The sequence below is a fragment of the Triticum urartu genome, chromosome 3, assembly GCF_003073215.2.
Source record: "Triticum urartu cultivar G1812 chromosome 3, Tu2.1, whole genome shotgun sequence".
Classification (NCBI taxonomy): domain Eukaryota; kingdom Viridiplantae; phylum Streptophyta; class Magnoliopsida; order Poales; family Poaceae; genus Triticum; species Triticum urartu.
Genome location: NC_053024.1, coordinates 509,145,690 through 509,217,494, shown reverse-complemented (window position 1 = coordinate 509,217,494; position 71,805 = coordinate 509,145,690). Strand labels below are relative to the sequence as shown.

General features: G+C 44.4%; 4 protein-coding genes and 1 non-coding gene across 6 annotated transcripts; 3 read left to right on the top strand and 2 right to left on the bottom strand.

Moving 5' to 3' along the window:
- Positions 1-10,513: 10,513 nt before the first annotated feature.
- LOC125548572 (RING-H2 finger protein ATL67) lies at positions 10,514-12,064 on the bottom strand. Its single transcript, XM_048712142.1, has one exon. It carries the CDS (start codon positions 11,674-11,676, stop codon positions 11,092-11,094), a length of 585 nt encoding a protein of 194 aa, XP_048568099.1. The 5' UTR covers positions 11,677-12,064; the 3' UTR covers positions 10,514-11,091.
- Positions 12,065-33,876: 21,812 nt separating this feature from the next.
- TRNAD-GUC lies at positions 33,877-33,948 on the bottom strand. The gene has a single exon. It is a non-coding gene; the product is annotated as a tRNA-Asp (tRNA).
- A 6,145-nt stretch (positions 33,949-40,093) lies between these two features.
- Positions 40,094-42,027, top strand: LOC125544663 (reticulon-like protein B1). Its single transcript, XM_048708410.1, has 5 exons — positions 40,094-40,402; positions 40,847-41,027; positions 41,171-41,312; positions 41,406-41,475; positions 41,571-42,027. The coding sequence occupies exons 1-5, from the start codon at positions 40,204-40,206 to the stop codon at positions 41,723-41,725; spliced, it is 747 nt and encodes a 248-aa protein (XP_048564367.1). The 5' UTR covers positions 40,094-40,203; the 3' UTR covers positions 41,726-42,027.
- A 2,286-nt stretch (positions 42,028-44,313) lies between these two features.
- LOC125544662 (polynucleotide 3'-phosphatase ZDP-like) lies at positions 44,314-50,782 on the top strand. Of its 2 annotated transcripts, XM_048708408.1 has the most exons (13): positions 44,318-44,742; positions 44,834-44,869; positions 45,442-45,744; positions 45,835-45,870; positions 46,001-46,102; positions 46,891-46,962; positions 47,077-47,133; positions 47,275-47,351; positions 48,106-48,187; positions 48,309-48,425; positions 48,559-48,686; positions 49,296-49,365; positions 50,482-50,782. In XM_048708408.1, the coding sequence occupies exons 1-13, from the start codon at positions 44,434-44,436 to the stop codon at positions 50,527-50,529; spliced, it is 1,437 nt and encodes a 478-aa protein (XP_048564365.1). In that variant the 5' UTR covers positions 44,318-44,433; the 3' UTR covers positions 50,530-50,782. The 2 variants fall into 2 exon arrangements, with proteins under 2 accessions (XP_048564366.1, XP_048564365.1); XM_048708409.1 differs by lacking the exons at positions 44,834-44,869; positions 45,442-45,744 and having other exon boundaries at positions 44,314-44,742.
- A 5,406-nt stretch (positions 50,783-56,188) lies between these two features.
- On the top strand, positions 56,189-56,974 carry LOC125548571 (Werner Syndrome-like exonuclease). The gene has a single exon (XM_048712141.1). The coding sequence runs from the start codon at positions 56,250-56,252 to the stop codon at positions 56,874-56,876; it is 627 nt and encodes a 208-aa protein (XP_048568098.1). The 5' UTR covers positions 56,189-56,249; the 3' UTR covers positions 56,877-56,974.
- Positions 56,975-71,805: the final 14,831 nt, after the last annotated feature.

The window sequence follows — 71,805 nt, the reverse complement described above, 5'->3', positions numbered from 1 at the left end:
CCTCTCCTCCGCATAGAGGAAAGAGGGTTATAAGCGGGTGCAGGCTTTTGGCAGGCAACCTCCATGAAGGTGGTTAGTTTGATTTTGATCATCATATTTTGGAGTTCCCAAAAAACCTAAAAAAATCTACACAATATGAATGTATTCTACATGTGTATAAAGTCTAACTATGAAATACATTATAGTGAGAGCTACACAAAAAGACAAAATCATGCATTTCTAATAGTGAACAGTGTTTGTACTGTTCACCAATTTCAGATCATAATTTTGTCTTTTTGTGTAGCTCTCACCATAATGTATATCATCATCAAAAACTGTACACATGTAGAATATATCCATAAGAACATGTATGATTTTTTAAGATTTTTTTGAAACGTAAAATATTTTTTACTTTATTTTTAAAAATGGCCTTCATGGAGGTCGCGAGCCATTGGCATTTTCCAGATTATAAGCCTTCTATTGTACTTGCTCTTAGCCGCAATTTTTGTTTCTTTTGTAAATCAAGTGGGCTCATTTGGAGCACTTTCAAGTGCACAAGTAGTAACTCCAAGTGATGGCATGCCAACAGACATACACGATGAGACAAGGGAGCAAGTACGAATTCAATGTGTACCAAAAATATCAATATTTCGTCATTATGGCATGGGAGAAAACATAAAAAAGGTAGTTTAACATTTACAGCAAAATGACTTATATTTCAACATGTTTACTTGAACGTACATTGCTACTTCATAATAAGGTCATGGTTAGAGCATCTATAATCGGACCTCTCAAACCGGACTCATAAGGCCGGGCGGACCGCCCGGTCATTGTCCGGTCACGGTTTTTTGACCTAAACGAGCCTCTCAAACGGCCCTCGAACTCCCGAGCTGACCGACACCTTCTATATTTAGTTTAAATATGGGACAGATATGGGGCACCCGGTCACGCCCACCATGTCGGCCTGACGGCGTGGCCCCACACGGACTTCCAAATGACCAACTACCCCATGCCGAAAGATCCATGGACATAAAAATGAAGGAAATATGCCCTAGAGGCAATAATAAAGTTATTATTTATTTCCTTATATCATGATAAAAGTTTATTATTCATGCTAGAATTGTATTAACCGGAGACATAATACATGTGTGAATACATAGACAAACAGAGTGTCACTAGTATGCCTCTACTTGACTAGCTCGTTAATCAAAGATGGTTATGTTTCCTAACCATGGACAAAGAGTTGTTATTTGATTAACGGGATCACATCATTAGTTGAATGATCTGATTGACATGACCCATTCCATTAGCTTAGCACCCGATCGTTTAGTATGTTGCTATTGCTTTCTTCATGACTTATACATGTTCCTATGACTATGAGATTATGCAACTCCCGTTTGCCAGAGGAACACTTTGTGTGCTACCAAACGTCACAACGTAACTGGGTGATTATAAAGGAGCTCTACAGGTGTCTCCAAAGGTACATGTTGGGTTGGCGTATTTCGAGATTAGGATTTGTCACTCCGATTGTCGGAGAGGTATCTCTGGGCCCTCTCGATAATGCACATCACTTAAGCCTTGCAAGCATTGCAACTAATGAGTTAGTTGCGGGATGATGTATTATAGAACGAGTAAAGAGACTTGCCGGTAACGAGATTGAACTAGGTATGGGATACCGATGATCGAATCTCGGGCAAGTAACATACCGATGACAAAGGGAACAACGTATGTTGTTGTGCGGTCTGACCGATAAAAGATCTTCGTAGAATATGTAGGAGCCAATATGAGCATCCAGGTTCCGCTATTGGTTATTGACCGGAGACGTGTCTCGGTCATGTCTACATTGTTCTCGAACCCGTAGGGTCCGCACGCTTAAGGTTACGATGACAGTTATATTATGAGTTTATGCATTTTGATGTACCGAAGGTTGTTCGGACTCCCGGATGTGATCACGGACATGACAAGGAGTCTCGAAATGGTCGAGACATAAAGATTGATATATTGGAAGCCTATGTTTGGATATCGGAAGTGTTCCGGGTGAAATCGGGATTTTACCGGAGTACCGGGAGGTTACCGGAACCCCCCGGGAGGTATATGGGCCTTAGTGGGCCTTAGTGGAAGAGAGGAGAGGTGGACAGAGATGGGCCGCGCGCCCCTCCCCGCCTTGGTCCGAATTGGACAAGGAGAGGGGGCCGGGCCCCCTTCCTCCTCTCTCTCCTCTTTCCCCCCCTCCACGAATCCTATTCCAACTAGGAAAGGGGGGGAGGGAGTAGGACTCCTCCTGGCGCGCCTCTCCTGGCCGGCCGGCCCCCCTCCCTTGAACCTTTATATACGGAGGCAGGGGCACCCCCTAGAGACACAAGTTGATCCACGTGATCATATTCTTAGCCGTGTGCGGTGCCCCCTTCCACCATAGTCCTCGATAATATTGTAGCGGTGCTTAGGCGAAGCCCTGCGACAGTAGTACATCAAGATCGTCACCACGCCATCGTGCTGACGGAACTCTTCCCCGACACTTTGCTGGATCGGAGTCCGGGGATCATCATCGAGCTGAACGTGTGCTAGAACTCGGAGGTGCCGTAGTTTCGGTACTTGATCGGTTAGGTCGTGAAGACGTACGACTACATCAACCAAGTTAACGCTTCCGTTGTCGATCTACAAGGGTACGTAGATCACACTCTCCCTCTCTCGTTGCTATGCATCACCATGATCTTGCGTGTGCGTAGGAAATTTTTTGAAATTACTACGAAACCCATCAGTGGCATCCGAGCCTTGGTTTTATATGTTGATGTTATATGCACGAGTAGAACACAAGTGAGTTGTGGGCGATATAAGTCATACTGCTTACCAGCATGTCATACTTTGGTTCGGCGGTATTGTTGGACGAAGCGGCCCGGACCGAAATTACGTGTACGCTTACGCGAGACCGGTTCTCCCGACGTGCTTTGCACATAGGTGGCTTGCGGGTGACAGTTTCTCCAACTTTAGTTGAACCAAGTGTGGCTACGCCCGGTCCTTGTGAAGGTTAAAACAGCACCAACTTGAAAAACTATCGTTGTGGTTTTGATGCGTAGGTAAGATTGGTTCTTGCTTAAGCCCGTAGCAGCCACGTAAAACATGCAACAACAAAGTAGAGGACGTCTAACTTGTTTTTGCAGGGCATGTTGTGATGTGATATGGTCAAGACATGATGCTAAATTTTATTGTATGAGATGATCATGTTTTGTAACCGAGTTATTGGCAACTGGCAGGAGCCATATGGTTGTTGCTTTATTGTATGCAATGCAATCGCGCTGTAATGCTTTACTTTATCACTAAGCGGTAGCGATAGTCGTGGAAGCATAAGATTGGCGAGACGACAACGATGCTACGATGGAGATCAAGGTGTCGCGCCGGTGACGATGGTGATCATGACGGTGCTTCGGAGATGGAGATCACAAGCACAAGATGATGATGGCCATATCATATCACTTATATTGATTGCATGTGATGTTTATCTTTTATGCATCTTATCTTGCTTTGATTGACGGTAGCATTATAAGATGATCTCTCACTAAATTATCAAGAAGTGTTCTCCCTGAGTATGCACCGTTGCGAAATTTCTTCGTGCTGAGACACCACGTGATGATCGGGTGTGATAGGCTCTACGTTCAAATACAACGGGTGCAAAACAGTTGCACACGCGGAATACTCAGGTTATACTTGACGAGCCAAGCATATACAGATATGGCCTCGGAACACGGAGACCGAAAGGTCGAGCGCGAATCATATAGTAGATATGATCAAGATAGTGATGTTCACCAATGAAACTACTCCATCTCACGTGATGATCGGACATGGTTTAGTTGATTTGGATCACGTAATCACTTAGAGGATTAGAGGGATGTCTATCTAAGTGGGAGTTCTTTAAGTAATTTGATTAATTGAACCTAAATTTATCATGAACTTAGTACCTGATAGTATCTTGCTTGTTTATGTATGATTGTAGATAAATGGCCCGTGTTGTTGTTCCGTTGAATTTTAATGCGTTCCTTGAGAAAGCAAAATTGAAAGATGATGGTAGCAATTACACGGACTGGGTCCGTAACTTGAGGATTATCCTCATTGCTGCACAGAAGAATTACGTCCTGGAAGCACCGCTGGGTGCCAGGCCTGCTGCTGGAGCAACACCAGATGTTGTGAACGTCTGGCAGAGCAAAGCTGATGACTACTCGATAGTTCAGTGTGCCATGCTTTACGGCTTAGAACCGGGACTTCAACGACGTTTTGAACGTCATGGAGCATATGAGATGTTCCAGGAGTTAAAGTTAATATTTCAAGAAAATGCCTGTATTGAAAGATATGGAGTCTCCAATAAGTTCTATAGCTGCAAGATGGAGGAGAACAGTTCTGTCAGTGAGCATATACTCAAAATGTCTGGGTATAATAATCACTTGATTCAAATGGGAGTTAATCTTCCAGATGATTGCGTCATTGACAGAATTCTCCAATCACTGCCACGAAGCAACAAGAGCTTCGTGATGAACTATAATATGCAAGGGAAGAATAAGACTATTCCTGAGCTCTTCGCAATGCTGAAAGCTGCGGAGGTAGAAATCAAAAAGGAGCATCAAGTGTTGATGGTCAACAAGACCACTAGTTTCAAGAAAAAGGGCAAAGGGAAGAAGAAAGGGAACTTCAAGAAGAACAGCAAGCAAGTTGCTGCTCAAAAGAAGAAACCCAAGTCTGGACCTAAGCCTGAAACTGAGTGCTTCTACTGCAAGCAGACTGGTCACTGGAAGCGGAACTGCTCCAAGTATTTGGCGGATAAGAAGGATGGCAAGGTGAACAAAGGTATATGTGATATACATGTTACTGATGTGTACCTTACTAATGCTCGCAGTAGCACCTGGGTATTTGATACTAGTTCTGTTGCTAATATTTGCAACTCGAAACAGGGACTACGAATTAAGCAAAGATTGGCTAAGGACGAGGTGACGATGCGCGTGGGAAACGGTTCCAAAGTCGATGTGATCGCAGTCGGCATGCTACCTCTACATCTACCTTCGGGATTAATATTAGACCTAAATAATTGTTATTTGGTGCCAGCGTTAAGCATGAACATTATATCTGGATCTTGTTTGATGCGAGACGGTTATTCATTTAAATCAGAGAATAATGGTTGTTCTATTTATATGAGTAATATCTTTTATGGTCATGCACCCTTGAAGAGTGGTCTATTCTTATTGAATCTCGATAGTAGTAACACGCATATTCATAATGTTGAAGCCAAAAGATGCAGAGTTGATAATGATAGTGCAACCTATTTGTGGCACTACCGTTTAGGTCATATCGGTGTAAAGCGCATGAAGAAACTCCATACTGATGGACTTTTGGAACCACTTGATTATGAATCACTTGGTACTTGCGAACCGTGCCTCATGGGCAAGATGACTAAAACGCCGTTCTCCGGTACTATGGAGAGAGCAACAGATTTGTTGGAAATCATACATACAGATGTATGTGGTCCGATGAATATTGAGGCTCGTGGCGGATATCATTATTTTCTCACCTTCACAGATGACTTAAGCAGATATGGGTATATCTACTTAATGAAACATAAGTCTGAAACGTTTGAAAAGTTCAAAGAATTTCAGAGTGAAGTTGAAAATCATCGTAACAAGAAAATAAAGTTTCTACGATCTGATCGTGGAGGAGAATATTTGAGTTACGAGTTTGGTGTACATTTGAAAAATTGTGGAATAGTTTCGCAACTCACGCCACCCAGAACACCACAGCGTAATGGTGTGTCCGAATGTCGTAATCATACTTTACTAGATATGATGCGATCTATGATGTCTCTTACTGATTTACCGCTATCGTTTTGGGGTTATGCTTTGGAGACGGCCGCATTCACGTTAAATAGGGCACCATCAAAATCCGTTGAGACGACGCCTTATGAACTATGGTTTGGCAAGAAACCAAAGTTGTCGTTTCTGAAAGTTTGGGGCTGCGATGCTTATGTGAAAAAGCTTCAACCTGATAAGCTCGAACCCAAATCGGAGAAATGTGTCTTCATAGGATATCCAAAGGAGACTATTGGATACACCTTCTATCATAGATCCGAAGGCAAGACTTTTGTTGCTAAGTTCGGAAACTTTCTGGAGAAGGAGTTTCTCTCGAAAGAAGTGAGTGGGAGGAAAGTAGAACTTGACAAGGTAACTGTACCTGCTCCCTTATTGGAAAGTAGTGCATCATAGAAAACTGTTTCTATGACACCTACACCAATTAGTGAGGAAGCTAATGATAATGATCATGAAACTTCAGAACAAGATACTACTGAACCTCATAGATCAACCAGAGTGAGATCCGCACCAGAGTGGTACTGTAATCCTGTTCTGGAAGTCATGCTACTAGATCATGATGAACCTACGAACTATGAAGAAGCGATGGTGAGCCCAGATTCCGCAAAATGGCTTGAAGCCATGAAATCTGAGATGGGATCCATGTATGAGAACAAAGTATGGACTTTGGTTGACTTGCCCAATGATCGGCAAGCAATTGAGAATAAATGGATCTTCAAGAAGAAGACTGACGCCGACGGTAATATTACTGTCTACAAAGCTCGACTTGTCGCAAAAGGGTTTCGGCAAGTTCAAGGGATTGACTATGATGAGACCTTCTCACCCGTAGCGATGCTTAAGTCTGTCCGAATCATGTTAGCAATTGCCGCATTTTATGATTATGAAATTTGGCAGATGGATGTCAAAACTGCATTCCTGAATGGATTTCTGGAAGAAGAGTTGTATATGATGCAACCGGAAGGTTTTGTCGATCCAAAGGGAGCTAACAAAGTGTGCAAGCTCCAGCGATCCATTTATGGACTGGTGCAAGCCTCTCGGAGTTGGAATAAACGCTTTGATAGTGTGATCAAAGCATTTGGTTTTATACAGACTTTTGAAGAAGCCTGTATTTACTAGAAAGTGAGTGGGAGCTCTATAGCATTTCTGATATTATATGTGGATGACATATTACTGATTGGAAATGATATAGAATTTCTGGATAGCATAAAGGGATACTTGAATAAGAGTTTTTCAATGAAAAACCTCGGTGAAGCTGCTTACATATTAGGCATAAAGATCTATAGAGTTAGATCAAGACGTTTAATTGGACTTTCACAAAGCACATACCTTGACAAGATTTTGAAGAAGTTCAAAATGGATCAAGCAAAGAAAGGGTTCTTGCCTGTGTTACAAGGTGTGAAGTTGAGTCAGACTCAATGCCCGACCACTTCAGAAGATAGAGAGAAAATGAAAGATGTTCCCTATGCTTCAGCCATAGGCTCTATCATGTATGCAATGCTGTGTACCAGACCTAATGTGTGCCTTGCTATAAGTCTAGCAGGGAGGTACCAAAGTAATCCAGGAGTGGATCACTGGACAGCGGTCAAGAACATCCTGAAGTACCTGAAAAGGACTAAGGATATGTTTCTCGTATATGGAGGTGACAAAGAGCTAATCGTAAACGGTTACGTTGATGCAAGCTTTGAAACTGATCCGGACGATTCTAAATCGCAAACCGGATAGGTGTTTACATTAAACGGTGGAGCTGTCAGTTGGTGCGGTTCTAAACAGAGCGTCGTGGCGGGATCTACGTGTGAAGCGGAATACATAGCTGCTTCGGAAGCAGCGAATGAAGGAGTCTGGATGAAGGAGTTCATATCCGATCTAGGTGTCATACCTAGTGCATCGGGTCCAATGAAAATCTTTTGTGACAATACTGGTGCAATTGCCTTGGCGAAGGAATCCAGATTTCACAAGAGAACCAAGCACATCAAGAGACGCTTCAATTCCATCCGGGATCTAGTCCAGGTGGGAGACATAGAGATTTGCAAGATACATACGGATCTGAATGTTGCAGACCCGTTGACTAAGCCTCTTCCACGAGCAAAACATGATCAGCACCAAGGCTCCATGGGTGTTAGAATCATTACTGTGTAATCTAGATTATTGACTCTAGTGCAAGTGGGAGACTGAAGGAAATATGCCCTAGAGGCAATAATAAAGTTATTATTTATTTCCTTATATCATGACAAAATTTTATTATTCATGCTAGAATTGTATTACCCGGAGACATAATACATGTGTGAATACATAGACAAACAGAGTGTCACTAGTATGCCTCTACTTGACTAGCTCGTTAATCAAAGATGGTTATGTTTCCTAACCATGGACAAAGAGTTGTTATTTGATTAACGGGATCACATCATTAGTTGAATGATCTGATTGACATGACCCATTCCATTAGCTTAGCACCCGATCGTTTAGTATGTTGCTATTGCTTTCTTCATGACTTATACATGTTCCTATGACTATGAGATTATGCAACTCCCGTTTGCCAGAGGAACACTTTGTGTGCTACCAAACGTCACAACGTAACTGGGTGATTATAAAGGAGCTCTACAGGTGTCTCCAAAGGTACATGTTGGGTTGGCGTATTTAGGATTTGTCACTCCAATTGTCGGAGAGGTATCTCTGGGCCCTCTCGGTAATGCACATCACTTAAGCCTTTCAAGCATTGCAACTAATGAGTTAGTTGCGGGATGATGTATTACAGAACGAGTAAAGAGACTTGCCGGTAACGAGATTGAACTAGGTATGGGATACCGACGATCGAATCTCGGGCAAGTAACATACCGATGACAAAGGGAACAACGTATGTTGTTGTGCGGTCTGACCGATAAAAGATCTTCGTAGAATATGTAGGAGCCAATATGAGCATCCAGGTTCCGCTATTGGTTATTGTCCGGAGACGTGTCTCGGTCATGTCTACATTGTTCTCGAACCCGTAGGGTCCGCACGCTTAAGGTTACGATGACAGTTATATTATGAGTTTATGCATTTTGATGTACCGAAGGTTGTCCGGAGTCCCGGATGTGATCACGGACATGACGAGGAGTCTCGAAATGGTCGAGACATAAAGATTGATATATTGGAAGCCTATGTTTGGATATCTGAAGTGTTCCGGGTGAAATCGGGATTTTACCGGAGTACCGGGAGGTTACCGGAACCCCCGGGAGGTATATGGGCCTTAGTGGGCCTTAGTGGAAGAGAGGAGAGGTGGCCAGAGATGGGCCGCGCACCCCTCCCCCCTTGGTCCGAATTGGACAAGGAGAGGGGGCCGGCCCCCCTTCCTCCTCTCTCTCCTCTTTCCCCCCTCCACGAATCCTATTCCAACTAGGAAAGGGAGGAGGGAGTAGGACTCCTCCTGGCGCGCCTCTCCTGGCCGGCCGGCCCCCCTCCCTTGAACCTTTATATACGGAGGCAGGGGCACCCCCTAGAGACACAAGTTGATCCACGTGATCATATTCTTAGCCGTGTGTGGTGCCCCCTTCCACCATAGTCCTCGATAATATTGTAGCGGTGCTTAGGCAAAGCCCTGCGACAGTAGTACATCAAGATCGTCACCACGCCGTCGTGCTGACGGAACTCTTCCCCGACACTTTGCTGGATCGGAGTCCGGGGATCGTCATCGAGCTGAACGTGTGCTAGAACTCGGAGGTGTCGTAGTTTCGGTGCTTGATCGGTTGGGCCGTGAAGACGTACGACTACATCAACCAAGTTAACGCTTCCGTTGTCGATCTACAAGGGTACGTAGATCACACTCTCCCCCTCTCGTTGCTATGCATCACCATGATCTTGTGTGTGCGTAGAAATTTTTTTGAAATTACTACAAAACCCATCAAAAAATTACTCTCAGTGTATAAAAAAGGCTTTAATGAAGAATGCTGTCGCCCTATTGCAGCAACTGATTGCATGCACACGGATTGCTTCTTGACACACAACAAACTTCACTTAAATGCAAGGTCTTATGGGGGAAATGCAAGGTTTCTTCTTTTTCCGGAAAACTTCCGTGCAAAGAACCCAAGAAGTAAAAAATTACGTTTAAGTTCATAGATAATCTAGAGTACAAACACTGGAGCATGCCAGAAGTGCGTCGTTGTCATCGCCCCTCCCCATTGGAGCCGGGCAAACCTTATTGTAATAGACAATCAAAAGTCGTTATGCTAAGACCCGAGAGTATCAGCACACGAGAACAGCAACCGCCGCCGATAAAGAGAAGTGTAGATCAGAAGAATCCAACCTGAAAACACACAGGCACAAACGAGCGAACACCAGATCCAAGTAGAACCACCAAAAATAAACGCCGACCGAATCCCACAAGATCCGTCAGAGACACACGTCCACACACCTTCCGATGTCACTAGAAACATCATAATAATGGAGGCTAGACGGGAAGAACCTTATTTCAACTTCAGGGAGCCACCGCCGCCTTCTTGTCTTTATGTGTTTTTGAGCAGGACACAAACCCTAAACGAACAAAAAAACACCTAAAAAACAAAACAGGGACCCTTCCACCAGTAAGGACCGGGATCCACGGGGATCCACAGCGCCTGTAAAGGCCATGCAAGACGAAGCCATGCAAGGGTTTCTTCATGCTAGAAGTAGTTATTAGAAAAAAAAATATAAGAAAATAAAAACATTGCAACAAGACAGAAAACACTAGACAAATCTTCAAGATATAGAGTTCATACAATTAAAGCGACCACATCATGATCACGATAGAAAAATGAAATGCAAAGTAAACCTTATGTAGCAGTAGACAATACTAATCATAACATTTCTCAATAAGGCAAACCAGCAACACTGTATTCACAACTCGAAACTGCTCTACACATGATAAAAGCGTACACGATGTGAAGACGACTAAGTATCCAGCGGCCGTTGCTCCCCTGTACACCTGCATGTGTGGCTGGATTTCACTGTCGTGCGTGAATCGTCTGTGTTTTATCATCCGTATAGCACTGCTCTTCACAACTATGCCTTGCTCCAACATCTACTTGTTTTTTCGAGAAACCCATCTACTTCTACATTACAAAATTTTCTCGAAGTAATAGTAATGGAACCAAGCAACTCTTTACAAATCCTAAGCACTCCATCAGTCGTACTAGCACCTAAAACCCCTCATGTATCCTTACCAATCAAACAATCCACAAATTTACAGAACCCTTCAACGCAAAAAAAAAAGGAGTAACAATGAAGATCAGCGAGGTGCACCCATGTAGAGTATCCGTCACCTGCTGCGCCGCCGGTCAGCGGCGTATTGCGAGAGCGGGACGAGCTCCGAGAGTGGCGTCGCGAGCGGCGTGGTGACTGGCGTGGGGATGGGGGACGATCTGCAAACAGGGCACGACGCGCTCCTGCGCAGCCAGGCGTCGAGGCACATGACGTGGAACCTGTGCCTGCACTCGGGCATCAGCCGTAGCATCTCGCCGTCCATGTACTCGGACAGGCAGATCGAACACATGGCGTCGCCGCCCGCGGCCCTGGAGAAGAGGGCCTTGGGATACGACGCGATGGCAGCGAGGTCGAGCCCGACTGGCGACGAGGCGGCCGCGGCTGCCGAGGAGTAGGCCTCGGGGGACTCGGACCCCTCGGCGACGAACAGCACGCGCGGGACGGTGATGGAGAGGTGGCTGGAGCTGGACGTGGGCGTGATGGCGCCGGCGAAGTGGCCGCCCGCGCCCTCGCCGTGTCGGAAGCAGAAGTAGGACGCGAGCAGGACGGAGGCGAGGAGGACGAGGAAGCCAAGCGCGATGGCAATGGAGTAGCCGAGGCCGAGCGTGGCGAGCGAGGAGAGGAGGGACGGTGTCGTCATGGCGAGGGTAGCGGTACCGGCGGCGGCGGCGGCCGAGATGATTTTGCAGTGGGAAAGTGGAGGAATGGCATCGGTGGCGTGCGCGTGTGGGTGGGTCGATCGAACGACTAGCTCTAGCTAGAGTCGAGTCCTGGTGGGGTGGGGTGGAAGGGAGTAAATGTGGATGGTGGCGTGGTGATTTTTCTTCGTTTCCTTCTCGTCCCGTCGCGGCGAGGGGGCGCTAGATCTGATGGTGGTGGGTGGACGGCGCCAGCGGCTGCATTTATTGCCGGAGAAGTGGCACGGGCCGAGGAGTAATGGCGGCGGATGGAGATGCTCTGCTCGGCTCAGCTGTCATGACTTCGGGAGGGAGAGGACGGGAGCGTCGTGGCATGGCAGCGTGGGAGGGGGGCTATCTGCCTGTGCTCACTGCTGGAGTGCTGCGGCATGGGATGTTGGATGTTGGAGTTGGAGGTCACTCCGTTTGACCTTTGGAGCGCCATGCTGGTGAGCAATGCCACTCAGAGCGGGGTCAATTCCTTGGAAGATATCCTGTCGTTGAGGCACCATGGATCAGTGATGGTGATATGCAACATTGATACTAAGTAAAATGCTTTATTTTTTCCATGATCCATTGTTTGTTTGTTTGTTTTTTCTAAAACATGATCAGATTTACATAAAGAATCATCAAACAAATAAAGCACCTCAGATGTAATAAAATTTACATTGAAGTCCATGGACTATCGAACGACTAGGCAGCCGCCAGAACGAGCCACCGACGCACCGCTGTCGCGGCTCTCACACCAGGGCCGGCCTAATCTTGCCGATGACAACTGAAAAATCTTCAAGCACGTGCCCCTAAGAACTAGGGCCCCGGAGCCGCAGTCGTCACTGTTTGAATCCTTGAATCAATCTAAAGAACCTGGCACCTAATCACGCCGTGGCATGACAAGGAACCTTAACCACCCTGCTCCGAGGAGCTGGAAGGAATTTGCGCTGAAGCTCCATCTAATCTGTCTCAGCGAACGAACTTGAGGACGATCGGAGCCCAAAAGAGTAACTCGAAGAAGAAGCGTTGTTATCCGTTCGAGTGTCCCCCATGTGAGCAGTAAAGCCCCACCCATCTACTGGGAGACGAGGCACCAGGATTCCCCTCCCTACCACTGTCCGCCAAATCAACAAGCGAAGGGGAGGCGAATCCATGGACTCGCCGGCGAAGATCGAGAGAATGAAGGCTTTATCCTAGTCGCCTTGCGAGAGGTCGTTGGCACTTAAACTATAGTTTATCCTTAGTTCTCGTTGTTGTTTTCTTATGGCTAACTTGTATTTTACTTTTCCACTGGACATGTCTCATCCAATTCTTCGTAATTCACTAAAGACTAGAAGAGTTGGGCGCCCTGCAGAGCCGTTGTTGTTGTTTGGTTTTCATAAAATTGACTCTGTTTTAAAATATAAAGTGTATAAGATTTTGAAAAGTCAAGCCTTTATAAGCTAGGCCAAATTTGTAGAGAAGTATATTGATACGTCTCCAATGTATCTATAATTTTTTATTGCTCTATGCTATATTATCTACTGTTTTGGACATTATTAAGCTTTATTATCCACTTTTGTATTATTTTTGGGACTAACCTATTAACCGAAGGCCCAGCCCAGAATTGTTGTTTTTTGCCTGTTTTAGGGTTTTGAAGAAAAGGAATATCAAACGGAGTCCAAACGGAATGAAACCTTCCGGAACATGATTTTCAGGAAAATTACGATCCGGGAGACTTGGACCATACGTCAAGAAACAAAACAGCAGGGCACGAGGTAGGGGGCGTGCCTACCCCCACCAGGCGCGCCCTCCACCCTCGTGGGCCCCCTGTTGCTCCACCGACGTACTCCTTCCTCCTATATATACCTATGTACCCCGAAATGATCAGATACGAAGCCAAAACCCTAATTCCACCGCCGTAACTTTCTGTATCCACGAGATCCCATTTTGGGGCCTGTTCCGGAGCTCCGCCGGAGGGGGCATCGATCACGGAGGGCTTCTACATCAACACCATAGCCTCTCCGATGAAGTGTGAGTAGTTTACCTCAGACCTACGGGTCCATAGTTAGTAGCTAGATGGCTTCTTCTCTCTTTTTAGATCTCAATACAATGTTCTCCCCCTCTCTTGTGGAGATCTATTCGATGTAATCTTCTTTTTGCGGTGTGTTTGTTGAGACCGATGAATTGTGGGTTTATAATCAAGTCTATCTATGAATAATATTTGAATCTTCTCTGAATTCTTTTATGTATAATTGGTTATCTTTGCAAGTCTCTTCAAATTATCAGTTTGGTTTGGCCTACTAGATTGATCTTTCTTGCAATGGGAGAAGTGCTTAGCTTTGGTTTCAATCTTGCGGTGTCATTTCCCGATGACAGTAAGGGCAGCAAGGCACATATTGTATTGTTGCCATCGAGGATAACAAGATGGGGTTTTCTTCATATTGCATGAGTCTATCCCTCTACATCATGTCATCTTGCTTAAGGTGTTACTCTATTTTTAACTTAATACTCTAGATGCATGCTGGATAGCGGTCGATGAGTGGAGTAATAGTAGTAGATGCAGGCAGGAGTCGGTCTACTTGTCTCGGACGTGATGCCTATATACATGATCATACCTAGATATTCTCATAACTATGCTCAATTCTGCCAATTGCTCAATAGTAATTTGTTCACCCACCGTAAAATACTTATGCTCTCGAGAGAAGCCACTAGTGAAACCTATGGCCCCCGGGTCTATCTTTATCATATTGATCTCCTACTACTTAGTTATTTCCTTTGCTATTTACTTTGTCTTTATTTTACTTTGCATCTTTATCATAAAAATACCAAAAATATTATCTTATCATATCTATCAGATCTCACTCTCGTAAGTGGCCCTATAGGGATTGACAACCCCTATTTGCGTTGGTTGCGAGGATTTATTTGTTTTGTGCAGGTGCGAGGGACTCGCGCGTAGCCTCCTACTGGATTGATACCTTGGTTCTCAAAAACTGAGGGAAATACTTATGCTACTTTGCTGCTGTTGGAAATATGCCCTAGAGGCAATAATAAAAGCATTATTATTATATTTCCTTGTTCATGATAATTGTCTTTATTCATGCTATAATTGTGTTATCCGGGAATCGTAATACATGTGTGAATAATAGACACCAACATGTCCCTAGTAAGCCTCTAGTTGACTAGCTCGTTGATCAACAGATAGTCATGGTTTCCTGACTATGGACATTGGATGTCATTGATAACGAGATCACATCATTAGGAGAATGATGTGATGGACAAGACCCAATCCTAAACATAGCACAAGATCGTATAGTTCGTTTGCTAGAGTTCTCCAATGTCAAGTATCCTTTCCTTAGACCATGAGATCGTGTAACTCCCGGATACCGTAGGAGTGCTTTGGGTGTACCAAACGTCACAACGTAACTGGGTGACTATAAAGGTATACTACGGGTATCTCCGAAAGTGTCTGTTGGGTTGACATGGATCAAGACTGGGATTTGTCACTCCGTATGACGGAGAGGTATCACTGGGCCCACTCGGTAATGCATCATCATAATGAGCTCAAAGTGACCAAGTGTCTGGTCACGGGATCATGCATTACGGTACGAGTAAAGTGACTTGCCGGTAACGAGATTGAACGAGGTATTGGGATACCGACGATCGAATCTCGGGCAAGTAACATACCGATTAACAAAGGGAATTATATACGGGGTTGCTTGAATCCTCGACATCGTGGTTCATCCGATAAGATCATCGAGGAGCATGTGGGAGCCAACATGGGTATCCAGATCCCGCTGTTGGTTATTGACCGGAGAGTCGTCTCGGTCATGTCTACATGTCTCCCGAACCCGTAGGGTCTACACACTTAAGGTTCGGTGACGCTAGGGTTGTAGGGATATGTATATGCAGTAACCCGAATGTTGTTCGGAGTCCCGGATGAGATCCCGGACGTCACGAGGAGTTCCGGAATGGTCCGGAGGTAAAGAATTATATATAGGAAGTGCTATTTCGGGCATCGGGACAAGTTTCGGGGTCACCGGTATTGTACCGGGACCACCGAAAGGGTCCCGGGGGTCCACCGGGTGGGGCCACCTGCCCCGGGGGGGAACATGGGCTATAGGGGGTGCGCCTTGGCCTATATGGGCCAAGGGCACCAGTCCCAAGAGGCCCATGCGCCTAGGGTTCAAGGAAGGGAAGAGTCCCAAAAGGGGAAGGCACCTCCTAGGTGCCTTGGGGAGGAGGGATTCCTCCCTTGGCCGCACCCCCCTAGGAGATTGGATCTCCTAGGGCCGGCGCCCCCCCCCCCTTGGACTCCCTATATATAGTGGGGGAAGGAGGGCCTCTCAACCCACGCCTTTGGTGCCTCCCTCTCCCTCGCCAACACATCCTCCTCCTCCATAGTGCTTGGCGAAGCCCTGCCGGAGTACTGCAGCTCCACCACCACCACGCCGTCGTGCTTCTGTTGGAGCCATCTTCCTCAACCTCTCCTTCCCCTTGCTGGATCAAGAAGAAGGATACGTTACGCTGACCGTATGTGTGTTGAACGCGGAGGTGCCGTCCGTTCGGCGCTAGGATCTCCGGTGATTTGGATCACGTCGAGTACGCCTTCCTCATCCCCGTTCTTTGAACGCTTCCGCGCGTGATCTACAAAGGTATGTAGATGCAATCCAATCACTCGTTGCTAGATGAACTCCTAGATGGATCTTGGTGAAACCGTAGGAAATTTTTTGTTTTCTGCAACGTTCCCCATCAGTGGCATCATGAGCTAGGTCTATGCGTAGTTCTTTTGCACGAGTAGAACACAATTTGTTGTGGGCGTAGATGTTGTCAACTTTCTTGCCGCTACTAGTCTTATCTTGCTTCAGCGGTATTGTAGGATGTTGCGGCCCGGACCAACCTTACACGTACGCTTACGTGAGACCGGTTCCACCGACTAACATGCACAAGTTTCATAAGGTGGCTGGCGGGTGTCTGTCTCTCCCACTTTAGTTGGAGCGGATTCGATGAAAAGGGTCCTTATGAAGGGTAAATAGAAGTTGACAAATCACGTTGTGGCTTTCACGTAGGTAAGAAAACGTTCTTGCTAGAACCCTATTGCAGCCACGTAAAACTTGCAACAACAATTAGAGGACGTCTAACTTGTTTTTGCAACAAGTGTTCTGTGATCTGATATGGCCAAAGTTGTGATGAATGATGAATGATATATATGTGATGTATGAGATGTTCATGCTATTGTAATAGGAATCGCGACTTGCATGTCGATGAGTATGACAACCGGCAGGAGCCATAGGAGTTGTCTTTATTTTTTGTATGACCTGCGTGTCATTGAGAAACGCCATGTAAATTACTTTACTTTATTGCTAAACGCGTTAGCCGTAGTAGTAGAAGTAATAATTGGCGAGCAACTTCATGGAGACACGATGATGGAGATCATGATGATGGAGATCATGGTGTCATGCCGGTGACAAGATGATCATGGAGCCCCAAGATGGAGATCAAAGGAGCTATGTGATATTGGCCATATCATGTCACTATTATTATTTGATTGCATGTGATGTTTATCATGTTTTTGCATCTTGTTTACTTAGAACGACGGTAGTAAATAAGATGATCCCTCATAATAATTTCAAGAAAGTGTTCCCCCTAACTGTGCACCGTTGCGACAGTTCGTTGTTTTGAAGCACCACGTGATGATCGGGTGTTAGATTCCAACGTTCACATACAACGGGTGTAAGACAGATTTACACATGCAAACACTTAGGTTGACTTGACGAGCCTAGCATGTACAGACATGGCCTCGGAACACAGAAGACCGAAAGGTCGAGCATGAGTCGTATAAAAGATACGATCAACATGAAGATGTTCACCGATGTTGACTAGTCCGTCTCACGTGATGATCGGGCACGGCCTAGTTAACTCGGATCATGTTATACTTAGATTACTGGAGGGATGTCTATCTAAGTGGGAGTACATTGAATAATTTGATTAGATGAACTTAATTATCATGAACTTAGTCTAATTTTTTTACAATATGTCTTGTAGATCAAATGGCCAACGTAGTCCTCAACTTCAACGCGTTCCTAGAGAAAACCAAGCTGAAAGACGATGGCAGCAACTACACGGACTGGGTACGGAACCTGAGGATCATCCTCATAGCTGCCAAGAAAGATTATGTCCTACAAGCACCGCTAGGTGACGCACCTGTTCTCCCTGCAGAACAAGACGTTATGAACGCTTGGCAGGCACGTACCGATGACTACTCCCTCGTTCAGTGTGGCATGCTTTACAGCTTAGAGCCGGGGCTCCAAAAGCGTTTTGAGAGACACGGAGCATATGAGATGTTCGAAGAGCTGAAAATGGTTTTCCAAGCTCATGCCCGGGTCGAGAGATATCAAGTCTCCGACAAGTTCTTCAACTGTAAGATGGAGGAAAAACAGTTCTGTCAGTGAGCACATACTCACTATGTCTGGGTTGCATAACCGCTTGACTCAGCTGGGAGTTAATCTCCCGGATGATGCGGTCATTGAAAGAATCCTTCAGTCGCTTCCACCGAGCTACAAGAGCTTTGTGATGAACTTCAATATGCAGGGGATGGAAAAGACCATTCCTGAAGTATTTGCAATGCTGAAATCAGCAGAGGTAGAAGTCAAAAAGGAACATCAAGTGTTGATGGTGAATAAAACCACTAAGTTCAAGAAGGGCAAGGGTAAGAAAGCCTTCAAGAAGGACGGCAAGGGAGTTGCCGCGCCCGGCAAGCAAGCTGCTGGGAAGAAGCCAAAGAATGGACCCAAGCCCGAGACTGTGTGCTTTTATTGCAAGGGAAGTGGTCACTGGAAGCGGAACTGCCCCAAATACTTAGCGGACAAGAAGGCCGGCATCGCGAAAGGTATATGTGATATACATGTAATTGATGTGTACCTTACCAGTACTCGTAGTAGCTCCTGGGTATTTGATACCGGTGCGGTTGCTCACATTTGTAACTCAAAACAGGAGTTGTGGAATAAGCGGAGACTGGCAAAGGACGAGGTGACGATGCGCGTCGGGAATGGTTCCAAGGTCAATGTGATCGCCGTCGGCACGCTGCCTCTACATTTACCTTCGGGATTAGTTTTAAACCTTAATAATTGTTATTTAGTGCCAGCTTTGAGCATGAACATTGTATCAGGATCTCGTTTAATTCGAGATGGCTACTCATTTAAATCCGAGAATAATGGTTGTTCTATTTATATGAGAGATATGTTTTATGGTCATGCTTCGATGGTGAATGGTTTATTCTTAATGAATCTCGAGCGTAATGCTACACATGTTCATAGTGTGAGTACCAAAAGATGTAAGATTGATAATGATAGTCCCACATACTTGTGGCACTGCCGCCTTGGTCACATAGGTGTCAAACGCATGAAGAAGCTCCATGCTGATGGACTTTTAGACTCTCTTGATTATGAATCATTTGACACGTGCGAACCATGCCTCATGGGTAAAATGACCAAGACTCCGTTCTCAGGAACAATGGAGCGAGCAACCAACTTATTGGAAATCATACATACTGATGTGTGTGGTCCAATGAGTGTTGAGGCTCGCGGTGGCTATCGTTATGTTCTCACCCTCACTGATGACTTGAGTAGATATGGGTATGTCTACTTAATGAAACACAAGTCTGAGACCTTTGAAAAGTTCAAGGAATTTCAGAGTGAGGTTGAGAATCAACGTGACAGGAAAATCAAGTTCCTACGATCAGATCGTGGAGGAGAGTACTTGAGTCACGAGTTTGGCACACACTTAAGAAAATGTGGAATAGTTTCACAACTCACGCCGCCTGGAACACCTCAGCGTAATGGTGTGTCCGAACGTCGTAATCGCACTCTATTAGATATGGTGCGATCTATGATGTCTCTTACCGATTTACCGCTATCTTTTGGGGGCTATGCTTTAGATACTGCCGCATTCACTTTAAATAGGGCTCCGTCGAAATCCGTTGAGACGACACCGTATGAATTATGGTTTGGGAAGAAACCTAAGCTGTCGTTTCTAAAAGTTTGGGGATGCGATGCTTATGTCAAGAAACTTCAACCTGAAAAGCTCAAACCCAAGTCGGAAAAATGCGTCTTCATAGGATACCCTAAAGAAACTATTGGGTATACCTTCTACCTCAGATCCGAAGGCAAGATCTTTGTTGCCAAGAATGGATCATTTCTAGAGAAAGAGTTTCTCTCGAAAGAAGTAAGTGGGAGGAAAGTAGAACTTGATGAAGTATTACCTCTTGAACCGGAAAAGGGCGCAACTCAAGAAAATGTTCCTGAGGTGTCTGCACCGACTAGAGAGGAAGTTAATGATGATGATCAAGATACTTCTGATCAAGCTCCTACTGAAATTCGTAGGTCCACAAGGACACGTTCCGCACCAGAGTGGTACGGCAACCCTGTCTTGGAAATCATGTTGTTAGACAACGGTGAACCTTCGAACTATGAAGAAGCGATGGCGGGCCCGGATTCCGACAAATGGCTAGAAGCCATGAAATCCGAGATAGGATCCATGTATGAAAACGAAGTATGGAATTTGACTGACTTGCCTGTTGAGTGGCGAGCCATAGAAAATAAATGGATCTTTAAGAAGAAGACAGACGCGGATGGTAATGTGACCATCTATAAAGCTCGGCTTGTCGCTAAGGGTTATCGACAAGTTCAAGGGGTTGACTACGATGAGACTTTCTCACCGGTAGCGAAGCTGAAGTCCGTCCGAATCATGTTAGCGATTGCCGCATTGTATGATTATGAAATATGGCAAATGGACGTCAAAACGGCATTCCTTAATGGTTTCCTTAAGGAAGAATTGTATATGATGCAGCCGGAAGGTTTTGTCGATCCTAAGAATGCTGACAAGGTGTGCAAGCTCCAACGCTCGATTTATGGGCTGGTGCAAGCATCTCGGAGTTGGAACATTCGCTTTGATGAGATGATCAAAGCGTTTGGGTTTACGCAGACTTATGGAGAAGCCTGTGTTTACAAGAAAGTGAGTGGGAGCTCTGTAGCATTTCTCATATTATATGTAGATGACATACTTTTGATGGGAAATGATATAGAACTCTTGGACAACATAAAGGCCTACTTGAATAAGAGTTTTTCAACGAAGGACCTTGGAGAAGATGCTTATATATTAGGCATCAAGATCTACAGAGATAGATCAAGACGCCTCATGGGTCTTTCACAAAGCACATACCTTGACAAGATATTGAAGAAGTTCAATATGGATCAGTCTAAGAAGGGGTTCTTGCCTGTGTTGCAAGGTGTGAAATTGAGCTCAGCTCAATGTCCGACCACGGCAGAAGATATAGAAGAGATGAGTGCCATCCCCTATGCCTCAGCCATAGGTTCTATTATGTATGCCATGCTGTGTACCAGACCTGATGTAAACCTTGCCGTAAGTTTGGTAGGTAGGTACCAAAGTAATCCCGACAAGGAACACTGGACAGCGGTCAAGAATATCCTGAAGTACCTGAAAAGGACTAAGGAAATGTTTCTCGTTTATGGAGGTGACGAAGAGCTCGTCGTAAAGGGTTACGTCGACGCCAGCTTTGACACAGATCTGGATGACTCTAAGTCACAAACCGGATACGTGTATATTTTGAATGGTGGGGCAGTAAGCTGGTGCAGTTGCAAGCAGAGCGTCGTGGCGGGATCTACATGTGAAGCGGAGTACATGGCAGCCTCGGAGGCAGCACATGAAGCAATTTGGGTGAAGGAGTTCATCACCGACCTAGGAGTCATACCCAATGCGTCGGGGCCAATCAAGCTCTTCTGTGACAACACTGGAGCTATTGCTCTTGCCAAGGAGCCCAGGTTTCACAAGAAGACAAGGCACATCAAGCGTCGCTTCAACTCCATTCGTGAAAATGTTCAAGATGGAGACATGGATATTTGTAAAGTACACACGGACCTGAATGTAGAAGATCCGTTGACTAAACCTCTCCCTAGAGCAAAACATGATCAACACCAGAATTCCATGGGTGTTCGATTCATCACAATGTAACTAGATTATTGACTCTGGTGCAAGTGGGAGACTGTTGGAAATATGCCCTAGAGGCAATAATAAAAGCATTATTATTATATTTCCTTGTTCATGATAATTGTCTTTATTCATGCTATAATTGTGTTATCCGGAAATCGTAATACATGTGTGAATAATAGACACCAACATGTCCCTAGTAAGCCTCTAGTTGACTAGCTCGTTGATCAACAGATAGTCGTGGTTTCCTGACTATGGACATTGGATGTCATTGATAACGAGATCACATCATTAGGAGAATGATGTGATGGACAAGACCCAATCCTAAACATAGCACAAGATCGTATAGTTCGTTTGCTAGAGTTCTCCAATGTCAAGTATCCTTTCCTTAGACCATGAGATCGTGTAACTCCCGGATACCGTAGGTGTGCTTTGGGTGTACCAAACGTCACAACGTAACTGGGTGACTATAAAGGTATACTACGGGTATCTCCGAAAGTGTCTGTTGGGTTGACACGGATCAAGACTGGGATTTTTCACTCCGTATGACGGAGAGGTATCACTGGGCCCACTCGGTAATGCATCATCACAATGAGCTCAAAGTGACCAAGTGTCTGGTCACGGGATCATGCATTACGGTACGAGTAAAGTGACTTGCCGGTAACGAGATTGAACGAGGTATTGGGATACCGACGATCGAATCTCGGGCAAGTAACATACCGATTGACAAAGGGAATTGTATACGGGGTTGCTTGAATCCTCGAAATCGTGGTTCATCCGATGAGATCATCGAGGAGCATGTGGGAGCCAACATGGGTATCCAGATCCCGATGTTGGTTATTGACCGGAGAGTCGTCTCGGTCATGTCTACATGTCTCCCGAACCCGTACGGTCTACACACTTAAGGTTCGGTGACGCTAAGGTTGTAGGGATATGTATATGCAGTAACCCGAATGTTGTTCGGAGTCCCGAATGATATCCCGGACGTCACGAGGAGTTCCGGAATGGTCCGGAGGTAAAGAATTATATATAGGAAGTGCTATTTCGGGCATCGGGACAAGTTTCGGGGTCACCGGTATTGTACCGGGACCACCGGAAGGGTCCCGGGGGTCCACCGGGTGGGGCCACCTGCCCCGGGGGGCACATGGGCTATAGGGGGTGCGCCTTGGCCTATATGGGCCAAGGGCACCAGTCCCAAGAGGCCCATGCGCCTAGGGTTCAAGGAAGGGAAGAGTCCCAAAAGGGGAAGGCACCTCCTAGGTGCCTTGGGAAGGAGGGATTCCTCCCTTGGCCGCACCCCCCTAGGAGATTGGATCTCCTAGGGCCGCCCACCCCCCTTGGACTCCCTATATATAGTGGGGGAAGGAGGGCCTCTCAACCCACGCCTTTGGTGCCTCCCTCTCCCTCTCCAACACATCCTCCTCCTCCATAGTGCTTGGCGAAGCCCTGCCGGAGTACTGCAGCTCCACCACCACCACCGCCGTCGTGCTGATGTTGGAGCCATCTTCCTCAACCTCTCCTTCCCCCTTGCTGGATCAAGAAGAAGGAGACGTTACGCTGACCGTACGTGTGTTGAACGCGGAGGTGCCGTCCGTTCGGCGCTAGGATCTCCGGTGATTTGGATCACGTCGAGTACTCCTTCCTCATCCCCGTTCTTTGAACGCTTCCGCGCGTGATCTACAAAGTTATGTAGATGCAATCCAATCACTCGTTTCTAGATGAACTCCTAGATGGATCTTGGTGAAACCATAGGAAAATTTTTGTTTTCTGCAACGTTCCCCATCAGCTGCATCATCCCTTCCTCTTTGGGGAAAATCAACGCAATGCTCAAGAGGTAGCAAGAAGGATTTCTGGCGCCGTTGCCGGGGAGGTCTACGAAAAAGTCAACATACCAAGTACCCATCACATACCCTTATATCATGCATTACATTATTTGCCATTTGCCTCTCGTTTTCCTCTCCCCCCACTTCACCCTTGCCGTTTTATTCGCCCTCTCTCTCTTTATCCTCCCTCTCTATTTGCCTCTTTTTGCCCGCTTGCTTTTTGTTTGCTTGTGTGTTAGTTTGCTTGCTTGTCACGATGGCTCAAGATAATACTAAATTGTGTGACTTCACCAATACCAACAACAATGATTTTATTAGCACTCCGATTGCTCCTCTTACCGGTGCTGAATCTTGTGAAATTAATGCTGCTTTGCTGAATCTTGTCATGAAAGATCCGTTCTCCGGCCTTCCTAGTGAAGATGTCGCTACCCATCTAAATAGCTTCATTAATTTGTGTGACATGCAAAAGAAGAAAGATGTGGATAATGATATTGTTAAATTGAAGCTATTTCCTTTTTTGCTTAGAGATCGTGCTAAAGTTTGGTTTTCGTCTTTAAAAATAGTATTGATTCATGGAACAAGTGCAAAGATGCTTTTATCTCTAAGTATTTTCCTCCTACTAAGATCATCTCTCTTAGAAACGATATTATGAATTTTAAGCAACTTGATCATGAACATGTTGCACAAGCTTGGGAGAGAATGAAATTAATGATACGTAATTGCCCTACTCATGGTTTAAATTTGTGGATGATTATACAAAACTTTTATGCCGGATTGAATTTTGCTTCTGGAAATCTTTTAGATTCGGCCGCGGGAGGCACTTTTATGGAAATCACTTTAGGAGAAGCTACTAAACTCCTAGATAATGTTATGGTTAATTATTCTTAATGGCATACTGAAAGATCTACTAATAAAAAGGTGCATGCGATAGAAGAAATTAATGTTTTGAGTGGAAAGATGGATAAACTTATGAAATTATTTGCTAATAAGAGTGTTTCTTCTGATCCTAATGATATGCCCTTGTCTACTTTGATTGAGAATAATAATGAATTTATGGATGTGAATTTTGTTGGTAGGAACAATTTTGGTAACAACGCGTATAGAGGAAATTTCAATCCTAGGCCTTACCCTAGTAATCCCTCTAATAATTATGGTAACTCCTACAACAATTCTTATGGAAATTATAATAAGATGCCCTCTGATTTTGAATCTAATATTAAAGAATTTATTACTTCGCAAAAGAATTTTAACGCTATGATTGAAGAAAAATTGCTTAAGATTGATGATTTGGCTAGGAACGTTGATAGAATTGCTCTTGATGTTAATTCTTTGAAACTTAGATCTATTCCACCTAAGCATGATATCAATGAGTCTCTAAAATCCATGAGAATTTTCATTGATGAGTGCAAAGAAAGAACCGCTAGGATGCGTGCAAAGAAAGATGCCTTTATAAGAGTGTGGTCTTCTAGTTCCTATGAAAATAAAGATGAAGATCTAAAAGTAATTGATGTGTCCCCTATTAAATCTTTGTTTTGCAATATGAATCTTGATAATGATGAGACTGAATATGATCCACCTTTACCTGGAAGGCGTTCCAAGAATTCGGAATTTCTTGATCTTGATGCTAAATTTGATAAAAGTGAGATTGAAGAAATTAAAACCATAGATGTTGCTAAACCCACTATTATGGATTTCAAGGAATTTAACTATAAAAATTGCTCTTTGATTGATTTTATTTCCTTGTTGCAATCCGTGCTAAATTCTCCTCATGCTTATAGTCAAAATAAAGCGTTTACTAAACATATCGTTGATGCCTTGATGCAATCTTATGAAGAAAAACTTGAATTGGAAGTTTCTATCCCTAGAAAACTTTATGATGAGTGGGAACCAACTATTAAAATTAAAATTAAAGATCATGAATGCTATGCTTTATGTGATTTGGGTGCTAGTGTTTCCATGATTCCAAAGACTTTGTGTGATTTGTTAGGTTTCTGTGATTTTGATGATTGCTCTCTAAACTTGCACCTTGCGGATTCCACTATTAAGAAACCTATGGGAAGAATTAATGATGTTCTTATTGTTGAAAATAGGAATTATGTGCCTGTAGATTTTATTGTTCTTGACATAGATTGTAATCCTTGATGTCCTATTATTCTTGGTAGACCTTTCCTTAGAACGATTGGTGCAATTATTGATATGAAGGAAGGAAATATTAGATTCCAATTTCCATTAAGGAAAGTCATGGAACACTTTCCTAGAAAGAAGATTAAATTACCTTATGAATCTATTATGAGAGCCACTTATGGATTGCCTACCAAAGATGGCAATACTTAGATCTATTCTTGCTTGTTATGCCTAGCTAGGGGCGTTAAACGATAGCGCTTGTTGGGAGGCAACCCAATTTTATTTTTATTCCTTGCTTTTTGCTCCTGTTTAGTAATAAATAATTTATCTAGCCTCTGTTTTGATTGTGTTTTTTGTGTTTAATTAGTGTTTGTGCCAAGTAAAACCATTGGGAAGACTTGGGGAAAATCTTGTTGAACTTGCTGTAAAAAATAGAAACTTTAGCGCTCACGAGAACTGCTGTCATTTTTATTTGGAGAGTGATATTTAGTTAATTATTTTTGCAGATGATTAATAGATAAATTCCTCAAGTCCATAAATTTATTTTATAATTTTTGGTGTTTCAGATCTTGCGCTAGCTACAGATTACTACAGACTATTCTGTTTTTGACAGATTCTGTTTTTCGTGTGTTGTTTGCTTATTTTGATGAATCTATGGCTAGTAAAATAGTTTATAAACCATAGATAAGTTGGAATACAATAGTTATAACACCAATATAAATAAATAATGAGTTCATTACAGTACCTTGAAGTGATCTTTTATTTTCTTTCGCTAACGGAGCTCACGAGGTTTTCTACTTTAAGTTTTGTGTTGTGAAGTTTTCAAGAACAAGGAGTGGCAAGAGCCTAAGCTTGGGGACGCCCATGGCACCCCGAAGATAATCTAAGGACACCTAAAAGCCAAAGCTTGGGGATGCCCCGGAAGGCATCCCCTCTTTAGTCTACTTCTATCGGTAACTTTACTTGGAGCTATATTTTTATTTACCACATGATATGTGTTTTGCTTGGAGCGTCTTGTATGATTTGAGTCTTTGCTTGTTAGTTTACCACAATCATCCTTGCTGTACACACCTTTTGAGAGAGCCATACATGATTTGGAATTTGGTAGAATACTCTATGTGCTTCGCTTATATCTTTTGAGCTATATAATTTTGCTCTAGTACTTCACTTATATCTTTTAGAGCACGGTGGTGGATTTGTTTTATAGAAACTATTGATCTCTCATGCTTCACTTAGATTATTTTGAGAGTCTTAAATATCATGGTAATTTGCTTAAAATCTTAATATGCTTGGTATACAAGATTAATAATAAAACTTTCTTATGAGTGTGTTGAATACTATGATAAGTTTGATACTTGATAATTGTTTTTAGATATAGAGATGGTGATATTAAAGTCATGCTAGTTGAGTAGTTGTGAATTTGAGAAATACTTGTGTTGAAGCTTGTGATTCCTGTAGTATGCACATATGGTGAACCGTTATGTGATGAAGTCGGAGCATGATTTATTTATTGATTGTCTTCCTTATGAGTGGCGGTCGGGGACGAGCAATGGTTTTTTCCTACCAATCTATCCCCCTAGGAGCATGCGCGTAATACTTTGCTTTGATAACTTGTAGATTTTTGCAATAAGTATATGAGTTCTTTATGACTAATGTTGAGTCCATGGATTATACGCACTCTCACCCTTCCACCTTTGCTAGCCTCTCTAATACCGCGCACCTTTCGCCGGTATCATACACCCACCATATACCTTCCTCAAAACAGCCACCATACCTACCCATTATGGTTTTTCCATAGCCATTCCGAGATATATTGCCATGCAACTTTCCACCGTTCCGTTTATTATGACACACTCCATCATTGTCATATTGCTTAGCATGATCATGTAGTTGACATCGTATTTGTGGCAAAGCCACCATTCATAATTCTTTCATACATGTCAATCATAAGTCATTGCATATCCCGATACACCGCCAGAGGCATTCACATAGAGTCATATTTTGTTCTAAGTATCGAGTTGTAATTGTTGAGTTGTAAGAAAAATAAAAGTGTGATGATCATCATTATTAGAGCATTGTCCCAGTGAGGAAAGGATGATGGAGACTATGATTCTCCCACAAGTTGGGATGAGACTCTGGATGAAAAATAAATAAAAGAGGCCAAAGAAGCCCAAATAAAAAAAAGGGAGAAAGAAAAGAGGCCATAAAAAGGAGAAAAGGCCCAAAAATGAGAGAAAAAGAGAAAGGGACAATGTTACTATCCTTTTATCACACTTGTGTTTCAAAGTAGCACCATGATCTTCATAGTACAAAGTAGCACCATGATCTTCATAGTAGAGAGTCTCTCATGTTATCACTTTCATATACTAGTGGGAATCTTTCATTATAGAACTTGGCTTGTATATTCCAATGATGGGCTTCCTCAAATTGCCCTAGGTCTTCATGAGCAAGCAAGTTGGATGCACACCCACTTAGTTTCTTTTTGAGCTTTCATATACTTATAGCTCTAGTGCATCCGTTGCATGGCAATCCCTACTCACTCACATTGATATCTATTGATGGGCATCTCCATAGCCCGTTGATACACCCAATTGATGTGAGACTATATTCCCTTTTTTGTCTTCTCCACAACCACCATTCTATTCCACCTATAGTGCTATATCCATGGCTCACGCTCATGTATTGCGTGAAAAACAAAAAAGTTTTGAGAATGTCAAAAGTATGAAACAATTACTTGGCTAGTCATCGGTTGTGCATAATTTAAATGTTTTGTGTGGTGAAGATAGAGTATAGCCAGACTATATGATTTTGTAGGGATAACTTTCTTTAGCCATGTTATTTTGAGAAGACATAATTACTTTGTTAGTATGCTTTAAGTATTATTATTTTTATGTCAATATGAACTTTTGTCTTGAATCTTTCGGATCTGAATATTCATACCACAATTAAGAAGAATTACATTAAAATTATGCCAAGTAGCACTCCGCATCAAAAAATCTGTTTTTATCATTTACCTACTCGAGGACGAGCAGGAATTAAGCTTGGGGATGCTTGATACGTCTCCAACGTATCTATAATTCTTGATTGCTTCATGATATATTATCTACTGTTTTGGACATTATTGGGCTTTATTATCCACTTTTATATTATTTTTGGAACTAACCTATTAACCGGAGGCCCAACCCAAAATTGCTGTTTTTTGCCTGTTTTAGGGTTTCGAAGAAAAGGAATATCAAACGGAGTCCAAACGGAATGAAACCTTCGGGAATGTGATTTTTAGGAAGATTATTATCCGGGAGACTTGGACCCTACGTCAAGAAAGAAAACAGGAGGGCACGAGGTAGGGGGCGCGCCTACCCCCACCAAGCGCGCCCTCCACCCTCGTGGGCCCCCTATTGCTCCACCGATGTACTCCTTCCTCCTATATATACCTACGTACCCCCAAACGGTCAGATACGGAGCCAAAACCCTAATTTCACCGCCGTAACTTTCTGTATCCACGAGATCCCATCTTGGGGCCTATTCCGAAGCTCCATCGGAGGGGGCATCGATCACGGAGGGCTTCTACATCAATACCATAGCCTCTCCGATGAAGTGTGAGTAGTTTACCTCAGACCTACGGGTCCATAGTTAGTAGCTAGATGGCTTCTTCTCTCTTTTTGGATCTCAATACAATGTTCTCCCCCTCTCTTGTGAAGATCTATTCGATGTAATATTCTTTTTGCGGTATGTTTGTTGAGACCGATGAATTATGGGTTTATGATTAAGTCTATCTATGAATAATATTTGAATCTTCTTTGAATTCTTTTATGTATGATTGGTTATCTTTGCAAGTCTCTTCGAATTATCAGTTTGGTTTGGCCTACTAGATTGACCTTTCTTGCAATGGGAGAAGTGCTTAGTTTTGGGTTCAATCTTGCGGTGTCCTTTCCCGGTGCCAGTAAGGGCAGCAAGGCACGTCTTGTATTGTTGCCATCGAGGATAACAAGATGGGGTTTTCTTCATATTGCATGAGTCTATCCCTCTACATCATGTCATCTTGCTTAAGGTGTTACTCTATTTTTAACTTAATACTCTAGATGCATGCTGGATAGCGGTCGATGAGTGGAGTAATAGTAGTAGATGTAGGCAGGAGTCGGTCTACTTGTCTCGGACGTGATGCCTATATACATGATCATACCTAGATATTCTTATAACTATGCTCAATTCTGTCAATTGCTCAACAGTAATTTGTTCACCCACCGTAGAATACTTATGCTCTCGAGAGAAGCCACTAGTGAAACCTATGGCCCCCGGGTCTATCTTTATCATATTGATCTCCTACTACTTAGTTATTTCCTTTGCTATTTACTTTGCCTTTATTTTATTTTGCATCTTTATCATAAAAATACCAAAAATATTATCTTAACATATCTATCAGATCTCACTCTCGTAAGTGACCCTATTGGGATTGACAACCCCTATTTGCGTTGGTTGCGAGGATTTATTTATTTTGTGCAGGTGCGAGGGACTCGCGCGTAGCCTCCTACTGGATTGATACCTTGGTTCTCAAAAACTGAGGGAAATACTTACGCTACTTTGCTGCATCATCCCTTCCTCTTCGGGGAAACCAACGCGGTGCTCAAGAGGTAGCATATATCAATATCGATAATATCAATTTGGTAGCATTAGATTCATCTTGAAATGAATTTTCAAATTTACTTATTTAGTATTATGGATGTTGATATTTTTAGCTCTGAACTTGGTCGAAGCTAAAGAGAATTTGAGTTTTCAAAAAACAAATACACCTTATATTTTGGAACTTAGTAAGTATTTGGTACGACGAGTGTGGGACATGATCGAGTCTGTTTTTCATTGGACCCCGATAAGTATCACACGTGAGGCACGAAGCAACTTGAGCCAAACGCCTCGTCACCATTGTGTGCCATGTCACTGCATGCATGCAAAAATAATGAAACTGATGATGTCTACGGGAATCTTTTTGATTTTCAGTTTTTAAATTATTTTATCTCTTAAATTAAAAATCCAATTAAAAAACCATTTTCACCGTTAAATCCGTCGCGACGAGATCTACGAAACTAGATCTCATATTGATATGTTCCGATGACTTTTTTTATTAAAAGTTGTCATGTCTATTGCACATAAATTGCTATGACATTTACACTGAAGTTACCTGATATGTTTCAACTACTTTTCTTTTTTACATTTAATTTTTTTTACATGTTATAAAAAAAGGGAATTAAGAAACTAAACTTGTCATGATGAATTACTAATATTTGCCATGGTTCATAATTAAAAGGAAATATGTCATCAATTACTTTAAAAACGCATGGTCACTGACTCAAATTTGGCATGAACCATAAACTAAAATTACCATGGTGAATTACTTAAATTTCCATGATACACGTACTAGACTTGCCATGGTTCATACAAAAAAATTACCATGGTGAAAATACTAAAATTGTGATGCTCTATAAACTAAATTTGCCATGATGAATTACTAAAAATTGCCATGATCCATGAAGTAAATTTGTCGTGGTTAATTACTATAAATTGCCATGGTCAACTAATAAAATTCATGGTAAAAAATAATTGAAATACAATGTTAGCTTTAAAATCTAGAAGAAAAAATATATGAAACGTATCATGACAATTTTAGTGTAAATATTATGGCAACTTCAGTGTAAACATCATGACAACTTTTGGCCTAAAAAAAGTCGTCGAAACATATTAATATGGGATCTAGTTGTGAAGATCTCGTTGAGACGGATTTAATGATGAAAACGAATGTTTAATCAGATTTTTTGCTTAGGAGATCAAACATTTTTATGTCTGAAAAACAAAAAAAAACTGCTGATGTCATATGTTGTGGGAAAATGGATGGTAATGGAGGCATTTGGGCCATGTTACTTCGTGCCATATGTGTGGCACTTATCATTTGGGTTGCCTCAAAAAAAACTTATCATTTGGGTTTTCTTTTTATTATAATGTGGTGTTTCGGTGGTCCTTTTCATGTTGTGATTATGTGTTATCTGCTTTCTGCATCCATGTCTGCATATATTATATTTAAGCTAGAATATCGTAGGTTGACATTTCCTTTTCTAGGTAGTGAGAGGATGTGTGGGATTGGTATGTTTTTATAGGCTGATTGCCGCCTATTGATTCAAAAAACCGTTGACCTGGTCAAAATCATAAACCAAATCTAAAATTGAATAGTTCAAATTAATGGGAGAGCTTGAAAATTAGGGAGCATAATGTATTATAAAATTGAATGAGAGAGCTCCTTGAGAAATGACTGACCCAGTCAAAATCTGTTGACCCAGAAGACCTTAATTGATTATGAGGCCGTAAAAATTAAGAAGCATAGTGAACTAAAAATTTTGAATGAGAGAGCTCCTTAATAAATTGTTGATCCGGTCAAAATCGGGTTGCCCAATTCCAGATTGAAGACCTTAATTGGCTGTGAGGCCTTAAAAATTAGGGAGCATATTGTATTTATAGATAGACTTATAAGGGCATGTATAGTGGCTAATAAGATGGTCTTATCTTAATCATGCCATGTAATCTAGAGAAAACAATAGATGTACAATAGTTACCTTTTAATATTATCTCTAAGAAATCATCTCTTAATTAAAAGATGACAAGTATTTTTGTCTGATTTCTCTTTCCTCCACCTCGGCGGACATCTTATGTGGCACTCTTAAGGCAGCACCGTTGTACAAACCTTAAGTCAAAAAATACGCTTATGCCCCGGAGAAATCTTCGGTATGATTGACTTAGGACGCAATACATGGCCAGCAGCAAAGAGGCAGACCACCTACAACCAATAAAAAGAGATGTCAAAATGAGAAGGAAGATAAAGGAGGAAGAGGGAAGTATCTCTGTTGCCCAAAACAGAACTAGATACTCCCTAAAAGAAAGTAGATCTATAGATACAAAACATGGTTCAAAATGTGACAACGATTACACAAAGGTCTTTCAAGTGTCGCCATGTTACAATTACATAATTCAACAAGAATAAATTATATCTTTTAATATATTAAATGTATATGACTTTATCAGATAATACTCCCTCCATGGCGAATAGCTGACATCGGTCCTTGGTATTCATGTTCCATGATAGAAAAAATTGTAGTCATATGTTAGCGGAAATTATAAATTTGATATGATACAAATCATTCATGAGAGATGATACTTTTTCACCTTACTAATTATCACCTAACATAAAAAATTGTAGGCATATGATACTTTTTCACCTTACTAACTATCACATAATATAAAAACTTATCACCTTATTTTAATTAGTAAGGTGAAAAAGTATGATTTGTTTTCCATTCGATGTGAGTAATGACCCTCCCAATAACAGAATTAATATTTTAATTAAAATATGATAAAAGTTTTGTTCGTCGCCGAAAGTAGGTGTGTGTATCTTCAGTCAGGGCCAACTAATGAGCCTCTTTTTTCATAATTTCTTCTATGTCACTGGCGACGTCCTACGAATTGGAAGACGTTGCAATGTGATTTTGTTCTTTAAATCCTTTTTCGTTTGATGAAGGATAGTTTGATGCGGCTCCGTCAAGGAACTTGTGAGGATTGTGTCCCCCTCCTCTCTATGGTCGTAGTTGGGATTATCTTCTACCCCCTTCCCCTCGGTGTTAGCTTCTCTAGGAGGGAGATATGTTCAAATCGTGGTTCTCGGTGTCTCCATGTTGTTGCTTCTTCAAGCTTTTGGGTTTCAACAAGATTGCTTCGCTGATACGGAGGCCCGGAGACGACAACATGCATTGCTCACGTTGCGCCGCCGATAAATGCAAAAGGAATACGGCTTTGGTTTCTTCAATAACTTGTTTGTAATTTCTTTGTTCTTGTAAGAAATCCTTGTAAGGGTTGGTTTATCTAATATTACATTCGACCTTTCGCAAATATTTACACATCAGTATGTTCATCAAACCATTTTTCTTTCGTTAAGCTATTATGATTAAAATTATTTACACTTCCATGCTAAGTTGTAATGATGGTGTATGTGTGGGCGCACGCGTAAGAGTGTATGAACGTTAATTTTTCATAAATAGGACCATCATATTGATAGTATGTTCATTAAACCATTTTTCCTTTTTTTAATATACAAAATCTGGATTGAGAGCACAACTTTTCACCAAATTATGTAGTACTGGCAGTCTTCCATCCATCCTGTGCTTGGAAGGGAAATGAAGTCCCGAATGGGGAAAAAATGTAAAAAAACGCCGTTGCCGGGGATCGAACCCGGGTCACCCGCGTGACAGGCGGGAATACTTACCACTATACTACAACGACTTTGATGCTGTTTTTACAAGTCTACTTTTCTAAGTTGTAATTCTTACGAAAGCATATTCAGAGCATCAAAGCTGTCTCCGAACTGTCCGCTGAGCATCCGCACATCCCAGTAGCATATTCTCACATCCCAGCTTCCACTCTTTGCTTTACTACTGGATCGTTATCAGTTTCCGACTCACTATGTTCGGTTGCTCTGGTTGTGCGACCACTCTCCACTCTTCTCCGGTGCAGATTTGCAGCCTCCGGAGGCTACTGGAAGCCTTGTAGCCTTTACCTGTGAGTAATCTGGTTTCTTTTATTCCATTCCCTTGCTTGTTCTACTTGGTAAAGTTCATGTAGTTTCAGAGCTCACCTTAGCTTCCGCTTAAGTTTGTGTGGTTTCATTGTTCTCTGTTGCTTAGTTTGGATCGGTTTCTCCTTAGAGGCTCTTTCCCTCTGATGGGGAAGCAGGATTCAAGTCCGAGAGCTAGATTGCCAAATTTTAACAGCGCTGTAAACCTTACTGTAGTGGGGCTGAGCAACCCCTCTCCTCCGCTCTCGAGTGCTCCCGGCATGCCTCCTAATGTACGAGCCGGCGGACCTCTAACTTTGTATTTCACCTACCTATCAATGCAATGATACACACCCAGGCGTATTGGAGAAAAAGAAGATTGCCAAATTTTAGTTCTTGCCTTTTTGTAAATTGATGACTTGCTCTAGTATTTTAAAGATACTTTAGAATCAATAATGTAGAGAAACATGCGTCAGAAGCTTGATCTTGTGTGGAAGTGTCTTTTTGTATGTTCTGCTCGCAGAAGGTGTTTCTGTGCAGCAACAATTTCTTCTTTGTGCGAATTGCGAAAGCAAGGAATTCCCTATTTGCCGCTTGTTTCGTAGAACTGTCGACGCTACGTCGCTAGCAATCCGATCTGGGCCGGCCCATTTTAACAGCCAATCGCTCCCGGTTTTAGAAACCTTCTTGAAGGTTCCAGCTGGGTTTATACAGGTTCGGGGAACCTTCTAGAAAGTTCTAGAACCAGTTTTTTCTATTTTACTTCTTTATTGGTCTTTCTTTTTCTTTTCTGTTTTCTTTTCTATTTTTTTGTTTCTTTGTAAAATTTTCGTTTCCCCTTTCCTTTTTTTCTTTTTCAAGTCCATTTCTTTTCAAACTTGAAAAAAAAATGTTTGGAATTTCAAAATATGTTCTCATTTTCACAATTTGTTCATAAACTTCACAAAATGTTTGCAGTTTCAAAATTTTCATGATTTAAAAAAAATGTTCATATCTACAAAATTTGTTCAAAAATGTAAAAGAAATGTTCACTTTCCAAAATTTTGTTCACAATTTTGAAAAAATGTTCTGTTTTTTCCAAAATTTGTAAAGAAATTCCAATATATTCAGAGAATTTCCAGTAATGTTCGCACTTCCAAAAATTATTGAAAATTTTAAAAATTCCACATTCTCTAATTTTTGTTTACAAGATAAAAAAAGTTGAGCGAAATTCATTTTTTGTTGTTTTAATTTTTTGTTCTTCTTTCTAAACAATGTTTAAAATACCTATTTTTGTTCATCTTTGAAAAAAAATGTTCTAAAATTGAAAATGTTGATTTTAGAAAATTTATTCGTGCTTTCTAGAAAAATGTTTCTTTTTTGACATTCTAAACAATATCTAAAATATAAGAACTTTTTTATAAAATTCCTGTAGAATTTTATTAAAATGTGAATATGTTTTGATTTATGAATAAAAGTTGAAAAAATGTCAATTTTCTGAAATTTTGAACGAATTTTTTAAAGTGCTAATATTTTTTTGAAAATGATAAATAAACTTGAAAAAATAAAATAAAGGAAAAAGGAAAAAACAAATAACAGGAATATAAAAGAAAAAGAAACATGGGAAAAAGACCAGTTCTACAGTACACTGGTCATCGTTGATCCCTCTTATAACCTTTGTAATTGGACAGTGTAGGTCGTCAGGTCGTCTTGCTAGGGACGAGCACTTACTAGCGTGGGGTGCAGGTTCGATCTCTCGCTCCATTTTTTTCTTGAACAGTTTCCGGCACGATAAGAGGCCGGCCCGGTTTTAGAAACCTTCTTGAAAGCAACACTTCTCAAGCTCCCTGAAAGTCGTGGGGTGCAGGTGCGCGCGCCAGTTGGAGGCAAAGCACGTCGTATGCTCTCCCTGAAAGCAACACTTCTCAAGCTCCAAAAACCACAATGGACGAGCTCTGGCCCATTAAGGCATGGCGCAGCCCATCTTCAAAGCTAAGGCCCACATGCAAAATATAAATCAGAACAAAAACCCAATTATATTTCTAAAAACATGTTGCGCTAAAAAATTACTAAAATGGTAGTTATAAAAAAAATAGAAAAAATCGTTTAAGAAGAAACCTGACTTGGCACCTGCGTTTTCGTAATTTTCTATATTTGTTTTAGGAATTGCGCAGATTTTGTGTATATATAAACCGATCGTTTAAATTTGCCAACGGTTTTTATCATTGTGTCGTCTAGATATATCGGAAATTGAAACTCCCGTTAATAGGTTTCGGTGATTTCGTTTGACGCACAAGTGTAGTTCTCATGTTGGTGAGTCCACTTCTTGCATTAGTATATATTTGATGTTATGGTGTGTTTGTGCTTCCATGTTAGTGTACACTTTTTGTTAACAAGGCTAAAGTGTACACTTTTTACATTGGTGTGCATTTTCCCGGTGCTAATATGTGTTTTTCTCATGCACAACACATGTTGGCGCAAGCATGCCCTGCTCGTCTCCCTTGTGCTTCTTATGTCTAAAAAATGTTTTTGGATATTGCTCATACTATTGATCAATGAAGCTGCTCGGTTCATAACAAAAATAAACTAGCGTTCTACTATGTTCCTATGGTTATACAAAGGTGTTATTCTTGGCCTCATTTGTAACTCACTGGGTCATGGCAAAGTGGCCAACGTCAGACTGAAATTTCTCTCATCTAGATGTTTATATAGAAATGAATGAAAAAATGACTGCCGTATTGTAGTGAGGTTTGATCGGCAATATTGTCATGATTATAAGGAAACGCACACTTCAATGTGGTATGAGGCGTATTTTGATTAAATTTTGACCAATAATTCAATTAGCATATTGATAATGGAGCGCAAACCACAATTACAAGTAATTTCTATCTCTACTATTTTAAAAAAAACGTAAAGTTCCCATTTCACCTTTCTTCCCACCGCCCTTTCTAAACCAATTCCACTTTAATTTACTTACTAAATTTCTAATCAAAATATAAGGGAATTCATGGTCAAAATTTTATGAACTTTTATTTATCTCTACTACTTAAAAAGAACGTAAGGTTCCCATTTCACCTTTCTTCCCACCGCTCCTTCGTCCAACCTTCCATGTATATGATAATCAATCGTCTTAATTTACTTACCTTCTGAACCAATTCCATTTTAATTTACTTATCAAATTTCTAATCAAAATATAAGGTAATTCATGGTCAAAATTTGATGAACATTTATTTACATAATCGCATTATTATTGACAGGTAAATCATAATTTAATGTATTAGAATATTTATATCCCCGTTGCAACGCACGGGCATTGCTCTAGTTACTTTAAAAGGAGAAGCATCATTTTTGAGGTACACACTGATTGAGTTGGTCGAAATAGTATTTTCAAGAACCAAAATACTCCATGTATAACCGAAGCACTTCCCTGCATAATTTAGTTAGTTATTTTCACAAACAAATATCTAAGAAAATTTGACGCTTCAACGGAGAAATGAAATAAGATTGTACTTCTAGAAAGAACAATCCACGAAACATGAAGCTTAGTCTTAGCATAGAGACATCGTAGTTTACTAAAACCACTCTTCCCCGCATCTGCATCGTTCCACGGCGGACCCTAGCCGCCGAAGCCCTCAACTCTCGTGCTCCCCTCCTCCCCTTGCCATCCTCAGATGATGCCAGCGAAATAAGCCCGCGTGGCAGGCGGCGACAAGGCGTTCTCCTCATGTTGTGTGAGCATCTCGGGTGGAGTGAGGCTCGATCATCTACATCGATTATGTGTCGGCATCCTAATGTTGGTGACTTGATCCTCTCCTTGCGTCACTCCTCCAACGGGTAGGCCCTGACACGCCTGGTGGTGTGCTGGGCTGCCCTGACTTCGATCCACCAGCCCCGTTTGACGGATTGGGGTGGGGTGGCACCTCGTGCTCGGGAGATGCATCGGGTCACTTGCGCTCGAGATGTTTGCTCCTTGACATGCCACGTTGTGGTGGATGAGCGCCCAATTTGGCTGGTTTTCCTGTCGGATCCGGCTCATTGGCTTGTTGATGATGAGGTTGGTGGCATTGCCTCTGCGTCAAGGTGTGTACGGGCTAGTGGTGGCGCTTGTGTTGCTATGAGTGAAAGCCACCGACGGCGGCGACGCTCATGGGCGTCGTTATCCTCATTGGGGTGGGCGAACTCTTGGGTGAAGATTCTGCTGCAGGATCGGGCGACGACATCGTTTCTGTGTTGTTTTTATCTCTCTGTGACATCGTCCTGGAGATCTTAATCCCTTTTGCGCTTCCTTGGTATTGGATGTGCATGACATCGTGGTTGGTAGGCGCCTTGTGTGACGATGATGGCCGTAGCAAGATGAGCAGGGGCGCGGCTTTGCCTTTGCCGCTGGTTATTTGACATGTTCCTAACTCCTAAGGGTGAAATGGGAGTTGCAAGATGTCGGGAAACACAGCAACAACGATGTCGTGTGATGAGTAACTGGGACCCCGTTGGTGCTGGGTGTGCTCCTTTTCTCCCGCGTAACTTGTCATCAAGTCAGAGCTGCCTAGCCCTCGGCATGTTGGGGTTGATTGTTTGGCATAGGCCAGTAAGATTTATGTGGTTCGCTCGATCAGAGAGTTCTTGGGTGGTTGCCCGCAGTGAAGTCGGAATCTCTTATCCTGGGGCAATGATGACAATGACGCTTTACAGACATCCTCGACGACATTCCTCCTTGTGGTAGTGTGTGTGCCGATCATGTGGATAGTCAGGTCAACCGAGTGCCTTGTCTTGAGGGCGTACTGTGATGGTGTCTGGTTCTGTATTAGTTAACCAGGCAACTCTTTTTTAGCGAATGGATACCTCAAGGCTTAAAAAATGCATTTGCTAAACATCAGTACATGGGAAAATTCGACGTGGCAGAAATTTTGCTTTGCGCGAGTCCGAGCGACAACAACAAGCGTTGACCCCGGTGAGTCCAAGACGTGGACAAGCGGAAGCAAGCTATAGCCGACGGGAGCGAGTTTAAAACTTGATGGTGCGGTGGTGCGGGTTCGTCACCAAAGTTGCTGCAAATCAAGAAGAGGGGCTTAGAGGGATGGCCACTAGAGATATCGGACAAAACAGTGGTCTAAGAGGTCAAGGGAAGGGCGGGGTAACGAGGCGGTGTGTGGCGGCGTCCGCCCACCCTGGGAAGGGGGGGGGGGAGTTGGCTGTTAGGACTAGGTCGGGGGGGAGGGGGGGGGAGGGAGGGGTCGTGCGCGTGGGAGAAAGTAGAAGAGCATGTGGCAGCGTGATCATGGCTGTTGGTTGATGATTCAGTGGCTATGAAAATTGTTTCACGCACCTGACCGTATGGGCGGTCAAAAAACAATAATCCATGAATCCGTGTTTTTTTTATGAAAAAACCTTAGCCACCAAGTTATGTGCTCCTCCAAGTCGTCCCATTCGACTTCCTTGGCCGCGTCGTTGCTCAAGAAGCTTCTGCCCGAGACGACAAGACTACCTTCGCGCCGACGGATGTCGGCCCCGCACCACGTGTCACAGCTCCGCTCAACGCACCCTCGCGATCTCCTCCGGCTGTCCTCCCTCGTGGGGCCGGCAAGGACGTGCCCGCGATGACGACGCCTCCCCGTCCGCGTCTTCAAACTTAACTCCCAAGGACAACCCATCTTCCGCCCACCCGCACACGCACCCCTCGTCCCGCTGTCACCGGGGCCCAGGCCCCCACCCGCGGTCTTAATTGGCCATCAAGCGAGGGGGTAAAACCGGACCCAAGTCGAGGGGCGCGTCACCTACGGCGTGGACGGAGCCTACCAGTTCCAAACCGCTTTTGCTCGCATCCTCGCCCTCCGTGCGGCGTCCAGACGGACGGCCCCGATCGCGTCGCGCGCCGTATAAAGGGTCGCCGCCCGGCTACGCGCACCCCGGAGATCTTTGCGTGACCGCGCAGCCAAGGGGGAAAAGAAAGAAAAGGAAAACCAACCAGAAGAAAAGCTCGGGAGGAGAGCGTGGGGGGACTAGGGAGCATGGCGGAGCACAAGGAGGAGCCGGTGGCGGAGTCCATGATGGACAAGATCTCCGACAAGTTCCACGGTGGGGACTCGTCGTCGTCGTCCTCGGACTCGGACGACGAGAAGAAGGGGTCGGCGGCGGGCGTCAAGGCCAAGATCTACCGCCTCTTCGGCCGCGAGAAGCCCGTCCACGCCGTCCTCGGCGGCGGCAAGCGTAAGCTCCCGAGCCCTGTGCTCCAGATTGGGAATTGATTATTGTTTGGTGTTAGATCCGTTGCGATCTGATCGCGTTTCGTCTCGCTTGTTTAGTGGGAACTGTTGCTGCTTTATTGCTTGGTACGGAGTCCTAACTAGCTTTAGGATAAGATGAGAGAAGCGATAGGACCCTCGGTTATGTGATTTCTCAGCTATCAGCCTGTTCTAGAGCTTGATTGGAGGGTTTAGAGTTTGTTCATAAGCAGTAAACTGAAGGTTTGGGTGTTGAATTTGGGTAATGGCGACGGTTAAACGGCGGCGCAGTTTGTCGTCACTCTAAACCCCTAATATGCTCCAGACGATCTGGGGGCAGTAGAACAGATCTGGATTGCTTAACCGCCTAGATGTTTATTCTGGTGTTTTGGCCTGATGTGAACGCTTGCAATTATTTTTTTGCTTGCAGCTGCTGATCTTGTTCTATGGAGGAACAAGAAGGTCTCCGGAGGGGTGCTTGCTGGCGCTACTGCCATCTGGCTGCTGTTCGAGGTCATGGAGTACCATCTGCTCACCTTGGTGGGCCACTGCCTCATCCTCTCCCTGGCAACCCTCTTCCTCTATTCCAATGTCTGCATTTTCATCCACAAGTGAGATTCTCCTCCTATATGAAATTGATCCAACTTATACTTGACCTGCTGCTGCTGATTGTGGTGCCTGCAGACACCATAGCCATTTGAATTTGCTAATTGCTTAGAACTTCTCATAATCTTTGGTATTTATGATATTTTAGGTCTCCCCCGAACATCCCTGAGGTGAAAATCCCGGAGGACATGACTGTAAACATTGCACTATCACTGCGGCATGAGATCAACCGGGGCTTCTTTACCTTGAGAGAGACTGGTCATGGTCGTGATCTGAAGAAATTCCTCATTGTATGTTGGTTATCTCTTCAATTTGGAAATGATTAATGGTTGGTGCTTTCTTGATCCTGCTCATGAACATGCGACTGTTCTTTGTATTCCCAGGTGATTGGAGGGCTCTGGCTTCTTTCTGTTCTTGGGAGCTACTGCAACTTTTTGACACTGTCATATATAGGTAATGATCACCTGTGCTGCAAGCCTATTTTCTTCACCACTCACTAAATATCGATGCAAGTTATTAATGGACACCTTTTTTTTTCCTGAGTGCAGTCTTTGTGGTGCTGTACACTGTGCCAGTTCTGTATGAGAAGTACGATGACAAGGTGGATGCTTTTGGTGAGAAGGCCATGATCGAATTGAAGAAGTATTATGCCATCTTTGAAGAGAAGGTCCTGTCGAAGATCCCGAAGAACAAGAAGCACTAGATCACAAGAGTTACCCTGCCGCGTATTGCCATCTGTGTTAATCTCAACTTGTTGCCTCATTTTGAAGGATGGTTCTGTGTCATTGCGTCTGTCTTTAGTTAATACTACTTGATACTAGTACATATAGATGTGGTGTGCTGATCCTTTTGTGAAGTGGAGTCATGCCAGCTGAAGATTGTTGATCTTCTTTTTTTTGTTTATTTTTCAACTTTCAGCATGGTTACTCTATCTGGGAGCCGGAAATGTTATGGCATTACCTGTTCTAGTGCCTAGTGATATACTACTGCGTAGTGATTTATCCAGTTTTCTTCGTTCCTTCTATTTAATAGGTACTACCTCTATAAAGAAATATAAGACGTTTAGATATTAGTGATTAGTGATTTATAAACGATCTTATAGCAGTATTTTCTTGGACACAGAGTATTATTTTGAGAGACCATTTATAGGTATTGATAGATTTTCATTCGGTTATAAGAAATATGATAATTTGATATATTTTCACCAAGTATTTATGTAAGGGTTGCAAACAGAGGGTTCGTCTAAATGATGCGACCTCCCTAGCATCTTAACATTGTAAGAGCATAATAACCGCCGGTTTACGGGATGGGAACCTTTTTTGTCCCGAATAGATCCCGCAAAATTGTCTAGAGCATGTGTATTTCGGGCCGTTTCTTCTATAATATCTAGGGGGATTTGGAGCAATTTTTGCAGGGCCTGAAAAGTAAGAAACGGTGGTTGGTGCGAGGGGGATTTGGAGCAATTTTAGCTCCCGTCATGGTCTTCCCCAAGCACGACCTCGCCGGAATGCCTCGACACCGGTCACCACAGGACCCAAGCTGCCGCTGCTCGAGGCGTGAGCTACGCGAGCTAGTTAGCTACTGCCGCTGCCTGCTCCTCGCATCCGCCCGGACGCTCCTCGTCCTGCTCCACTGCGCTCGCTACTTCTCGCGCTGCGACACCTCCGTCCCAGCTGGAAGGATCTAATTGCAATCTTGCTTGTAGGGGCTTTATACTATTTTGTAGGGACATGAAACAATTTTATGCGGGATCTGTTCTGCCGACACACATGTCATTCCGTAGAAACACACATACCATCTCGTAAAAACGTTTTACATTGTTCTCTAAGATTGTTTTAGAGGACGAAGATGTATGGGATCTGCTAGAGATGCTTTAAGGGCGTTTTTGAGGCCATCCCTCAAATCACCATTAAATGTCCAGATGTCATGGATGTTTTCTACAATCCAAGCGTCTGCGGCCGCGTCTATGTGTTCGTCCCACAAATTGGGAGGAGATTCGCATTAGTTTGGACCTCTGTCACGTGGGATTTATGATAACCTTGGCCCACTAAAGTCCCCTTTCTCGGACCATTTCTCCCATTGCATTGCTTTTCGTTCTTCCCCTAGAAATAAAGGGTGACCTGCCGCCAGGTCCTTCAATAGCCGTCCTCTGGTGGCAACCCTCTGCCGACGACCGAGGTTGGTCGTCGGTTGTTAAGGGTGGGGGGGGGGGGGGGGGGGGTCACCGGATCCATACATGTGGATCGTGTAGCTTTAGGTTTTAGGCCCTTTGGGTTGTTTATCATCTTGGCTTCACGATGGCGATGGTGACGCTCAAATAAAGAAGCTTTAGATCTTTCCCCAACGAGACGATCAATACTATGATTCGGGATGAATTTGAAATTGTTCAAGCAAGAATGACGTGGCAGCGGCGACATCCTCATGGTGGATTTGTGTTCTCGGGCTCCGCCGTTTGCTCCAGTGTCGACACGGAGCCTGGGAGGTAGTCCACTAGCGGATGTAGATTGTGATCTGCTTCAACAACATTGGAAGATGGTGGATCGTGTGTTGGGTTCGTGGTTTGTGACTGGCAAGTATGGTTTCATCCTTCGACGTCTTAGTGTGCAGGGGTGCTAGATCTGGAGTTCGATGGCGTGTTCGAGGTGTTGCCCCGGTTTGATTCGTTCAACAACAATGGCTTCGCCTTTGGTGAGCCACCTTGAAGGTCTACAAAACTACATACCAACGATGGAGCCGCGTCGAGCTCGGATAAGGAGGTGATCCGTCATTTTTTTCTTTGATAGCTGCTATGGTGGTGCCGGAGGCTGATGACGAGCGTAGGTGGGAAGTTCAGAGAATTCTTCGGTCTTGATTGTACTCCCTCTGTTCATTTTTATAAGACCTCGAAGACATTTCAGACAATGTATAAAATAGTTCATTTTAAATTGTCTGAAATGACTTATAAAAATGAACGGAGGGAGTATTTTTTTTATGTTTGATGTTTCTTCGTGCAAATGCTAATGTTTTGACGGTATTTTAGTTTTGTCATGTTGATGTGTACTACAACTTTTATATGGATATAAATGAGACACCAATTGCCATGAAAAAGAGTTTGTATTACGCGTCCGCAAGTTTCGAGGACCAAAGTTTGTAATTTTCTCTGTCGCCTCGGTGGTGCTGCTGTATCAAATGAGCCCAAAGTTAGACCAGCCCACGATGCAGCCGACCCCCCAAACCTGACACTTGTCACGACTCAGGAACACGACGGCAGCACCGGCCAACACCACCACCGCGGCTCGGCTCGCTGCCCCACCTTCCTCTTTCTTCCCGCCCCCCCGCCTCCCTCCCACCGCGGCGTGATTCCAGCGCCGACCACCTACACTACACAAAACCCTAGCCAGTCCCCTCCCCTCCAGCCCGTCCCCACCTCGCATGCTCGCACCTGTCTTCTCCCGAAACCCCAGCCTCCTCTTCCTCCCCGCCGTCGTCCGCATCGCCCGCGGAGCAATGTCGGCCTCGCCGGCCGCCAAGGCGACCGTCTCAGTCGAGTACGCCAAGTCCGGCCGCTCCTCCTGCAAGGGCTGCAGCGCCGCCATCGCCAAGGGCGCGCTCCGCCTCGGCGCCTCCGCCCGCGACCCTCGGGGCTACGACAGCACCAAGTGGTACCACGTCGCCTGCTTCCCCGCCTCCTCGCTCCCGCTTGGCCCCGTCGAGGAGGTCCAGGGGTTCGACTCCATTAAGGTTTGGGTGTTTTTTTTCTGTTCCATTCGTATTTCGATCTGTTCTGTTTTTTTCTTGGAGGCTAAACTCCCGGTATTTGGGGGTTGTGCAGGATGACGATCGCGAGGAGCTGCGAGAGCTTGAGAAGGTAGCACATTCCTCACCTGTTGAAAATGCCTGTTCTGTTAGCGGTCTTCCCGCCACTCCTGCGCTGAATATTTCTGCCTATTGGATGGCAATTTTGAGTAATGTAAAATTATGTTGCCAAGGCCTCCTTCGGTTCATAGGAATATTGTAGGAATTGCAAAGGATAGGAACTTTGTAGAAAAAATTCCTGTGGAGCCCTTTGGTTTATAGGAATGGATTCCTATACCTATGTAGGATAGGTATCAATCCTTCACATTTCAAAGGAAAAAAAAACATTGGACTAGACTCAATGGAAAAATTCCTATCCTATGCATCAAATGACATCTCTTTCTCTGTAGGATTTGAGATGCATGTCATCTCACTTCCTATGATTTTCCTATTCCTATACTATTCCTATCCTATGAACCAAAGGAGGCCTAAATCATAAGGTGGAACGTTGGGGGTACCTTTCTATATAATCGATTTTTTTATGAGCAAAGGAATAAGAGATTTGACTTGTGCCTCCACAGAATGTAGTTTTGCTTCATAAAAATATGAACTGTTCCATGAACTTGAGAAATCTACTCTTTTCAGAATAATAAGAGAGACCAGACTGCAGTCAGTCCATTGGAAGTACCAAGTCCGAAGAAAGCAAAGGTTTCGCCTAAAGCAGAGGTGGCAGAAAAAGGAAGTGTCTCTGTTGAATATGCCAAGTCCGCCCGTTCCACCTGCAAGGTCTGCAATGCAAGCATCGCCAAGGGCGCTCTTCGCATTGGCGTCTCAGTCCATGACCCCCGTGGCTTCGACAGCACCAAGTGGTACCATGTCGCCTGCTTCCCCACCTCGTCGCATCCACTAGGCCCTGTTGAGAAGCTCAAGGGGTTCGACTCCATTAAGGTTTGTGCTCTGGGAGGCTTCATTTAATTGTTATTTAGTTCTGTTTCTGTATTTTTCTTTGGTGGCTAAACTGTTACTTTTGGCCTCCAGGATGATGATCGTGAGGAGTTACGGGAGCTAGAGAAGGTAACACATTCCCCACTTGCTGAAATGTCTACGCTGCTGTATGATGAATATTTCTGAGTACTAAATACTACCATATTTGCAATAGTTTTGTAGAAGTATGTGTTTGTCCATAAAATTTACCCATTTTCAGAATAAAAAGGGAGACCAGGCTGCAGTCGGTCCAGTGGAACTATCAAGTCCGAACAAAGGAAATTCCCATATATCTTTACCTGAAGTAGAGGTGGCTGAAAAGGCAAGTGTATTTTATGACACCCAATATTTACTGTGGATTGTTTTGTGGGCTTTTATTCTAATGAAGTTTGGATGTCAATTGTTTGAAATTTGTGGATTTGATGGGAGGTGAACAGGAGATAACAGTTGGCCACTCATAGATCTCGTTTAGACAAAGTGGTATTGTTACCACATGATATTTCTGCACATTAGTAATTGGTGCACTTTTGATCCTTGTTTGTCTCTGTGACATGCCATGTCTTACATCACAGTTTGTTTAGTTTGGAATGCTTAGTTTGATTCACCATGTGTAAAGGTAAAGTGACTTGCCTACTTTCAAATCCCTCTCCTTTTGCATCATAGTATTTAGAGGCATCAATCATGTGACGTTTATAGTTCTAACTTTCGCTTGAAGCTTCCTTACTAAGGTTGGATAAGCTCCATGAATAAGCCAGAGGTAGTATCAGATGTTAGCCTATTATAACTTGCACTTCGCCACATTCTATGTTCTTTACGAAGGTGGTGAATGCTGATCCTTTTATTTTGAGAGTCCATCCTAAGAAATTACTAGTACACATCTTTGTATCTTACACGTTTTCTAAAAAAAAATCCTACTACACTAAATCAATTAAATAACCAAGGCTGTGAAGTGGGGTAATGTTGACAGGACAACCGAGTCACTTTTTTTGAGTGAAAAAGGTTTATACTGTAGCCACCTCCTTCCTCTTTGTTTTCTTAACTTCACCTTGGAGCTCAGCTGCATGGTTATTTTTATTTGATTTATAATGCTGGTTTTGTTTTCCATAACAGTCGTCTCCAGGGAACAAAACAGTTGGTACAGCGATACCCTTTTCGCCTTCTGATATCAAGAAAACATACAAGGTAGTCTTGTAAATCCTAGCTAGTCTTACTCAGGTGTTTCTCTCTCTTTGGCTGTTGATAAACATTTTATTGTACTGAGTTACTACATGCACACCTTGTTGTCTGTTGACGCAGGATGCTACCCTTCCCACTCATTGGAAGGCTTTTGATACCGTTATTTTCCGTGAGCAGGTGTGTTGAGGAAAAAAAAAGAAAGTAACAGCTCTCAAGAATTATTTTATCCTTAAACAGTCTATATCACTCTACTACTTTTGGTTACATACCGTCTTGTAAAATTGTCAGAAAGTAACTTTGTGCAATTCTAATGTTCAGGATGATGGCCTTCATGCTTCAGCTAAGATTGCTGCTTTTGATTTCGACGGGTGCCTCGCCAAAACCTCAGTGAAGATGTATTATATTATATAATTTCCCTTCTTAAAATATGTTATGTTTGATAAGAGTGTTCTACATGCTTGTTCTGTGAATGTGGTATCAAATATTCATCGTTTTATAATGAGGACACATTTTAATTGATTTGCTACAGAAAAGATTTGTGTTACAGTTCAGTTCTATGGGCAATGTTTGTCTGGTTGGGCAATCTCATATAATGTCATCTATCTGTAAGTTATGGACTAATGTGTCCTACATCTTGTCATAACTGGAAGTGCAGAATGATATGTCTGTTAAAATCCAAAATGCTTCTTATTTAAATGTGAACATTTGATTAAAAAAAGTTTAGTCCATGCATGCATGACGTGGGCTCTCTACATAGGGCGCTCATTACCACATGTTCCTGAAGCACATGTATAGTATGCTACACTAATCTTAAAGAATCTTAAACTGTAGGAAATCACAACTTTTCATCATTCATCATCGCCCCTGTCTTGGTGTTCTTGACCTAATCGGTTTCCTTTTTTACAACCGTCCATTTCAAGTAACCTTCTCTTGAGAAAAATATTTGGTACCTAGATCTACTAGAGTTTGAGTTGTGAAAAAAAAGTGCTTATCTGATGGTCTTGAGTATAACCGTTAGGTGCTGGCTTGTGCGATGTGATCTCCGGAGACTGACTTTTTATAAATGGAGTTTCTGATTTGAATGCTTCTCTTATATGAGCTGTTACACTAGGGAGACAGTTGATAAATTTTGACCTACTGCAAATGTAGCATTGGTGCAGACAAGTGGTCTTTACAGCACAAATCAATTCCTGACAAGTTGCAAAGCCTGTACAATGATGGCTACAAGTTGGTTAGTTTCTTTCTTATTTTGATTCCATCACTTTACTCTTCTTCTGTATCTGTGTACTCCATTTCAAGATAAGTATACACATGGCATGTTAATACAAAATCATGTTGTATGGTGTTGGCAGGTCATATTCACCAATGAGTCAAACATTGAGCGCTGGAAGAATAAGCGGCAGCAAGCTGTTGACTCAAAAGTTGGACGCCTTGACAACTTTATTGAGTGTGTTAAAGTCCCTATTCAGGTATTCTGCTAACCTATCTTCTTTTCTCTAATATTTGTGTTAAAATGTGTCTCTTATGTTTCTGATCGATCCCTTGACATAATAAATAATAATAATAAGAGCTGTAGCTTATTGTGCTTGTGTTTCCCCGCAGGTTTTCATTGCGTGTGGTACAGGGAAAGGAAAAGGCACACCGGATGATCTGTTTCGCAAACCAAATTCAGGAATGTGGTGGTTGATGGCAGAGCATTTCAATTCTGGAATTGCCATCGACATGGACCAGTAATCATTCTATTTCTGATTTTTTTTCCAGAGTCACCATTTTGAATTGATTTATTTCATAGGGCGTAAGCTTAAACATTTAATTTTGAATGTATTTTGTTATCTCTGTTCATATGTGGTTGTTGGACAAGCAGCTGACATGCACACGGTTCATTTTTGTTTGTTTCTGTGAGCTGCATGTGTCGCTTAGCCATGGTTTCATTCAGGACAATTGCTTCTTGGAGCCATGCCCCTGTTGCTAACTTGCTTATATATCAACCACACTCACAAGACTGTCCTTGTGATCTACATGAAAGTACTGTTGTAGTATGTGTAAGATTCACCACATATCCTATGTTTAGGGCTTTAGGCCGAGTGATCAGCACATGAAGCTCCATTATAGCACCCGAGGTTCTGAGTTTGCTGCTAAATCCACACAAAGAATAGGGCCTCCACAGCTTAAACAAGAGTTATGCTGTTATGCAAACTAGTATTGCTCACCTTGTTCTTATAGTGTAAGTCTCTGAGTCTGTTCAGTATGTTGCTGCAAGAATTCATGCCACACCTTTTTCTCCTTAGGATTTGGTCATGCTACATGCTCTCCTTCTGAAATTCCCTGTGCCTTTTCAGATCTTTCTATGTTGGTGATGCTGCTGGGAGAGAGAATGATCATAGTGACGCTGATATAGAATTTGCTAAGGTATGGTGAAAAAACCTCTACCCTTGAGCTACAATGCACTAGCATTTCTTCATTTGAGTTCAAACATTCAGCAACTTGAAATGCCCCTCACACTTTTACTTGTCATTTATAGAAATGCCAATGAACTGGGTTTAGAAGCATATTTTTTATTTAGAAACTGGGACCTGATCACACCATACATCAGCATTTAAACTTGTAAATTTGAAAGTTGTTCTTTTAGCTATGCAATCAATTAGGAGACACAGTTTGAAAAGCGACAGATAACAGTTAGATAGGATATACTCCCTCAGTAAACAAATATAAGACGTTTTAGATTACTCAGAGGGAGTAGATCTTAAAGCTTGTAATAGGTACCATCAGATCAAGCAATTGTTTCTTCTGGAGTTTGGAAAGCTAGCCTTAGAACCCTTGGTTATAACCTGGATTTTTCAGCCATCTTTGTGTGTTAGGAGAACTTATTAATTGGATATTCGTAAGCCGAGATGTGAATGATTTACTCTATAATTTGATAAGTCCATGTGAATAAACTATTTAAACATCCTTTCACAATAGTAAGAATCCCATCATAATGAACTCAGTGCGCTCAGAATTTGCCCGGCATGGCTCTGGGAATAGGTGCAGATTAAACATCCTGTTCTAGTTCTAGTTCCATTATCATTTTGACTTCATGCGGTACTGTCCTTATATGGGTATAAGACCCTACTTGCTAGCTGAGGCAACATGTCAGAATGATACAATAAAATCCAAGATACCCTTTTCCAAATCCCTGCTATTGGTACGTTTGCCATTTTGCTAATCACTGATGAAATAGACTATAGTTGAACTTGAAGCTAGTTTAAAGAATGCTGGTTCCATCTAAAATAATTTAGTATGCGAAAATAATTCCATTGTTTCCTCTAGAAAGCTGGATTATCTCATATATAATCCCCCACCCATCAGGTTTATGTACTTCTCTGCGGTACCTTGTCTGCATTTCCTATGTTATTTGTTCCACCAAAAGCTTTTTATTTTTTGAACTTTTTTGTTCGATATGCTACTTCATGGTTAGTAAGCTTTAATTGGCTCTATATTGTTTGCCTTCCCATTTCTGACTTTCTGTTGTATTTTCCATTATAGGCCATCGGTCTGAAGTTTCACGTTCCTGAAGAATTCTTCGGTCCCTAGGCGTTCACTGTGAGCAGCTATGTTAGGTGGTGAATAAGATGGTTTACTAATTGCCGTAGGTCGGTGTCTCATGTTTGGAATCTAAGAATGCCGCAGTTATTCTGACGTTGCAAGATCGCTGTTTAAACTTGCCGTAGTCCTTTGGTAGTATCATGCCTGTTCGGCTAGGATCGACTTGAATCAATGTACTGGGGGCGGAGAACTGTTGGGATCTGAGTCAATGCCATACTGGGACTCGTCGATCACTGATTTCTGTCGCCCAGTTGACTCGTATAATTGTCACCAGTGTCAAATGCGGGTTCACGCCCCCCATACCTCGTGTCCCAAAAGGCAAAAGACACCATTTTTCTCTCCCTGGTGGCATCAAAGTAAGAGACGCTGGTTCTTTTCTCTAGTTCTCTAACCTTCGCTAGCGGGAACAAAATGACAGGAAACAACCGTACGTCTGGGAGTCCTTCAAAGTCCAAACCTCGAATTCTTAGAAACCCAAATTCCAAGCTCTGAAACAATGCCAGAATATGTTCCTGCTGCTGTTATACTTGTTCTTGATGATTATTCACGTGGGAAACAAATCCAATAGAAGCTCCTGTGTTAAATTGACACGGTTTATAGATTTAACACTGCAGTCCGCACTCTGCAGAATGCACAGCCTGGGAATAATTAGGCTTAGCGCATCTCAAAATAAACTTCCACTTGCATTGCTACTGACAACCAATGACTCCTTGGGGATTAAGGCCCCGTTCGGGAATTCATCAGCTTCTAGAATCTGGGGAGCGGCGATTTGCTTGCTCCCAGATTTTGTACTGCAGCTCCGTCCGCTTCTGGAGTGGAGCGTGGAGCGGAGTATTCCCGAACAGGCACTAAGGCCAACTCCACCGCGCGACCCTATCTTGTCTGCCCCCGTTCGTTTGGGGTAAAACGGACAAACCAGACGGCGCGTGACCGCAAACGGACATTTGTTCGCTTTATGTCCGCTTTCGACCTATCCGCGGCCCAAGTTTGCGCCGGTTTTGGGGTGAAACAGACAACGCGCGGACAAGTGGGACGCGCACTTGTCCTCCCCTGGCCTGCCTGTCGGTGGGAGAAACCGAAACCCCCCCACGCCCCATTTGGCGCCATTTTCTACAAACCCTCCCACGTCCCTCCCACCCACCCCCTCTCTCCCCTGTCCATGGCCGATGCCCCGTCGAATTCTGGGGGCCTGGCCGTCGACCCGCCCACAAAGGTGAAGAAGGAGGCGGCCAAGGCGCCAAGGAAGCCGCGGTCGGAGTGCACGCCGGAGGAGATCGCCAAGTTGGACGCGGAATCGGCGAAGAGGAGGGAGCGGAGAGCGGTCGTCAAGGTCAATGCCGCCGTGGCCAAGTTCGCCGCCCAGCGCGATGCGATGGAGGCCGCGCGACGCAAGGCCGCGGTCGACGAGAAGGAGGACCTCGTTAACAAAGCGCACGCCCTCCTCATGCTTGGCATGGGCCGTCCGGCCGGGTTCCCTGCAGCGGCCGCCGGCCCCGCGAGCACAGGCTCGTCGGTCGCCCGGCCTCCGCATTGCCAGTCGCCGACGTCGTGGACCGCGCCCATGTCGCCCGGCTTTCCTCCTCCAAGGCACGACAGCCAGACCCGTTTCTCGGGGTCGCCGGACGTGGGCTTGTTCGCCCCGTCCACACCGCGCCCCGCGGCCGTCATCGACCTCAACGTCACGCCTGGGTCTAGCAGCGGCGGCCGGGCGTCCGTCGAGATGCAAAGGAAGCAAGCACGGGCACCGTTCACGGGCACCATGTCGCCCCCCGCGTCTTGTTTGACGGAATGCCAACACTGACGCCAATGGTCGACGACCCCTTCTACAACCAGTACATGGAGGACGTGATCTTCGAGGGTGGGCATGGCCGTGCCTACGACCCCGAGGAGACCCAAAGTCAGGATGGCCGCGCCCAGTATGTGCCCGATGAAGAGGCCGACGACCGTGTTGACTACGACCATGGTGACTCGTGGCATGAAGACGATGACATCTATGTCGAAGGTGATGGTGATGAAGAATAAGGCAATGACGTTGATATTAGTGGCGAGCCATTGTTCATCGACGAGCTCATCCAAAGAGCAGAAGCACAAAAGAAGAGGAAGAGCATTCGCACGGGTTCATACACACAAGATGAGGACAAGTTGATTTGCCAAGCTTGGATGGAGATTAGCCAAGATCCGAAGACCGGCGCGCAACAAAAGGGCATTGTTTTTTGGACGAGAGTCCACAAAACATTTCATGAAAGGAAGATGTTTGAGCCCTCCAATTTACAAGCAACCGTGGCATCGGCTCGATTCAAAAGAGATGGTTGTTCATCCAACAAGAGTGCAACAAGTATTGCACCACATTTGAGAGCGTTGAAGCACGACCCGTGAGTGGTCTCGGCGTTGGGGACATGATATGCTATCCTCTTCCTAGCCCTTTCCTTGCTACGGCCATGAGACTTCGGCCGTGTATATGTTTGCATGTTCACTTCTTGTTGATCATGTGGTTTTGGCATTTCAATCTTTGGAGGCATTCAAGGCCCGGCACAATGACAAGCCATTCACTCTTACGCATTGTTGGACGATCATCAACAATTGCCCCTAAGTTCAAGGACCAATACCGTGAACTACAAAGGAAGAGAGGACTAAAGACGGCCAAATTCGCCGGAGGTGGAGATGGCGAGGCGTTGAAGAGGCCGAGGGGCAAGATCAACTCCAAGGTTGATGACATACGTGATGCCTCATCCATGGCATTGCATGACACTTTTGCATGACATGATGTCCCAAAAGGATGTGAGGGACGAGAAGAAGCGGCAAAGCAAGGAGGAGCAAATGAAGCAATACCTAGACCTTCAAAGAAAGAAGCTTGAGATGGAGGAGGCAGCCAAGAGGAGGAAGATCGACATGGAGGAGGCGGCCCGGCAAAGGCAGCTCGACATGGAGGAGGCGGCCCGACAAAGGCAGCTCGACATCGAGGAGGCGGCCCGACAAAGGCAGCTCGACATCGAGGCCGACAACGTCAAGGCCAGGCAGAGGCAGCTCGACATCGAGGCCACGAATGCCGCCACAAAAGCGAAGGAGGTGGCCCTTGCGATCATGAGCGTGGACTTGTCGAAGATGAGCGACAAGACGAGGGCCTGGTTCGAGGCCAAGCAGAAGGAGATGCTCGACGCCGAAGGCCTGAATTAGGTCATCCGATCGGCCGTGGCCGTTCTTTTTGGAGGTTGGTATGGGTGCCGCCCGCCCGCTAGGCCGCTGGCTGTGTGCCGGCGAGAAAACATTTATTTTGGTGGCCGGCTGTGTTGCCGGCCGCTGGCTGTGTTGCCGGCGAGGACAACTATTCATTTTGGGGGCTGGCTGTGTTGCCGGCCGCTGGCTGATGCCGGCGATGGACGTGTAGGCCGCTGGCTCTGTTGCCGGCGTGATGAACCGCTAGCCTGAACTAGGGCTTGGCATTTGAAACGTTCTTTTGGTTTTTTAAATAGACACGGACATGATGAGGTAAATGGATCCGGCCGCGCGCTGGGGCACGGCCACCGCATCTCAGGACACGCCCGGACACGATCCCAAATCCCTACCCAAACGGATAGAATCCGGACAAAACGGACGTCCGTTTGGGGTCGCGCGGTGGAGTTGGCCTAAGTCTGCAGTCTGCATAGTACTACGTACTCCCTGACAAATGTCAACGTGCTTGTCTTTTCTCTAGTTCATGATCTAGTTAGGGATTAAGTCTGCAGGAACGAGCAAAAATAGTCAGAGTGATGTGCACTATATGGTACTCCAGGAATCGCTGGGTTCATGATCAAGATCAACTAGATCCTGCCACTGCTATGAGAAGGATTAGAGGGGACTTGGCACTTCTCGATCTTCCTCGACATCATGCAGCTCTCTTGCCGGGTCATGGATAGGGCCCACCAGTGGGGCAGTGGATCAAAATTGATCGTGATAGTGCGATCAACTGTGTTGGAGACCACCGTTGAATGGTGACAAAACGCACCAGGTTATACAAGCTGTACTCATCTCTGAAGATGTACTATTCTTGATCAGTTTAGACTGCGTCAGCTGCCACCGACGGCGGTCTTTCTGGGGAACCGGCAATCGAGATGCAGGATTGATTCGCTGGTAAGTGAATCGATTTGTTTCACCAGCCGACCAAAGCATGCTGCAGCTGAGACGGACGATCTGGAGGAGGGTGCGGTGGCCTGTGTCCAAGAGGATGCGCGCCGTGGAGAACACGGAGGCGCTGTCGCTGACCACGTTCACGTCCCTGCTGATCGAGTTCGTGGCGAGGCTGGACTGGTGCACGCCGTCGACGAGCTCCCCAGGCTTGATCGAGTTCAAGGAAGAAGGCGAGGCGAGTTTGAGTAGCTACTAGGAGTTGGCCGTGTCTCACGAATCGGTCGTTCGATGCGTCTCACGAATCACGACGCTACTTTTTATTTTTGAGAATCGAATCACGACGCTACTATTCGCGCCATACCATACTATGCCAATCAATTGGGCTTGGACTTGGGCTTTTCCATCAAAAAAGCACGAAGTGGGCCACCTATGTAATCTACGAAGATTCATGTAGATGCCAGCCTAGCTCGCTCCGGCTTGGAGGGTTCCGCAGCAGCCGTGTGCACAGACACAGACCGTCAGTGGGTTCCATCGTTTCTATGGTTCTTTTGATGAGGCCCTTTTTATACACAGGAACCCTTTCTTTCGTCAAAAGGTATTGCGAACTTGTATAGTTCATATTCTTTGGCTCTGCTTATCCATTATAAAGTAAATATGTCTTTTCACAATAAAAGTTATCCATACAGTGATAGTATTTAATTATTAAAGTTGGCTAAGTGGCTGAGCGTGTTAGTCTGTTCTTTTAAGATAAAGGAGCATAATCATTTTTCTTTTTATTACTATTTTCTCTGCTTAATGGATAACCACGATCATCCATGGAGTCAAAAAGGTTGCAGCAGTAGAAGCGATCGCCTGTCACGAACTTTGTATCTTGTTGAGAATTTGCTACTTCAAAATTTTATTGTTGCCTCCGACTTGAAACAAGTGATAAGCGACATTGAGAAGGAAACAGACAGTACCTATGGACACATTATCAAGGAGGTCAAACATTGAGCATCAAACTTCAAGTACAAATACATTTTCGAAGGCCGAGCAACCAACACAGATTCAGATAGCAAAAATGCTAAACACACGGGCATTCTACGGAGTTGTTACGGGGCTAACGATAAAATCTCTCCATCGCCCCCCCCCCCCCCCCCCCCCCCCCCCCCTGATTTTCAGGTGGGTGGGGCCCAACCTCCCTCTTAATCCAATCGTAACTTGCCATGTCAGGAGGAACTCGTAAAACCCAGTAATAAGTCTGTGAATGTAGCATTGTTGTTCAGATAGACTAGCTAAAATTTTGAATTCTTTGGACGAGGGGCTCGTGCCATATTTGGTTTCAACCCCATGATATTTTTTGTATCCCACTTCTTGTGGCTTTCGATCAATAAAATTTAGCTATTACCCTCAAAAAAGGAAAAGAAAAACAGACGCACCGTCGTTTTTGTTGCCTCAAAAAGGAAAAGAAAAACTCCCCTAAAGAAAAGGAAAAGAAAAACAGACGCACCGTCGTACCGCTACAATATATACGGCCGAGACCCAGCAAGACAAATCTACTCTGGATTTCTGATCTAGTCTATCTATACCAAACAGCAGTTCGAAACCTCGGGAGGACGATCGAGATGGCGACTTCCATGGTGACGGACTTCGGCGACGGCCACTGCATCGTGGCGTTCGACCAGGACCACGTCCACACCACCCTGACCTCCTCCGGCGGCGTCGTCGACGAGTGGCTGGACCTCGTCTACCGCATCCACCGCCGCCGCCTCGACCGCCTCGTCGTCGGCCTCGACGTCGAGTGGCGCCCCTCGTTCCGCGGCCTCCCGCCGGGCCCCGTCGCGCTGCTGCAGCTGTGCGTCGGCCGCCGCTGCCTCGTCTTCCAGATCCTCCGCGCCGACTACGTCCCGGACTCCCTCTTCGACTTCCTCGCCGACGGCCGCTTCACCTTCGTCGGCGTCGGGGTCTACGGCGACGCGCAGAAGCTCAGCGCTCACTACGGGCTGCAGGTGACGAACGCGGTGGACCTGCGCTACCTCGCCGCGAACATGCTGGGGAAGCCGGCGCTGCGGCACACCGGGCTGCAGGGCCTCGTGTGGCAGGTGATGGGCGTGTGGCCCGAGAAGCCGCACCACGTGCGGGTCAGCGCCTGGGACGCGCCGCGGCTGACGCGGGACCAACTGCAGTATGCTTGCGCCGACGCCTTTGCATCGTTCGAGGTCGGCCGGAGGCTCTACGACGGCGAATATTAGGTCAAGGGTGCCAATGCCATCCGCTTAGTTTTCAAGGGTTATTAGGTAAATACTGTTATCTTTGCTTTGCACCCAAGCATGTCGATATTTAGTTTGCCCTGGTGTTGAACTTTTAAACTTTACAAGATACTCCTTCCGTTTTTAAATATAAGCTCTTTAGAGATTTCAATATGGACATGGACTACATACGGATAAACATATTTTAGAGTGTAGATCCACTCATTTTGCTAGTACATATATAGGTCATATTGAAATCTTTAAAAGGGTTTATATTTAAGAACGGATGGAGTACAAGGTAGAGAGTATATCTGGTGAAATGAATTGAAAATCATGTTTCAAATATTCCAAAATTTTGACAAAAAAGCTAGTGTAACATAATCCACAGGTTTCATACACTAGTAGAAAACGGAGCTTTAGCACCGATTCGTAAGGGCCTTTAATGCCGGTTTCATAACCGGCACTAAAGCCCCCCCCCCCCCCTTTAGTACCGGTTCGGCACGAACCGGCGCTAAAGTGCCACCACGTGGCGTGAGCTCGTGCCCTGGTATGGGGGACCGGTTGGTGTTACCAACCGGTACTAAAGGGTTTTTTTTTTTGAAAATTTTGGATTTTTTGGATTTTTAATTTTTTTGAATTATTTGATGATTTAGTCTCTAATCACCTCTCTTAACTGCTCAAGTGTGGATCACTCATTTCAAATTATCTAACTTCCCGACCGGTCACCCATCCCTCTCACTACTCCAGCCCGAGCACGCTTAACTTTCGGGTTCTATTCTCCTTCGTTTCCGAGTCTGCACTTGTTGTTTTCCTGACAATAGTAAGATGTCAATCCTATTAACCCTCAGGAGTTTAGCTTGAGCATGAAGTCACACATTTCACCGTTTGAGTTTATTCTAAAAAACAGTAATTATTTAGTAACGCTAATATTTCTTGAATAAGTTTGACCATAGTTTGACCACAGTTTGACCATAGTTTGACCAGATTTGACCAAAATTCAAAAAATTGAAATAATTATTTAGTAACACTAATATTCTTGAATAATTATGTAGTAACATTAATACTTCTTGAATAAGTAGTTTGACCAGATTTAACCAAATTTTTTTAAACAAACTGAAATTTGACCATATATTTTTTTCCTTTTGGAATTTGAGGATTCTAAAAAATTCCAAACAGGCCATAGGCTTTCTCCATCGGATGCGGATTTTCGTGCTCCATCGGATGCGGATTTTTGTGCTGAAATTTTTGATATATTATACATTTTTTTCCGACATCGTATGCAAAAGTTATAGCCGTTTTACATTTTCCCTACACTTTTTGCAAAGCATGTCCAAATTTAAGTTTTCAAATTTTCCTAACCAATAGATGTAGTAATATAACTATCTCTCGAAGGATTTTATTTTTTGAAGTTTTTATCATTTTCTTTTGATTTTTTCAGAACTGAAATGGCGACACACGAGGGGGGAGGGTAGAGTTTGAAAATTGCCCTATAGTGCCGGTTTGTGTCACAAACCGGTACTATAGGTCAGACCCCTTTAGTACCGGTTCATGGCACGAACCGGTACTAAAGGTCGTTCGTGCCACGAACCGGTACTAAAGGTGTTCGTGGGGCCCCGGCCTGACGCCAGCCTGCCACCACCCCTTTAGTACCGGTTCGTGCCACGAACCGGTACTAAAGGTTCAACACGAACCGGCATTAATGCAAATCCGTTCGAACCGGCACTAATGGTACCATTAGTACCGGGCCAAAATCAAACTGGTACTAATGTGCTTCACGTTTGACCCTTTTTCTACTAGTGATAAGCATGCAAGATATAATAAATTAAATCAAGTTCGCTTGGGAGGTGTGAAAAAGAAATCAACATCACTTTAAATAACTCATATTTTCATATGTCTCACTTTTGGTTGCCAAATTTATGTCCTTTATCATAGCTCTCATAATATCGCCTGTTGAGGATATGACTATCAGATATGACCCGCCCACAATGACGGTTCACCTGTATGAAGCCCAAGAGTATACAAGGTGGTGGTTCACAGTTAGGCTTATGATAGGCCCAGGCCCAGGGGCGGCTTAGGGCCCGTAAGTATAAACCGCCATGTATGAATAGACTTGTAATGTAAGGCATGTAAGATACGTCACTGAGCCGGACACGTTGTATGAGCCGGCCGAGATTCTATAGGCCGCAGGGCGTGAACCCGTGTATATAAGGGGACGACCCGGCGGCGGCTTAGGGTAAGAAACAAAAGATCGAGAGCCAGGTTAAGCGTATTCGCTCCTTGGTCATCGAAACCTAGCAATATCACCTCAACTGGATTAGGCCTTTACCTTCACCGCAAGGAGCCGAAGCAGTATAAACCTCTCGTGTCCTTTGTCCCGTTTAACCCCTTTAAGCTTCCTAGTTGCGATGGCTCCATGATTAAGTCCTTTCACTAGGACATCTGCCGTGACAATTCCACGACAGTTGGCGCCCACCATGGGGCTTGCGCACGGTGGATTTGAGTTCTTGAAGGGCAACTTCGAAGGGCTCAAGGGATATGTTGTGGTCCGGATGACCAAGAGTCGTCGCGGCAAGCTCTACATCGACGACGCTGGTTGGGGCCCTGACGCCGGCTCAATTGAGTACGGGTATCGGGTCCCCTTTGGCGGAATCCACGTCTTCATCGGCCAGATCGGCGAGCCGGGCCCTGAGCCGGACATCTGCACCGACATCATCGAGACGACTCAGCGCGAGAGACCCGCCCGGACTCAGCCCGCTGTGAAGCGTGCCTTCGTGGGATGCATCCATGGAGGAGAGTTTTCTGAAGGATCTGCGTCTGGTGGTGAGACGACTGAAGGAAATATGCCCTAGAGGCAATAATAAAGTTATTATTTATTTCCTTATTTCATGATAAATGTTTATTATTCATGCTAGAATTGTATTAACCGGAAACATAATACATGTGTGAATACATAGACAAACAGAGTGTCACTAGTATGCCTCTACTTGACTAGCTCGTTGATCAAAGATGGTTATGTTTCCTAACCATAGACATGAGTTGTCATTTGATTAATGGGATCACATCATTCGGTGAATGATCTGATTGACATGACCTATTCCATTAGCTTAGCACCCGATCGTTTAGTATGTTGCTATTGCTTTCTTCATGACTTATACATGTTCCTATGACCATGAGATTATGCAACTCCCGTTTGCCGGAGGAACACTTTGTGTGCTACCAAACGTCAAAACGTAACTGGGTGATTATAAAGGTGCTCTACAGGTGTCTCCAAAGGTACATGTTGGGTTGGCGTATTTCGAGATTAGGATTTGTCACTCCGATTGTCGGAGAGGTATCTCTGGGCCCTCTCGGTAATGCACATCACTTAAGCCTTGCAAGCATTGTAACTAATGAGTTAGTTGCGGGATGATGTATTACAGAACGAGTAAAGAGACTTGCCGGTAACGAGATTGAACTAGGTATTGGATACCGACGATCGAATCTCGGGCAAGTAACATACCGATGACAAAGGGAACAACGTATGTTGTTATGCGGTCTGACCGATAAAGATCTTCGTAGAATATGTAGGAGCCAATATGGGCATCCAGGTCCCGCTATTGGTTATTGACCGGAGACGTGTCTCGGTCATGTCTACATTGTTCTCGAACCGTAGGGTCCGCACGCTTAAAGTTACGATGACAGTTATTATGAGTTTATGCATTTTGATGTACCGAAGGTTAGTTCGGAGTCCCGGATGTGATCACGGACATGACGAGGAGTCTCGGAAATGGTCGAATCGAGACATAAAGATTGATATATTGGATGACTATATTCGGACACCGGAAGGGTTCCGGAGAAGTTTCGGATAAAACCGGAGTACCGGAGGGGTTACCGGAACCCCCCGGGGGTTAATGGGCCTTATGGGCCTAATGTGGAGAAGAGGAAGGGGCTGCCAGGGCAGGCCGCGCGCCCCCTCTCCCCCTAGTCCCAATTGGACAAGGAGGGAGGGGCGGCGCCCCCCCTTTCCTATTCTCCCTCCACCTCTCCTAGTTGGACAAGGAACGGGGAGGGGAGTCCTACTCCCGGTAGGAGTAGGACTCCTCCTGCGCCCTCCTCTAGGCCGGCGCACCACCCCCCCTTGGATCCTTTATATACGGAGACAGGGAGGCACCCTAGGACACACAAGTTGATCCTCGTGATCGTTCCTTAGCCGTGTGCGGTGCCCCCTGCCACCATATTCCACCTCGGTCATATCGTTGTAGTGCTTAGGCGAAGCCCTGCGTCGGTAGAACATCATCATCGTCACCACGCCGTTGTGCTGACGGAACTCGTCCCCGAAGCTTTGCTGGATCGGAGCCCGGGGAGCGTCATCGAGCTGTACGTGTGCTAAGAACTCGGAGGTGCCGGAGTAACGGTGCTTGGATCGGTCGGATCGGGAAGAAGACGTACGACTACTTCCTCTACGTTGTGTCAACGCTTCCGTTGCGATCTACAAGGGTACGTAGATCATACTCTCCCCTCTCGTTGCTATACATCACCATGATCTTGCGTGTGCGTAGGAATTTTTTTGAAATTACTACGTTCCCCAACAGTGGCATCCGAGCCAGGTTTTTTTATGGTTTGATGTTATATGCACGAGTAGAACACAAGTGAGTTGTGGGCGATATAAGTCATACTGCTTACCAGCATGTCATACTTTGGTTCGGCGGTATTGTTGGATGAAGCGGCCCGGACCGACATTACGCGTACGCTTACGCGAGACCGGTTCTCCCGACGTGCTTTGCACAAAGGTGGCTAGCGGGTGACAGTTTCTCCAACTTTAGTTGAACCGAGTGTGGCTACGCCCGGTCCTTGCGAAGGTTAAAACAGCACCAACTTGACAAACTATCGTTGTGATTTTGATGCGTAGGTAAGATTGGTTCTTGCTTAAGCCCGTAGCAGCCACGTAAAACATGCAACAACAAAGTAGAGGACGTCTAACTTGTTTTTGCGGGGGCATGTTGTGATGTGATATGGTCAAGACGTGATGAGATATAAGTTGTTGTATGAGATGATCATGTTTTGTTAAAGTTATCGGCAACTGGCAAAAGCCTTATGGTTGTCTCTTTATTGCATAAGATGCAAGCGCCAAATAATTGCTTTACTTTATCGCTATGCGATAGCAATAGTTGCAAGAGCAATAGTTGGCGAGACGACCGTGTGACGACACATTGATATAGATCAAGATGATGGAGATCATGGTGTCATGCCGGTGACGATAGAGATCATGACAGTACTTTGGAGATGGAGATCAAAGGCGCAAGATGATGATGGCCATATCATGTCACATATTTTGATTGCATATGATGTTTATCTTTTATGCATCTTATCTTGCTTTGATTGACGGTAGCATTATAAGATGATCTCTCACTAATTATCAAGAAGTGTTCTCCCTGAGTATGCACCGTTGCGAAAGTTCTTCGTGCTGAGACACCACGTGATGATCGGGTGTGATAGGCTCTACGTTCAAATACAACGGGTGCAAAACAGTTGCACACGCGGAATACTCAGGTTATACTTGACGAGCCAAGCATATACAGATATGGCCTCGGAACACGGAGACCGAAAGGTCGAGCGTGAATCATATAGTAGATATGATCAACATAGTGATGTTCACCAATGAAACTACTCCATCTCACGTGATGATCGGACATGGTTTAGTTGATTTGGATCACGTAATCACTTAGAGGATTAGAGGGATGTCTATCTAAGTGGGAGTTCTTAAGTAATATGATTAATTGAACTTAAATTTATCATGAACTTAGTCCTGGTAGTATTTTGCAAATTATGTTGTAGATCAATAGCTCGCGTTGTTTCTTTCATATGTTTATTTTGATATGTTCCTAGAGAAAATTGTGTTGAAAGATGTTAGTAGCAAAGATGCGGATTGGATCCGTGATCTGAGGTTTATCCTCATTGCTGCACAGAAGAATTATGTCCTTGATGCACCGCTAGATGACAGACCTATTGCAGGAGCAGATGCAGACATTATGAACGTTTGGCTAGCTCAATATGATGACTACTTGATAGTTTAGTGCACCATGCTTAATGGCTTAGAATCGGGACTTCAAAGACATTTTGAACGTCATGGACCATATGAGATGTTCCAGGAGTTGAAGTTAATATTTCAAGCAAATACCCGAGTTGAGAGATATGTAGTCTCCAACAAGTTCTATAGCTAAAAGATGGAGGAGAATCGCTCAACTAGTGAGCATGTGCCCAGATTGTCTGAGTACAACAATCGCTTGAATCAAGTGGGAGTTAATCTTCCAGATAAGATAGTGATTGACAGAATTCTCTAGTCACCACCACCAAGTTAGTAGAACTTCATGATGAACTATGATATGCAAGGGATAACAGAAACGATTCCCAAGCTCTTCGTAATGCGGAAATTGACGAAGGTAGAAATCGAGAAAAACATCAAGTGTTGATGGTAGACAAGACCACTAGTTTCAAGAAAAGGGCAGAGGAAAGAAGGGGAACTTCAAGAAGAACAGCAAGCAAGTTGCTGCTCAAGTGAAGAAGCCCAAGTCTGGTCCTAAGCCTGAGACTAAGTGTTTCTACTGCAAAGGGACTGGTCACTGGAAGCGGAACTACCCCAAGTGATTGGCAGATAAGAAGGATGGCAAAGTGAACATAAGTATATTTGATATACATGTTATTGACGTGTACTCTACTAGTGTTTATAGCAACCCCTCAGTATTTGATACTAGTTCAGTTGCTAAAATTAGTAACTCGAAACGGGAGTTGCAGAATAAACAGAGACTAGTTAAGGGTGAAGTGACGATGTGTGTTGGAAGTGGTTCCAAGATTGATATGATCATCATCGCACACTCCCTATACTTTCGGGATTAGTGTTGAACCTGAATAAGTGTTATTTGGTGTTTGCGTTGAGCATGAATATGATTTGATCATGTTTATTGTAATACGATTATTCATTTAAGTAAGAGAATAAATTGTTGTTCTGTTTACATGAATAAAACCTTATATGGTTACACACCCAATGAAAATAGTTCGTTGGATCTCGATCGTAGTGATACACATAATCATAATATTGAAACCAAAAGATGCAAAGTTAATAATGATAGTGCAACTTATTTGTGGCACTGCCGTTTAGGTCATATTGGTGTAAAGCGCATGAAGAAACTCCATGGTGATGGGATTTTGGAATCACTTGATTATGAATCACTTGATGATTGCGAACCATGCCTCATGGGCAAGATGACTAAGACTCCGTTCTCCGGAGCGAGCAACTGACTTATTGGAAATAATACATACTGATGTATGCGGTCCGATGAGTGTTAAGGCTCACGGCAAGTATCGTTATTTTCTGAACTTCACAGATGATTTGAGCAGATATGAGTATATCTACTTGATGAAACATAAGTCTGAAACATTTGAAAAGTTCAAAGAATTTCAGAGTGAAGTGAAAAATCATCGTAAAAAGGAAAATAAAGTTTCTACGATCTGATCGTAGAGAAGAGTATTTGAGTTACGAGTTTGGCCTTCAATTAAAACAATGTGAAATAGTTTCACTACTCACGCCACCTGGAACACCATAGTGTAATGGTGTGTCCGAACGTCATAACCGTACTTTATTGGATATAGTGCGATCTATGATGTCTCTTACCGATCTACCACTATCGTTTTGGGGTTATGCATTAGAGACAGCTGCATTCACGTTAAATAGGGCACCATCTAAGTCCGTTGAGACGACACAATCTGAACTGTGGTTTGGCAAGAAACCAAAGTTGCCGTTTCTTAAAGTTTGGGGTTGTGATGCTTATATGAAAAAGTTTCATCCTAATAAGCTCAAACCCAAATCCGAGAAATATTTCTTCATAGGATACCCAAAGGAGACTGTTGGGTACACCTTCTATCACAAATCCGAAGGCAAGGCTTTTGTTGCTAAATTCGGAGTTTTTCTAGAGAAGGAGTTTCTCTCGAAAGAAGTGAGTGGGAGGAAAGTAGAACTTGATGAGGTAACTGTACCTGCTCCCTTATTGGAAAGTAGTTCATCACAGAAATCTGTTCCTGTGACTACTACACCGATTAGTGAGGAAGCTAATGATGATGATCATGTAACTTCAGATCAAGTTACTACCGAATCTCGTAGGTAAACCAGAGTGAGATCCGCACCAGAGTGGTACGGTAATCCTGTTCTGGAAGTCATGTTACTAGACCATGACGAACTTGCGAACTATGAGGAAGCGATGATGAGCCCAGATTCCACGAAATGGTTTGAGGCCATGAAATCTGAGATATGATCCATGTATGAGAACAAAGTATGGACTTTGATTGACTTGCCCGATGATCGGCAAGCCATAGAAAATAAATGGATCTTCAAGAGGAAGACGGACGCTGATAGTAGTGTTGCTATCTACAAAGCTAGAATTGTCGCAAAAGGTTTTCGACAAGTTCAAGGTGTTGACTACGATGAGATTTTCTCACTCGTATCTATGCTTAAGTCTGTCCGAATCATGTTAGCAATTGCCGCATTTTATGAAATCTGGCAAATGGATAAACAAAACTGCATTCCCTAATGGATTTGCTAAAGAAGAGTTGTATACGATGCAACTAGAAGGTTTTGTCGATCCTAAAGGTGTTAACTAAATATGCAAGCTCCAGCGATCCATCTATGGACTGGTGCAAGAATCTCGGAGTTGGAATATATGCTTTGATAAGTTGATCAAAGCATATAGTTTTATACAGACTTGCGGTGAAGCCTGTATTTACAAGAAAGTGAGTGGGAGCACTACAACATTTCTGATAAGTATATGTGAATGACATATTGTTGATCGGAAATAATGTAGAATTATTCTGCAAAGCATAAAGGAGTGTTTGAAAGGAGTTTTTCAAAGAAAGACCTCGGTGAAGCTGCTTACATATTGAGTATCAAGATCTATAGAGATAGATCAAGACACTTGATAAGTTTTTTTTCAATGAGTACATACCTTGACAAGATTTTGAAGTAGTTCAAAATGCAACAATCAAAGAAAAGGTTTCTTGCCTGTGTTACAAGGTGTGAAGTTGAGTAAGACTCAAAGCCCGACCACGGCAGAAGATAGAAAGAGAATGAAAGTCATTCCCTATGCCTCATTCATAGGTTCTATAAAGTATGCCATGATGTATACCAGATCTATTGTATGCCCTACCACTGAGTTTGGCAAGGGAGTACGATAGTGATCTAGGAGTAGATCACTGGACAGCGGTCAAAATTATCCTTAGTGGAATAAGGATATGTTTCTCGATTATGGAAGTGAAAAAAGGTTTGTCGTAAAGGGTTACGCCGATGCAAGTTTTGACACTAATCTAGATGACTCTAAGTCTTGGTCTAGATACATATTGAAAGTGGGAGCAATTAACTAGAGTAGCTCCATGCAGAGCATTGTTGACATAGAAATTTGCAAAATACATGCGGATCTGAATGTGGCAGACCCGTTGACTAAGATTCTCTCACAAGCAAAACATGATCACACCTTAGTACTCCTTGGGTGTTAATCACATAGCGATGTGAACTAGATTACTGAATCTAGTAAACCCTTTGGGTGTTGGTCACATGGCGATGTGAACTATGGGTGTTAATCACATGATGATGTGAACTATCGATGTTAATCACATGGTGATGTGATCTAGACTATTGACTCTAGTGCAAGTGGGAGACTGAAGGAAATATGCCCTAGAGGCAATAATAAAGTTATTGTTTATTTCCTTATTTCATGATAAATGTTTAGTATTCATGCTAGAATTGTATTAACCGGAAACATAATACATGTGTGAATACATAGACAAACAGAGTGTCACTAGTATGCCTCTACTTGACTAGCTCGTTGATCAAAGATGGTTATGTTTCCTAACCATAGACATGAGTTGTCATTTGATTAATGGGATCACATCATTAGGTGAATGATCTGATTGACATGACCTATTCCATTAGCTTAGCACCCGATCGTTTAGTATGTTGCTATTGCTTTCTTCATGACTTATACATGTTCCTATGACTATGAGATTATGCAACTCCCGTTTGCCGGAGGAACACTTTGTGTGCTACCAAACGTCACAACGTAACTAGGTGATTATAAAGGTTCTCTACAGGTGTCTCCAAAGGTACATGTTGGGTTGGCGTATTTCGAGATTAGGATTTGTCACTCCGATTGTCGGAGAGGTATCTCTGGGCCCTCTCGGTAATGCACATCACATAAGCCTTGCAAGCATTGTAACTAATATGTTAGTTGCGGGATGATGTATTACAGAACGAGTAAAGAGACTTGCCGGTAACGAGATTGAACTAGGTATTGGATACCGACGATCGAATCTCGGGCAAGTAACATACCGATGACAAAGGGAACAACGTATGTTGTTATGCGGTCTGACCGATAAAGATCTTCGTAGAATATGTAGGAGCCAATATGGGCATCCAGGTCCCGCTATTGGTTATTGACCGAGACGTGTCTCGGTCATGTCTGCATTGTTCTCGAACCGTAGGGTCCGCACGCTTAAAGTTACGATGACAGTTATTATGAGTTTATGCATTTTGATGTACCGAAGTTAGTTCTGAGTCCCGGATGTGATCACGGACATGACGAGGAGTCTCGGAATGGTCGAGACATAAAGATTGATATATTGGATGACTATATTCGGACACCGGAAGGGTTCCGGAGAAGTTTCGGATAAAACCGGAGTACCGGAGGGGTTACCGGAACCCCCCGGGGGTTAATGGGCCTTATGGGCCTAATGTGGAGAAGAGGAAGGGGCTGCCAGGGCAGGCCGCGCGCCCCCTCTCCCCCTAGTCCCAATTGGACAAGGAGGGAGGGGCGGCGCCCCCCCTTTCCTATTCTCCCTCCACCTCTCCTAGTTGGACAAGGAACGGGGAGGGGAGTCCTACTCCCGGTAGGAGTAGGACTCCTCCTGCGCCCTCCTCTAGGCCGGCGCACCACCCCCCTTGGATCCTTTATATACGGAGGCAGGGAGGCACCCTAGGACACACAAGTTGATCCTCGTGATCGTTCCTTAGCCGTGTGCGGTGCCCCCTGCCACCATATTCCACCTCGGTCATATCATTGTAGTGCTTAGGCGAAGCCCTGCGTCGGTAGAACATCATCATCGTCACCATGCCGTTGTGCTGACGGAACTCATCCCCGAAGCTTTGCTGGATCGGAGCCCGGGGAGCATCATCGAGCTGTACGTGTGCAAGAACTCGGAGGTGCCGGAGTAACGGTGCTTGGATCGGTCGGATCGGGAAGAAGACGTACGACTACTTCCTCTACGTTGTGTCAACGCTTCCGTTGCGATCTACAAGGGTACGTAGATCATACTCTCCCCTCTCGTTGCTATACATCACCATGATCTTGCGTGTGCGTAGGATTTTTTTTGAAATTACTACGTTCCCCAACAACGACCATCTGCTCTGACGGTGGATCGTCCATAGGGGAGACGGATTCATTATATCAAGTGCAAGACGGTGGGCTTGGGGGCTGTTCTGATGGTAGCAGTATTTCGGACCCCTTTGAGCCGCCAAGCAGGGCAGGGATCTTCATGACTGGCACGCAGCCCGTTCAAAACTCTAGGCTGCGGCAGTGATAACCTCAGGGTCAACGGCGGCCGGGGCAGGAGGCTCTGCGCGCCTGCCGGCTCAGGTACTGATGGATCTCATGGACGGGATGATAACCCTGTTAACTGACGTGGTTAACCTGGCGGATCAGGCTCAGCACGATGCAGAAGTGGCACGGTTACGTGAGGAGGTAGTACAAGCCAAGGAAAACCTAGCAGCGGAGGACGTCAGGATGGCCGCGGAGCGGGCGACTTTAGATGCTCGAGCTCAGCAGATTCAATCAGAGGCCTTCCAGCTCATGATGGATCTGAACACATCAAATGAGATCATGAGGAGAAGACACCAGAAGGCTCAATCACGTCTGCCTCTGACTTATGATCCTAGAAACCTCTTCCGCACACCCGGTGCAGGCCCCAGTAACCCGCCGGAGGTAAACCGGGTGGCAACGCCCGGGGCTGGGACGCCGGTTCAACCACGGGTGATGGAACCTCCTCATATGAATATTGCTTCACCTCCTTATGTACCAACACCACCGGGTCATTATTCTAACCCTTTGGAGAACATGATCGTTGCGGCGGCGCGACTGGCGACTCTACCAGCGGAGGGTGACTCTCCGACGACAATCGAAACCCGAAGGGTCAGAGAACTTCTTCAGACGGCTCTGCCGCAGCAGGAGGCATATTCTTATAGTCGAGACAGGATCCATTCGACCCCTCGCCCAAGCCAGAGCCCGAGTTATAGCAGGCACATTGATCCAGCAGTCGTTTCAAGCAACTCCCAGCGCCGTGACCAGCCGTGCGGGCATGACCCGACATGTGATGGGGCTCTTAACTTGGTGGACCAGGACAAGATCCGTCAAGAGGTTGAGCGGGCGGCTCAACGGGCAGCTGAGAAGGCGGCTCACCAGTCTTTTTCGGTTCATCCGACGGCCTCTATTGAGGCAGGCGTGGCCACAAGGACTGGAGGTGTCCCTTGTTTGGTACCCGCTCTGCGTAATGAGCGTTTGCCAAATGATTTCAAGGGGCCTCGAAAGGTGCCTAATTACACGGCCAATTTACAGCTAGGGGCGTGGATTGAAATCTATGAGATGGCCATGAAACTACTGGAGGCCAGTGACGCGACAATGGCCAAGTACTTCGCCATGATGTTGGATGGAACGGCCCGCACCTGGCTGAAGGGGCTGCCGCCCAATTCCATTGGTTCATGGGCAGAATTAAAAGCCCGATTTATTTAGAACTTCAAAGACACCTGCAAGCAGCCTATGTCAATTGTGGACCTGCGCTACCTCGCCGCGAACACGGTGGACCTGCGCTACCTCGCCACGAACACACTGGGGAAGTCGGCGCTGCGGCACACCGGGCTGCAGGGCCTTGTGAAGGAAATATGCCCTAGAGGCAATAATAAAGTTATTATTTATTTCCTTATAATCATGATAAAGGTTTATTATTCATGCTAGAATTGTATTAACTGGAAACATAATACATGTGTGAATACATAGACAAACAAAGTGTCACTAGTATGCCTCTACTTGACTAGCTCGTTAATCAAAGATGGTTATGTTTCCTAACCATGAACAATGAGTTGTTATTTGATTAACAGGATCACATCATTAGTTGAATGATCTGATTGACATGACCCATTACATTAGCTTAGCACCCGATCGTTTAGTATGTTGCTATTGCTTTCTTCATGACTTATACATGTTCCTATAACTATGAGATTATGCAACTCCCGTTTGCCGGAGGAACACTTTGGGTGCTACCAAACGTCACAACGTAACTGGGTGATTATAAAGGAGCATTACAGGTGTCTCCAAAGGTAGATGTTGGGTTGGCGTATTTCGAGATTAGGATTTGTCACTCCGATTGTCGGAGAGGTATCTCTGGGCCCTCTCGGTAATGCACATCACATAAGCCTTGCAAGCATTGTAACTAATATGTTAGTTGCGGGATGATGTATTATAGAACGAGTAAAGAGACTTGCCGGTAACGAGATTGAACTAGGTATTGGATACCGACGATCGAATCTCGGGCAAGTAACATACCGATGACAAAGGGAACAACGTATGTTGTTATGCGGTCTGACCGATAAAGATCTTCGTAGAATATGTAGGAGCCAATATGGGCATCCAGGTCCCGCTATTGGTTATTGACCGGAGACGTGTCTCGGTCATGTCTACATTGTTCTCGAACCCGTAGGGTCCGCACGCTTAAGGTTACGATGATAGTTATATTATGAGTTTATGCATTTTGATATACCGAAGGTTGTTCGGAGTCCCGAGATGAGATCACGGACATGACGAGGAACTCCGGAATGGTCCGGAGATAAAGTTTGATATATATGATAATAGTGTTTGGTCACCGGAAGGGTTCCGGAAATCACCGGAAGGGGTTCCGGATGTTTCCCGAAATGTTTGGGTACGAGAACACTTTATTTGGGCCAAAGGGGAAAGCCCACAAGGTTTTTGGAAAGCGCAAAAGGAAGTTTTGCGGAGTCCAGGGGCCAGACGCCGGGATCCCTGGCGTCTGGCCCTGGAGTCCGAGAAGGACTCTTGCCTATCGGGTGAAACCGACTTTGTGAAGGCTTTAACTCCAAGTTTCGACCCCAGGGCTCAAGATATAAATAGAGGGGCAGAGCTAGCACCAAAGACAGATCAAGAAACACAAGTTGATCCACGTGATCTATTCCTTAGCCGTGTGCGGTGCCCCCAGCCACCATAGTCCTCAATAATACTGTAGCGGAGTTTAGGCGAAGCCCTGCTGCTATAGTACATCAAGATCGTCACCACGCCGTCGTGCTGACGGAACTCTTCCCCGACACTTTGCTGGATCGGAGTCCGGGAATCGTCATCGAGCTGAACGTGTGCTCGAACTCGGAGGTGCCGTAGTTTCGGTGCTTGATCGGTTGGATCGTGAAGACGTACGACTACTTCCTCTACGTTGTGTCATCGCTTCCGCAGTCGGTCTGCGTGGGTACGTAGACAGCACTCTCCCCTCTCGTTGCTATGCATCACATGATCTTGCGTGTGCGTAGGAAATTTTTTGAAATTACTACGAAACCCAACAGTGGCATCCGAGCCTAGGTTATTTATGTTGATGTTATATGCACGAGTAGAACACAAGTGAGTTGTGGGCGATATAAGTCATACTGCCTACCAGCATGTCATACTTTGTTTTGGCGGCATTGTTGGACGAGACGATCCGGACCAACATTACGCGTACGCTTATGCGAGACCGGTTTCCCCGACGTGCTTTGCACATAGGTGGCTTGCGGGCGACTGTCTCTCCAACTTTAGTTGAACCAAGTATGGCTACGCCCGGTCCTTGTGAAGGTTAAAACAGAGTCTATTTGACAAACCATCGT

Excerpts from the sequence above, each read along its gene's own strand:
- LOC125548572 (XM_048712142.1), bottom strand. The coding sequence starts at position 11,676 with ATGACGACACCGTCCCTCCTCTCCTCGCTCGCCACGCTCGGCCTCGGC.
- LOC125544663 (XM_048708410.1), top strand. The coding sequence starts at position 40,204 with ATGGCGGAGCACAAGGAGGAGCCGGTGGCGGAGTCCATGATGGACAAG. Across the intron at positions 40,403-40,846 it reads CGTCCTCGGCGGCGGCAAGC|CTGCTGATCTTGTTCTATGG; the intron begins GTAAGCTCCCGA and ends TTTTGCTTGCAG. Across the intron at positions 41,028-41,170 it reads GTCTGCATTTTCATCCACAA|GTCTCCCCCGAACATCCCTG; the intron begins GTGAGATTCTCC and ends ATGATATTTTAG.
- LOC125544662 (XM_048708408.1), top strand. The coding sequence starts at position 44,434 with ATGCTCGCACCTGTCTTCTCCCGAAACCCCAGCCTCCTCTTCCTCCCC. Across the intron at positions 44,743-44,833 it reads AGGGGTTCGACTCCATTAAG|GATGACGATCGCGAGGAGCT; the intron begins GTTTGGGTGTTT and ends GGGGTTGTGCAG. Across the intron at positions 46,963-47,076 it reads ATATCAAGAAAACATACAAG|GATGCTACCCTTCCCACTCA; the intron begins GTAGTCTTGTAA and ends CTGTTGACGCAG.
- LOC125548571 (XM_048712141.1), top strand. The coding sequence starts at position 56,250 with ATGGCGACTTCCATGGTGACGGACTTCGGCGACGGCCACTGCATCGTG.